A 64,312-nucleotide genomic window follows, 5' to 3' on the forward strand; every position below is an offset into this window, starting at 1 on the left:
TAGTCATATTTTCTAAAAATATTTCTTTGTGAAATTTTCTTATTACACAAGTGTTTCCTACACTTGTTTATCCACCAAAAATGTGATTAGTTTATGTAAGATCCAAGTTTTAACAAAACTCATACTTTTTCACTTGGTTCTTTCGAAAAACCACTCATGGATCTTTAGATCTACAAGATTATAACTCATTTTGATCTTTATTTTTCAAGAAAACACCCATTTATTCAAGTTCATAGTTTATGTGTGGATGATTCCATCTCCCACAACATTCTTACTTTTTCCATCTTGCTAGTTCATGTTTTTAAGCATGATCTAGCAAGTCCATATGATGATCCATATCATTTTTACTAACAAACAACATTCAACAAACATCATAACACAAGAATAACATGAATTCATCACCATTTTAACCATACTTCATCACTAGTTAGTTTATGTTCCAAGACTTGTTTATGTTTCTTTAGAGTTCTTATCTTTTCATCATTCTTTTAACTATTAACCATCAAAATCAAGAAGAGAATGAAGATCTAAGATACTTACCACTAGCACAAGGCTAGGGGAGTTCAAGAGTGTAAAAGTGGAGGATAAAAAAAGATGAAAGAGGTCCTTGAGCTTCCGAACACACCAAGCTTGCTTGTATGATCTCTAACACCTTTGGATGCCTTTAGATTGCTTGGAAGAGCTTGAATGATGGTGGTGGTGGGTGGTGTGGGGGTCGGCCGAGACCAAAGAGGGAGGAGGGAGAGAGTGAAGTTTGATGTTGTGCTTGGGAATGAGAGGTTATGATCTCTTATGCCATTTTATAACCCACTTTCACCTTTATCTATTGTGTATCATGTTCTATTGTCCACCAACAATATCAAATAAAATATTCAAGAAAATCAATGGGTGGGTCACCCATGTAACCGTCGCCAGGGGGGGGGTATAGGGTTGGGTTTCAATAGTATAGTTACTAATCTAGTTAGATTTCAAATGTTTAGTTAGTGTGTTATGATGTGTTATATAATATATAGTGTGTTAGGGTGTTCGGGGACCCTAACTAGCTTAGAAAAATAAAAACAATGTGTTTGACAATATTTTTGTGTTCCGGGTAATGTCCGGTTGTTCGGTTGGGTGTTGTCCGTTAAAGTGCTAAATTAATCCATAAGGTGTCCTTTATATTACTTTTAGTGACACATTTAATTCCCAACACTTTGGAAAGTATCTAGGACTATTTTGCCAAGTTTTTGCTCTTTACTAGCATAGTTAAATGCTGAATTTTGTTTATTAAGTGCAGAATTCTGCATTTAAAGTGTGTTTTAGGCACTTCCCGGCACTATAACTATCACCTAATGACGCAGTTTTATGGTCCTCACCTCCCTACACTCCCTACTAGTGTAGTATTCTATATCTGGCTCATACTGGCCTCAAAAACATTGTCTGTCTAGGTGCTGGCATTGTCAGCATGTTTTCTGGGTTATCCGTTCAGTGTACTAACTGTGCTTTGTGCATCAAGTTTGTCACTAATGTTTGTATGAAATAAATGAAGTGACAGTATGAAATGTGATGCATATGTATGTATGTAACAGAAAACAGAAAGCAGTTTAATCACAGTTGTAATCAAGCATAGTCATTAAGCACAAATTAAATATTAATTAATTGTACGGATACCTGTAAATGTGAGGGTTGTCACAAAGGAGGTGTGTCCCAGCTACTCCAGTGGTTCGATTCTATCGACGTTGCCCTTCGTCAGAGTGGGTGTCCTGATAGTTTTCGTACTACTTGTGCTACCGGAGTATTTCAATCACAAGCACTCGACTGGTGGACAGCCGAACGTAACAAACGTGGGATCTCCGCAGCTTACGCTCTCTCTTGGGATGAGCTGAAAGAGCTCATGAAGAAAGAGTACTGCCCTCCCCACGAAGTCCAGAAGCTAGAAGACGAATTTTGGAAAATCAAGCAAGTCGAAGGTGACAATACTGGCTACACCGCAAGGTTCAAACAGCTTAGCATAATTTGCCCAAGTCAAGTCAACACTTCATAGAAAGCCATCACGAAGTACATTCGTGGCTTGCCTGAGAGTGTGGGTGATTTTTTCGAAGCTGCAAGACCTGCTACCATCGAAGAAACCTGCCGTTTGGCCGCAGAGATCAACTACAAACGAGTCTTGGACGGATTCTTCTCCAAGAATCCTGTCAAACAAGCTCATCAAGCAATCGTCATCGACTCATCCGACGATTCTTCTGAAGATTCCTCCAACGATGTCTCCATCGAATCATCAGACGAATCCTCCAACGACACCTCATCTCAGGTTCGCAACGAGCTCAGCCACAAGCGAAAGGAACCAAGCGTGGACGAAATTCCAAACCCCACACCACTACGATTTGCTCCCGTTCTTGTGAAGCGCTTACACCGGAAGCCATCCCCTGTGTCTCATGTGTACGTATCATCACCCACCAGGAGCTAACTGTCGTTATTGCGACAATTGCAACTGGTATGGTCATTTTACCCAGAACTGCCGCACAGGACCGCAACCTTGAGGAGTTTCAGCAACAACCGCAGTCTCCACAGAAGTACTTCACAGGAACGTTAATTTTGCTTCTAATGATGTTGTAATAGTACGACTTATCGCCGTCAATTTCTTTTATGTGTGGAAACTTATTCTGTATCTCGACGCATATGGATTCTATTTCTCTCTTATACTCGCATACAATCTATATGCTAGCACTATGTAATATATAATGTATTTTACCCCTACTATGCGTTCTTGAGATAAGGTACGATAAACGTGCAAGAATCAGATTAATCACGGGTGCACACAGGATTATTTTGGTTAGTGCACGGAGATCGTAGTGAGTTTCAATGATGCCTTAACGTTCAGGGCATGGTTAAGCGTGGTGGATACGCCGCTGGTACTTCCTATATATAAGCGTCTTGACCATGTCTGACGAAGTGTGACATCTATTCACGGAACGAAGGTGTATGGTTGAAACATGACGGTGTTTCTCCATGCTAACCGAAGTTTTTTAAAGAAAGTGCCATGTGGAGTTGGAACGTAGACCTATTATACTATTGTGGTTATTTTCGACACACTACACTACATCGCAAGGCGTAACAATCTCAATCGCAACTCAAAGCGTGTAATCGCTAGACTTTTCGTAAGTCAACACACTCGCAGTCGCATTATTGCTGGAATCTACCTCGCAATCTCAATCGCTTATTATGTGTTCGCTCAATCGCTTATTATGTGCATCGCGCAATCGCTTATCGTGGGTAGCACTCTATCGCTTGTGTATCGCTCTATCGCCTGTGTATTGCTCTATCGCTTGTGTATTGCTCCATCGCTCGTCGTGAATCGCTTAACGTTTATCGCCATCGCTATCGCTTACCGTTATCTATGTTATCTGTGTTATGTTAGCACACATGACCTCGCTTCACGGGACGAAACTCATATGGTTAAAGCATGGTGGATACGCCGCTGGTACTTCCTATATATAAGTGCTTTAGTCATATCAGTAGACTTTTGTGGAAAAAGGCCATGTGGGGTCTAATGTTAGTTAAAATTTGTGGTGTTGTTTAATCTAATCAAATCAAATCGCATGTTTCCATCGCTTGCAACGCATCGACCGTCGCTTATCGCTCGACGGTTGTCGCTTATTGCTTTTCGCTTATCACTTTTCGTGTATTGCCGCCGTCTTCGCTTACTATGCTTGGTGTTTGGTGTTTGTGTTATCGATTATCGCGTACTGCTCGTCGCTTATCGCACCTGCTAGTGCCACTAAACTGAGTTCGAAAACGACTTCATCACCCAGTTCGCCTTTCAAGACTTGATCCAACCCTTTCTCGTTTGGACCGAGTCATCACAAATCTGGTTGTACTATGTCAACACGTATGACACTGCCTCACGAGACGGAAGCCATATGGCTAAAGCATGGTGGATACGCCGCTGGTACTTCCTATATATAAGTGTTTTAACCATATTGTCGAACTTTCGTGGAAAAGTGCCATGCGGGGCCGACCTTAAATTTAAATTTTTGGTATTATTAAAAGGCTTTGTTTACACAAATTTTAAACTAAGCTTTTCTTACAAAACTTTTCCTAAAAATTTGATCAAAACCTTTGTACAAAACGAGATCATCTTGTAACGATGGTGTGACAATCGACTCAAGTTACTTCCGCGTGACGAGAAAATTTCGTAAAGCCAGTTTTAATCACTTTAAAATCTTTTAGTAGCCTAACAAAACCCTTCTCATAGTGCTGGTGTGAACATCTACAGTTAACGCCACATCGTGAGAAGATTTTCATAAACAAGTTTTTCCTAATTAATCGACTCTTCGAAAATTTAAAACGCTTTGGAATCGCACTCTTGTATGTGTTATCGCCTTTGATCATACGAATCGCTTTAACTCGTCGCTCTCGCTTAGTCTTCGCAATGCTCTCGCGCGTTAATTCTCTATCAATCGCCCGCTATCTAGTCGCTTTTGTCGCTTACTCGTTCACATCAACTCTCGCGACCCTTCTTGTGGATTAATATCGGGACGAAATTTCCTAAAGTAGGGGAGACTCTAACAACCCGCACGTTCGTGCATTGTTACTACTCGTTATACTCGTTACGCCTAGCACCAGAGATTCGGATCATAATGTACCTATATCGCATACATCGCTATATCGCAGTATTTTTCACATAATTTCGTATACTTTATCGCTATCACATCACATTGCACTTGCTGACAACCACGGTGATGTCGAGTGAGGACCAATTCTACCCTCCTTGAGAGCCGTGATGTGTCGTAATGTTGCAAAATACTCAAAAACGTACTCGCAGGCACGCGTAACTCGATTATCGCAGGATTTCAAATATGGATATGTATATACGACCCAACGTGACTAATTATAATAAATATATGAAAATGTGGATGAAAATGTGTAACCAAACTATCGCAGCGCTTAACGATCGAAACGAAACCCCGAAATACAACTCGCCGGATGCCACCGATCGACTGACCGCTCGATCGGATGGCCACCCCATCGAGGTGCCACCCGATCGAGGTGCCACTCGATCGGACAGCCGTCCGATCCGATTCACTGCACCGCCCTTCTCCTCCTCCTTTCCTATAAATACCCCACTTGTCACATCAACAACCTGCTCTCACTCGACCAGACGCTTTCTCGCCATTTTCGCCCGATTTCTCGCAATTCTTGTAAGTTTCTACCTCAAATCTTGTACTTCTATGATCTACACGCACTCCTTCATCTTTTTCACCATCAAATCTCACTTTTCCACCGTTAAATCTTTGGATTTGAGTCGTTCTAAGGCGATGTCATCATGGAGTTCTTAGGAACAATGAAGTGTGACCTCATCTCATCAAGAATAGTCCATTTCTGATAGCTTCAACGGTGTATAAACACTAATCTCACCTAGATCTAAGCCGAATCTAAGTTTTTCAAGGTTTTCTTCAAACTTTCTTAACTTTTTACTCAAAAACCGATATAACCAGGGCTCACTCAGATCTTATACTCCTTCGCTAGTGATGTGTTGTAAGACCCTAATACGTATTTGACTAAAAGTCGCAGCGGAAGTTCAAGCCATAAACTTTCTTTCATTATAAACACCTTAACTTATTTAAAAATTAACTTTAACATAACTCTTTCACATAAATCCATCAATCGACTTATTTACTAAGTAAAAACATAGCTTATGTTTACTACATTATATACATCAACGTTCCCGTACAATCTCACTAATGACTCGATCCTCGATCTCTGTTCCTTGATGATCCTCATGACTCGTACTACCTGCGCTCACCACATTAAATTCATAACATTAGTACGCATTATAAACATACAAGATTTATTCACGTTTACTTTTTGTTCCGTTAACTCTTTACATCCCAGCTTTCCATCTGATCGTACATTCCGTGGTGAGACTTTCTCATTGTACCTGCGTTACACTTCGTTCACAAGGCACACTATTATTATCGCCAATACTCAATTTCATTGAATACATGCGTATATACTTTCATACATACTTACATATGTGCATCCGTTCACACATAACTACTTACAAACCTACGTACCTACATTCATACGTACGTTCCTACATACGTGCATACCTACATACATACATGCATACATGTCTACATACATACCTATTACATGCCTTCTCACAACCCTACATACGTGCACACACTTTCGTACATACTCACTTGGATATATATATACACATGCACATACTACCTACATACACACCTACATACATACATTCATTCATACATACCACTTATATTCACACATACATACATACATACCTTCATACGTATCTACTTAAGGAAATTCTTAACTTAGAATCCCACATTTAGGTACCATATTACTACATATTCTTTAGGATCCCACATTTAGGTACCATATTACTACATATTCTTTAGGATCCCACCTTTAGGTACCATATTACTACATATTCTTTAGGATCCCACATTTAGGTACCATATTACTACATATTCTTTAGGATCCCACATTTAGGTACCATATTACTACATATTCTTTAGGATCCCACATTTAGGTGCCATATTACATATTCTTTAGGATCCCACCTTTAGGTACCATATTACTACATATTCTTTAGGATCCCACATTTAGGTACCATATTACTACATATTCTTTAGGATCCCACATTTAGGTACCATATTACTACATATTCTTTAGGATCCCACATTTAGGTACCATATTACTACATATTCTTTAGGATCCCACATTTAGGTACCATATTACTACATATTCTTTAGGATCCCACATTTAGGCCCCCTACCCGTCGGCGACGCCCTCTAGTTTTTTTTTTGCAGTTTTCTGCAGGTTCGTTTCGTCGTCCGTACGCACTAAAACGCACGTAACTTTCGAACCGTTTACCCGTTTAACCTCCCGTTTCTTCCTACATGCTTGTAAATTCACATCCTATCAAATGAACTTAAAATCCCATAACCGCCTTAAGGAAAATCTTAACTTACACGCTATCGGCTTATTACCCTCTTACCCACAATTCGACCCGTTCATGCATTCATCAACGTAACTTGTTTGTTTTACCATAAACTCTTATAAACCTAATAATATCAGTGACATCTATCATAAAATAATAAGTTCTTAGACATTTTGCATCCTCTTAACACATTATCGTTCATATACTTAGTTTTGACCCGTTAAGGGTATTTGCGCGTTAAATGGTTTATGACATACCAAGACCATACTCTTCGCTTCCATACTTGTCCAAGACATTACACTAATCAATAACTTGCTTCTAAACTACTTATTAAGATCGTTTGCCCAAAATACCCATCAAGGGCATTTTGGTCAACTTTAATCCCATCATTTACGACGAAAGACTTTCCTACATATTTAACCTCAAACATCATGTTTAATTAATTTCAACACTTTATTACTTACTTGAACTAAGAAGTGATTACGGAAATCACTTACCTTGAGCGTCCAAGTTCAAGCATAGGTTCCATGCTTTCTTTTGACCCATTAGCCTCCGTGCTTGAGCCCGTAGACATGCTATCTATCCTTACATGACCATACATTGATACCCTTGTTAGTAAACAAGGCCACACAAAGCATCAATCACAATAAATCTATGCTCAACAATTGACTTTCATTAATGGATTTCTTGCAACTCATAGCATAGATTAACAATGAGATCCTTTCTACTCGCATAATATAAACACGCCATTACATATCTTGCTATAAATATTTCGTGCATCACTTTGACTTCCTAAACCGTACGTTTATGATAAGAGATCTACCTCACAACATTCCTACCATTGTTGACTTTCCAGAAAGTCAACTATCAAGCATTTCAACTTCCAACTTGGACACACATTCATTCACAAATTAACATGTTAGAATATAGTCATTATGCCATCTATGCTTCATACTCATTTTGTAGGACATATTTGGCCGCATAATCAAATAGTTACATATACACATATACATACGATTCCGTTCATATCAACATCTTTATAGTTAACGCCAATATCAATTAAGTTTACTCTTTTCTAGGATTCTCATTCGTTCCATAACCATTCTTAAGTTGAAACTAATACGATCAAACATTCCATATATATTCATCACATCATTCAAGCGTATGGTACGAATTTCACATATTATTGTCATTTAGGCATTTCATCAAACACCTTGTGTGCGTACTACCATCTAAGCTTAATGTACAACTAATTCATGCATATCCTTCTAACCTCATACATAATTCACCAAAATTCTTCCTTCTAATCATCATGAATCATTTCTACATAATCATTAAACATACTAGAATCACATTTCTTTCAATTCCTCTAACAAGAATCTACCATGCATGCCAAAATACATCAATATTAAGCAAGAATTGGACATGGGTGATCATTCAAGTTGTTATCATCACCATAACCAAATGGGTTTCACATATAAACATCAAATTAACCCAAACCATGCATAATCCATGTTCTACATGATGATTCTAACTCATAAACAAGTTCAATTTCATACTACTTCAAAGATTAATCAAAACCCTTATCATTAACTAGCATCAAATCACATAATTCGACTTACCCCATGATGGGAAACCCTTAGATGACTAAGGAATTGATCACATGCATTCGATTGACCTTCAATTTCCTTCTTAATTTGATGATTTGAGAGGTGTTAGGGTTTTGAGGGGAAGGTTTCCCCTGGTCTCTCCTCACGATCGCACACACACCCACTTCCATTCCCTGGGCATTTTTTGTTATGTGTTTTAATAACACATTTTTCATTTTCAACCCCTCATTTATTCATAACATGTCATCTTCCCCCATTTCTACATACTAATCTAGCAAACCTTCATGCATACCTAAGAATTTTAGATTTACTAAAATTTATAAGACTTTACTAATGGTAAAAATCTATGTTTACCATTTCTTTCCGTCAAATACTGCGATTAAAACATTATATTATGTCATACGAAATTTGGGGTGTTACAAGTCTACCCCCCTTAAAGAAGGTTTCGTCCCCGAAACCTTTCTCACTTTCCTCTTACACACACACATCTATGTTTGACTTAATAGTCTCATTATAATTATAAGTAATCGTTCTATCTCATTTCGTAATTATTCATACACTTGACTTCTTCTTAACAAGTCTATACTTTCCATGGCATACTTTCACATAACATTCTCATTTCCTCGACCCATTAGTAGCAGGTCAGTATACATATTCATTTAAACTTATAATAATGCTTACCTTCATACGATCTGTTTAAAATAGATTTAATACTTTTGCCTCATCCTTTAAGATTTCATTCCAAGCACACGTTGTATAACATTTAACTCTTGTTTTGTTATCACAACAAAACTACTACTTCATAGTTACACCTACATGCTTAACTCCATAGTTAGTGTCATTCTACGTTTTCTACAGTTACTTGTACCACGCGTACTTTTACATTACCTTTAAATCATCCCATTAATTTTACATTACTTTTTCTCTTATTTAATACATTATTTAGTTTACATAAGTATACGGGTCATACTAGTCAGACATCGCGTACCATACCATGCTTATCCTAACATTCATTTTACTAAGGAGTTACTCACCTATAACTCTTCTACCATTTCCTACGTACATGCTATAACATTTCACACATTCCAATTCTTACACGCATTTCTTTCATTTTATTAGTCATTTCGCCAACTTGCCACATTTTGACTTTTCACGGTCAAATTGCACTTCTTACTTATCGTAAATGTATTGAAGTACATGCCCTTACTTCTTTCCTTTCATGCTTACTTGCAAAGACTTTATTACATCGTTTCAGTATTTCTTACCAAACTTACCCTTCCCGTCAATACTTAAGTTATTGTCCGGGTCGTAGCCCTTCATCCATCCTGACTCCCAAGAGTCGATTTCTAACACATCTAACGCGTAACTCATACAAAACTTCTTTCATTACACTATCACCTTTTACTTTATACTAACTTACATGGCCCGTTCAACTCAATCATGGTCGAACCATCGGCATCTTCTTATATAGACTAATTTCATCCCTTTATATTTTAAATCCGTTTCACGAACTCAAACGTCACATTCATGCCTTTTATTGCTTTCATGTTTTGAATCCGTCTAGCGGTTCCAAACATACCATTCATACATTTTCTTCCTTTCGTGCTTTGAATCCTTTTCGCGGATTCAAACATTTCATTTACATCATCCATTCACATCTTTCATTCATTACATGTGCTGAATCCGTCTCACAGATTCAAACATATCGTTTTCTGCATTTCATTCCTTGAATCCGTCTTGCGGTTCCAAACATTCCATTCATGCCTTTCATTCCTTGATTCCTTCTTGCCGATTCAAACATTGCATTTACACCTTTCATTTTTTTTTTTGAATCCGTCTCGCGGATTTAAACATTTCATTTGTACCCTGTTGATCCGTACTTTCTTACGGATTCAACACTCTTCATTTTTATCACTCATACTTTTCATTCCTACATAGTACTCTTAATTTCCCGAGAGCCTTACTACCCACTTCACCCGCACGCCCACCTGCTACCCAATTCTAACGGACATACCTGCGATAATTACCACGGTCTCACGAACGTCATATGCTTCTTGCGTACTGGCCAGGTGCGCAATTCACATACTAATTCCGTGCCTTCAGGTAATCATCGCCTTATGTCCGCATTAGTGGGTCTCAGTTCGTGCTACATTTTTACAATTTTACCAAGACAATATCGTTGTCTTCCGTTTAGTACTTACCCTCCCAAGGAGACTTCTTCCTTTTTCTTTTAACAACGGTACCCATACATATCAACATTGTGTACCTGGGGTCCGTCTGTCCATTTGCATCCTTGACTGCCTTAGCATCCACCTTAGACTGCATTCACGGATCATCCTCTCCAAACTTTTAAGCTTACCTTGCACATAGCAAACCGTTAGCTTCTTCATATGAATACATACATATACGTTTTCATACCATTTCTACCCTTAGATCTTGATCGAGTCATGGATTGTACAGGTTCCTTATCACAAGAGCACATAGGTTTGAGTTCAAGTACCTACCTTCTCGTACTTGATTCCCTCAAACCAGGGCTCTGATACCAACTTGTAAGACCCTAATACGTATTTGACTAAAAGTCGCAGCGGAAGTTCAAGCCATAAACTTTCTTTCATTATAAACACCTTAACTTATTTAAAAATTAACTTTAACATAACTCTTTCACATAAATCCATCAATCGACTTATTTACTAAGTAAAAACATAGCTTATGTTTACTACATTATATACATCAACGTTCCCGTACAATCTCACTAATGACTCGATCCTCGATCTCTGTTCCTTGATGATCCTCATGACTCGTACTACCTGCGCTCACCACATTAAATTCATAACATTAGTACGCATTATAAACATACAAGATTTATTCACGTTTACTTTTTGTTTCGTTAACTCTTTACATCCCAGCTTTCCATCTGATCGTACATTCCGTGGTGAGACTTTCTCATTGTACCTGCGTTACACTTCGTTCACAAGGCACACTATTATTATCGTCAATACTCAATTTCATTGAATACATGCGTATATACTTTCATACATACTTACATATGTGCATCCGTTCACACATAACTACTTACAAACCTACGTACCTACATTCATACGTACGTTCCTACATACGTGCATACCTACATACATACATGCATACATGTCTACATACATACCTATTACATGCCTTCTCACAACCCTACATACGTGCACACACTTTCGTACATACTCACTTGGATATATATATACACATGCACATACTACCTACATACACACCTACATACATACATTCATTCATACATACCACTTATATTCACACATACATACATACATACCTTCATACGTATCTACTTAAGGAAATTCTTAACTTAGAATCCCACATTTAGGTACCATATTACTACATATTCTTTAGGATCCCACATTTAGGTACCATATTACTACATATTCTTTAGGATCCCACCTTTAGGTACCATATTACTACATATTCTTTAGGATCCCACATTTAGGTACCATATTACTACATATTCTTTAGGATCCCACATTTAGGTACCATATTACTACATATTCTTTAGGATCCCACATTTAGGTGCCATATTACTACATATTCTTTAGGATCCCACCTTTAGGTACCATATTACTACATATTCTTTAGGATCCCACATTTAGGTACCATATTACTACATATTCTTTAGGATCCCACATTTAGGTACCATATTACTACATATTCTTTAGGATCCCACATTTAGGTACCGTATTACTACATATTCTTTAGGATCCCACATTTAGGTACCATATTACTACATATTCTTTAGGATCCCACATTTAGGCCCCCTACCCGTCGGCGACGCCCTCTAGTTTTTTTTTGCAGTTTTCTGCAGGTTCGTTTCGTCGTCCGTACGCACTAAAACGCACGTAACTTTCGAACCGTTTACCCGTTTAACCTCCCGTTTCTTCCTACATGCTTGTAAATTCACATCCTATCAAATGAACTTAAAATCCCATAACCGCCTTAAGGAAAATCTTAACTTACACGCTATCGGCTTATTACCCTCTTACCCACAATTCGACCCGTTCATGCATTCATCAACGTAACTTGTTTGTTTTACCATAAACTCTTATAAACCTAATAATATCAGTGACATCTATCATAAAATAATAAGTTCTTAGACATTTTGCATCCTCTTAACACATTATCGTTCATATACTTAGTTTTGACCCGTTAAGGGTATTTGCGCGTTAAATGGTTTATGACATACCAAGACCATACTCTTCGCTTCCATACTTGTCCAAGACATTACACTAATCAATAACTTGCTTCTAAACTACTTATTAAGATCGTTTGCCCAAAATACCCATCAAGGGCATTTTGGTCAACTTTAATCCCATCATTTACGACGAAAGACTTTCCTACATATTTAACCTCAAACATCATGTTTAATTAATTTCAACACTTTATTACTTACTTGAACTAAGAAGTGATTACGGAAATCACTTACCTTGAGCGTCCAAGTTCAAGCATAGGTTCCATGCTTTCTTTTGACCCATTAGCCTCCGTGCTTGAGCCCGTAGACATGCTATCTATCCTTACATGACCATACATTGATACCCTTGTTAGTAAACAAGGCCACACAAAGCATCAATCACAATAAATCTATGCTCAACAATTGACTTTCATTAATGGATTTCTTGCAACTCATAGCATAGATTAACAATGAGATCCTTTCTACTCGCATAATATAAACACGCCATTACATATCTTGCTATAAATATTTCGTGCATCACTTTGACTTCCTAAACCGTACGTTTATGATAAGAGATCTACCTCACAACATTCCTACCATTGTTGACTTTCCAGAAAGTCAACTATCAAGCATTTCAACTTCCAACTTGGACACACATTCATTCACAAATTAACATGTTAGAATATAGTCATTATGCCATCTATGCTTCATACTCATCTTGTAGGACATATTTGGCCGCATAATCAAATAGTTACATATACACATATACATACGATTCCGTTCATATCAACATCTTTATAGTTAACGCCAATATCAATTAAGTTTACTCTTTTCTAGGATTCTCATTCGTTCCATAACCATTCTTAAGTTGAAACTAATACGATCAAACATTCCATATATATTCATCACATCATTCAAGCGTATGGTACGAATTTCACATATTATTGTCATTTAGGCATTTCATCAAACACCTTGTGTGCGTACTACCATCTAAGCTTAATGTACAACTAATTCATGCATATCCTTCTAACCTCATACATAATTCACCAAAATTCTTCCTTCTAATCATCATGAATCATTTCTACATAATCATTAAACATACTAGAATCACATTTCTTTCAATTCCTCTAACAAGAATCTACCATGCATGCCAAAATACATCAATATTAAGCAAGAATTGGACATGGGTGATCATTCAAGTTGTTATCATCACCATAACCAAATGGGTTTCACATATAAACATCAAATTAACCCAAACCATGCATAATCCATGTTCTACATGATGATTCTAACTCATAAACAAGTTCAATTTCATACTACTTCAAAGATTAATCAAAACCCTTATCATTAACTAGCATCAAATCACATAATTCGACTTACCCCATGATGGGAAACCCTTAGATGACTAAGGAATTGATCACATGCATTCGATTGACCTTCAATTTCCTTCTTAATTTGATGATTTGAGAGGTGTTAGGGTTTTGAGGGGAAGGTTTCCCCTGGTCTCTCCTCACGATCGCACACACACCCACTTCCATTCCCTGGGCATTTTTTGTTATGTGTTTTAATAACACATTTTTCATTTTCAACCCCTCATTTATTCATAACATGTCATCTTCCCCCATTTCTACATACTAATCTAGCAAACCTTCATGCATACCTAAGAATTTTAGATTTACTAAAATTTATAAGACTTTACTAATGGTAAAAATCTATGTTTACCATTTCTTTCCGTCAAATACTGCGATTAAAACATTATATTATGTCATACGAAATTTGGGGTGTTACATGTGTCGGTTTGAGAACTGATTTCTGTCAACGAGACGACCGGCTTAGCGAGATGAACACGAACGACCGTTAAGAATAGTTAACTGATCGGACAGGGTGATTCCCATCCAATCCGATGAATTGGGCTTAGTGGAGTTCCATTGATTAGCTCGTAGTCATACCGTCTCGATCAAATCGCAAAAACTTAACAAAATACTCGAGTTACAAGACGATCAGATTGCGGGACGGACTGCCGTCCGATCGGACTGCCACCCGATCGGACTGCCACCAGATCGACCTGCAATCCGATCGGGTTGCACTTGAGGCCCCACACTTAGTCATTTTTCAAACCCTCTAAAGATCTGGACGTCAAATGAAATGCCACCCGATCGAGTGACCAACCTATTGGATGACATCTGGATCTTCAATACTTAGCATTTCCAAGGCCTGCAGTTCCATCGGAGTGCCACCCGATCAGATTGACATCCGATTGAGTGACCACCCTGTTGGAAACTTGTTATCTTTGTGGAATGTCTCGCTGATCGAGTCACCGCCTGATCGAACAGCCGCCCGATTAGATTGCCACCCGATCGACCGGCCACCCGATTGGATTGCCATCCGATCGAAGTACTGTCCGATCCATTGACACTTTACACCGTTTAACGCACTATTCAACGCTTACGCTATCAGTCTGTATCCAGGCTAATCTCAGACGCGCTATCAGTTGTGTTTACTTGCTGAACACCGACGGTGAGTATACTCGAACCCCTTTTATCGCGTTTTTGGGCGTAACATACGTGTCTATCAAATCAAACTTATCAAACGAACTATTCAATCAAACTATTTATCACTTGCGAATAACTGTTATGCATATTTATACGTGATGCTAGTTACATATGCGATAGGACTTATACTCGCAAGGTCCCGCCTTAACTAGTATAGTACTATAGTACCCGACAGGGTCTAGTTAGGATGAATAGCAATCGCAATTGCAGCTCGAGTGACTTAGCTGGTAGTATCTGTCTTGTATGCATGTATGTTGAAGTATCTCGTTTATGTATTTGGTAATTCGCAACACTTTTTATTTATTTCTCGCTACTATCAAAACTTGTATACTCGCCAATACTTTTGTATTGACGTCGTTTTAACGTATGTTGCAGGTTTAGTCGCAGTCTATATCAAATCAAGCTAGGAAGTCTAGAAACTCACCTAAAATCTATGTTATCGGATTTGTATTGTTCGAGAGGACAAGAAATCTGTGATAACCTATGTGAATGTATTGTTTGTTAGTATGGGATAATGAACGCATTAAATACTGTCGCAATATAGTTGTTATGGATTCTCTTGAGCAATCTGATTCGCCTAGTGCCGCGCCCCGATGATTCCACCGTCGGTTGGGGTGTGACAGTTTGGCTTGGCCAAACGGTTGTTTTTTAAAATTTAAATCCTAGCCACCTATAGCCTAGCCAACCCAGCCAATGAGAGCCGGCCATGGAAGACCGCTAGGCCCGCCCAATGCCCAGGCTGATACCCCTGCCCAAGGGGCCACGCCAAAACCCAAGCCCACCCGGGGTGGTGACTTGGGCGTTTGTACCCAACCCCCGCCCCATACCCCATAGTCTTAGCCTAGGGTTTTACACACATCCCAAAACAAATCCTTGTGTCAAAGTACAACCAAAACATAAACACATACAACATGTAAAACCCTTAATACATAGCTTACAACAACCATACGCATAACAATGTTACAAATTGATAATATATAATAAGGTTCAGTTGGATAATGAACTTTAATAATGATCTGTTGTGCAATACTTGCAAACCACAGGAACAAAAACGTTGTAATGGATATCCAAATGGTCACTCGGGTTTGGAATGGATATTTAATTCATTGTGTTTATAGTTTATTGCGGGGGGCGAGAGAGTTCTAGCATCTAGTTTTGGATCCAACATACCTTGACCACGACGACATTAACAACGCTTTCTTAACCAATTTGACACCAACATACCTTGACCACGACGACAATAGCAATGCTTTGTTAACCAATATGACGCTAGATCGTAAAATAATTAATTTTTGTGACGACGTTATCTCCTTAAAAGACACAATAATTAGACATTGATTGTTGTTTAGCGGGTACATTGCTCTAGTTGACATCCGTATAAACCTTTATAGACTCGGTAGATGACTTCGTATAAGTCTCATCATCTGCATACACAAATCACTTCCATCAAAGCCCACACAATCATTCAACTCAATGAGAACTTAGGGGCAAAAACGACTTTTAACACATTTTTTAACAACTCTAATGAGAACTTGACGGGGGACGCAAAGTTGGCATCCATATAAACCTTTATAGACCCAGTAGATGACTTCGTATAAGTCTCATCATCTGCATACACAAATCACTTCCATCAAATCCCACACAATCATTCAACTCAATGACAACTTAGGGGCAAAAACGACTTTTAACACATTTATTAACAACTCTAATGAGAACTTGACGGGGGACGCAAAGTGTAGCGAAATGCAAACTACAAGGACTCAAGTGTTCATTATTTTGATTTTTTTAACGGCCAACAAAATACAATTTATTAGCTTTCTAGCCGTCGGCTAGCACAAGAAATATAGCCAACAAAATACAACCACTACAAATTTTCCCTTTTTATTAAATATAATTAAGAGTTAATTACAAATATTGTCTTTATGGTTTATTAGAAGTAACGTCTTTGAGTACTAACTTATTTTTTTAACAGGTTCAGGTTTTATGGTTTTGATTTTGCAACACCTTTGAGTATTAAGGCTAGCATCCGTTAGTTTTTCTGTTAAATCAACATAAAATGCCTAAAATACCGTTATATAACTTTTTGTTAGTACTCAAAAATGTTAGTTTCAATAAGCCATAAGGACTATCTGTGTAATTAACTCTAAAAAATATAAAAACTCATTATATTTGTAAAAAACATATTATAAAATATGCAACATAAAATATTTAATAATTGTATCCCTAAAATCAATTTATATATTACCAAATGTCTATTAGAATGACGTTAAAAAATACCCCTACTTCAAATATAATATAACTATATTTATGTTTAGATAAGTTATCGACCCGTGTCTTACACGAGCTTAATGACTATTCAACACAAATAAATAAGATTAGAATGAATGTTATTTTTTGTTGTGTTAATATTATATTATACTAGGTTATAGACTCGTGTATTAAACGAGTTTAATATTAATTTGACATAAATAAATAAGATCAGAAACAAAATTATTTTTTGTATTCCATTGATATTTTGGAAAAATAAATAAAAAATAATGAATAATTAATTGATATTAAAAAATATTAACGTTTTATTTTTTGATTAAACAGTTTGTGTAATATATGTTAAGTGTTATTGAATAGCCTTAATCACATATGCTTACTTTATATTTAATGTCAATTGTGTATAAACGTTTTTTTACATAAAAAGTTACAAATGAATAGTAACTAATATTTGAAAAACATTTACTTTTTATATAATAGTTAAATAAGTTTGTGTAACCTATGGTAGATGTATTCTTTTTACATAAAATGATTACAAAGTATATTTTATAAATAACATAAACCATACGCAACATTATAGGATAAATATAAATCTAAACATTTTATATTGAAAAATTTGCACTGAATAATTACAAAATTGAAAAAGTTTTTTATAAAGAAGTTACAAAAGTATGCATAACTTATCTAAAAATAAATACAATTAGATTATATTTGATATTTGAAATAAGGATCATTTTTTGATAACGTAATTTTAATAGACATTTGGTAATAATATAAATTTTTAGGTTGATTATTATTAAATATTTTTATGTAGCATGTTTTATAATATGTTATTTTTTACAAATATAATGAGTTTTTATATTTTTTAGAGTTAATTACACTGGTAGTCCTTATGGTTTATTGAAAGTAACATCTTTTAGTACTAACAGAAAGTTATATAAGGGTATTTTAGTCATTTTATACTTATTTAATAGAAAAACTAACGGAAGTTAGCCTTAATACTCAAAGGTGTTATAATATTAAAACCATAAAATCTGAACCTGTTAAAAAACAAGTTATTATTCAAAGGCGTTATTTTGAATAAACCACAAGGACTATCTATGTAATTAACTCTATAATAAGCAAGTAGAATAGAAAACTATAGAATTAATTGCCTGGATGGTCCCTGTGGTTTGCCATTTTTTCACTTTTAGTTCTCATCTTTTCAAAATAACATGTTTGCTCCTTGTAGTTTATTCACATGTTACTCAGATAGTCCCTAAAGTGGATGGGTGTTAAGTTATTCAGTTAAATGTGTGCAAAATTACAAAAATAACCTTGTATTTTATAAAATAAAAAAAATAAAAGATATATTTAATTGTAAAAAAATTGAGTGGCCCCACCGTTTTACTAAATTATAAACCTTGACCCTCTTTGTCTCTCTTCCTTCTTGTCAGACACCACCGTCACCATCCACCGCTAGAAAAACCACCACCTCTCGCCTTTCCCTCATATCTCTCCTCATCCTCTCCATTCCGCACCAGTAACAAATCACACCCATCATCCCTATTCCAGAACTAAACTACCTGGAACTTAGATCGACATCCCGAACTGATGCACCGTAACTCAGATCGACAAATAGTTCAATCACGAACAATAATTTCTAATTGGGCATTTCACATTTGTATAAAACAGATTCATTTCCATTCGCACCACCAATTAACTAGAACCTTGAAAATATCAAGCACATCAAACACAAAACTCACAAAATCAACATTAATTAATTAATCAATCTCAATCCATCAAATAAAAAAAATCAAATTTTAAGCATCAAACACACCTATTTATAAGCTAAAAGATGTTGATACAACCCTTGTTGATACAACCCTTGAACCACACCAGTTTGTTTTGCAAACCTTCGGCGGTGTTTTTGTAATGATAAACTCAAATCAAATTTGATTCAAGAAACAAGGGTTTAATGTGGGGATGAAGATATAATTGTGCCCTAATTTTCCAATAAACTTGGTGAAATCTATGTAGTGGGTGTGGAAGGGTTAGATGGGGTGGTCCTCGGTGGAGATAGGGTCGATGGTGGCGTGGAAGAGAGTGTGGACGAGGGTGGGACAGAAGAAGTGGGTGGTGGTAAAGTCGTCTTAGTTGATGGTGGGTGTTTGTGAATATATTTTTTAAAATGGTGGGGCCCACTCAACTTTTTACAATTAAATATATCTTTTATAACATACAAGGTTATTTTTGTAATTTTACACACACTTAAGTGAATAACTTAACGTTCATCCACTTTAGGGACTATACGAGTAACATGTGAACAAACCACAGGAAGCAAACATGCTATTTTGAAAAAACGGAGACTAAATGTAAAAAAATGACAAACCACATGGACCATCTCACAATTAACTCAAAACTATATAATGAGAAGATTTTTCCCACACTTCACAAACCCAATTTTTCCAACACTTTACAAACCCGAATACGAAGGACTGAAGGAGCCTCAATAACTTGCTCTTCAAGCCCCTTCCTTGTTCGATCTTCCATGGATGATACTTCAAGCTCTTCTTTCCCAGTTCGCCACAAGAAATTCTCTGTCAATATAAAAGTACTTTCATGATCTCATACAATTCTTTTTTCATTCTATTATAAATTATCTTCTTTTTTTCTTTTAGCTCAATTGACTGAATATATATATCTACTGAAGTTGATGAACCCACTTTCTACATAGAATCTTGAACAATTTGTTTTTTTTTTTCCAATTATCATCTCTTGTAAATAAAGGTACAATGTTTTATGATCATTTTCACTTATGCCCACCACCTGTTTGTTAAAATGCCTCTTCTGTTTTTGAAATCAGTGTTGCTTGTGCACAGTAACTTATTGTAAAGCTTACAATTTTCTTGTCAGGAAAGTAAGATTGATATAGTCATTTGTAGCTATGATGATCAATTCTTGGTGAGTTAATTGCTCTTTTTTCCCCTTTTCATTCCATTCAAAATCTGCTTGATGGATGCATTTGTAATGTTTTTATAACATTTCCAGGTTATTGCTACTCAAATCGGGACTATGGGAACCATAATGCATGCACGGTAATATAACGTCGGTTCTAGATCTGACTCTATCATTAGTTTCTTGTATGCTCTGGGTTTTAAAATGTGCGCCTGTGGCACCCCTAGGTGCGAGGCAAACTCAGGCGCTAGCGGGTTTGCTTTTGACTTTGCCAGGCGCATGTAAAATGGGTTTGAGGCGCGCCGTACGTGGGAAAGTTTTGTGCAGCAGGATGTATAGCTCTTTATCGCTAGGCGCTAGTCGGCTGGCGGGGTACCGACTAGCGATTAATTGGATTGGGATTTTAAACGTAATTTTCAGTTTTATATGTGTATACACACGTTTTTATAGGTATTTTTTTAAGTGGACATGTTTTAACACCTTCTTCGACCTATAATTTTCAAGTAGATAGGAATAGGATTAACTGCCGGAATTTACAGGTTTTGGTCAAGAATCTGGCCGGAATCGCTAGACTGCCACCGATTTTTGGCCAATTAGGACTGGATTTGACCAATGTTGACTGCCTACTGATTAATTGGCAACTAATCGGAGGCTAGTCGGGACTTTTACCACCATGGTTATACATATCGGTTATTTGCATATTAAACCATATTTAGTGGTTATTTATGTCAAAATTTTTAATTTTGGTAAGTGATGCTAAAAACCTATAATAAATTCATATAAATACCCTGCGCCCTGTGTACGAAAAGTGGTGCACTTTTTTGCTTTGCGTCTTGCGTTTTTTTTTTTTAAACCAAGTTTATGATTGTATATCTAGTTATTGATTCTCCAAGAATCAAGATTGTGGAATGCAATTTGGTATATATATATTTTTTTTCAAAATTTCTTTTTGTTTCAACAGGAAGGAAGAAGGGATGTTAAATAATCCTACTTTCAATGTATCTGTTATATTTGGTAAACGAGACGAGGTAATTAAGCCGCCTTATGAAGTGGATTGTACTGATGCTTTTTATTCTCATCGTATTTGTTTCATCACTGAAATGTTCTTATTTTGCAGCCAATGCTACTGGCATGCGCTCGCCAGCTTATCGAACATATAAGGTATGTTTCTATACATGTTTAAAAAAAATTAACCTATGTTGTATTTATGGTAATTATTAATTAACCCCTTCTGGTTTGTTTTCAGCAACTCCGGTTCTTCAAAACCGTTGACACTCTCACTTGGTCTCAAAGATCATTCCACGGTAGTTTTCCGATCCGGATTATAAACTAGATTGTTTTTAGCAGAGAATTTCAAGATTAGTAATTACAATCTGTTGATTGGTTCTTCAGGAGACGCTTAAAGGGATTGTTTCTGCTGTGATTGAGAACCGATTGTGGTAATGGTTACATGTTTGGTCTTTATCAACATGCAAAGATGGATGTTACACATAACTGTGTTTTCTTGATTCTATGAAAGTTGTTTCATGAATTGGCTTTTTTTTTTTTTTTTTTTTTTTTTTTTTTTTTTTTTTTGTAATTGGATATGAAGATGTTTGTATCAAATCTTTCGGATTCAGAAACTATTTTATTTTGGATTATCAAAGCATGTTTTCATTCTTGTATGAATACGTCAACAGCGGCTATAGTGTTCGCCATAGTGTCAATAGCGGCTATAGTGTTCGCTATAGCCCACTATGTAGCGTATAGGTCATAGTGTTCGCTAAACATGAAACAGCGGGCGCTATTTCGTCGCTATCGCTATGTGATATATAGGTAGCTTGTCGCTATTGACCACTGTTCGCTATTGACAACCATGTGTAGGGGACTCAACAATCATCTTTGTCTATAACTTAAGGGAAATTCATTTAACTAAGATGATGTATATTAGGATTTGCTACTCACAATTTCCTGTGTTCCTCATCATATTCACATAGATGAATATGTTGAATACTACTAGCATCGACATAGCCTCCATGATGTACGATATAAGTTCAATAATTTAAGAAAATAGAAAAAAAATCTATAAAAACACAGCAGGTTAAGATCGAATGTGTCGCCGAAATCTTGTCGTTCCCATCATCATGATCATTCTTTGATGCTATTCTTCTTCACCAAATCACTCAACTTCTTTTCCAACTACAATAACCATAGACGCGAAATTACAAATTTTGTCATGACTATTAACATTTTCGTTCTTATGATAGAAAGTCTCAAGTGGTAAAACCGTAAAACAAACCTCAACATTTATCATTTTCTGTAGTTGCAATTGCTCGACTAGACACCCCATGCTGCAGATTTTTAAGAATCAAAATGTACAAATACATTACGAACAATGTAACATGATCGAAACTCTCTCTGTGTGTTGTGGTGTGGGGGGGGGGGGGGGGTTCGTACCTTTGTTGTAGCTGGATCACTTGAGAATGCAGTTCTCTCTCCCTTGGAGTAGGAGCGATCTACATGTGATTAACACGTTATTAACAAAAAACCTTCAAGCTTCAAGGATTAACGCATGTAGCAAATAATTAATAGAAAACAGTCATGGATTACGCTCCATTACTTGCGAGAAATCGCTGTTTCCTGTCTCCACATGCTCCATTAATCGAAGTATTTCTTCCTGAAAAAAAAAACAAAAATAACAACTTATGAAGCAAATTTGTAGTGCGTTTCAGGCGGGATAATATATTAAGATCCTCATTTGCATACCCTTTGTGCTGTATTATGCTGCAAAATGCTTTGCAAAGGCGGAAGTAGTGATGCAGCTTGTACACTTGAAGTTGGACCAACAACCGGAACCTGCATAGAAAAAAAAAGGGAAATGAATACAAATTTCACATGCGTGTGCGTGCGTGCGCGCACATGCCAGTTGTTGTACCTTGGAGCTCAAATCTGCTTCGGTAACTTTAAAACGTCCCTTCTGCTGGACCACAGCTCCTGATACGTTTTCTACTGTACCACGCCACGAAACGTTAAAATAAATAAATAAATAATAAAATAAAAAGAGACATGTTTATATCACTCATCAACTTACATGTCAAGGATGTCTTACCAGATAAAGAAGTGTTCATATTATTTTTCTGAAGATATACCGGACCACTGTAACTACGGTCTATTCGGAACTTCGGTTGGTGATGATCCCTTCATATAATATTGACCATTAGTTAGTTATGAAATAAGTATATAACACTAACTAGATATTAAATATCGAAAATTACCTTTCGTCGTTGCTAACTAACTTCTTATGAGAAAGAACATTGTTTGATAGCACGGAACCACTAGCGTTATTATTCATTTTCTGTGAAGATTGCATTCGCCCAAGCGGCCTAATATCGTCTCTTTTAGTTTCTTGATCGCTAGCTTTTAGTGACGTATGTATACGTTGCTGTAGATTATCTACAGTTGCCACATCATCGTCACAGATATCAAAACATTCCCTGTATAACATATAGAGAACACAACTCGTTTCTTTTACAGCCGCGATCACAAATTACGAATCAACAAACTAAAGTTCCGATAAGTTTTAGCGAGTATAAAGAACATATAATCTTACTCGACAATTTCATCAGTTGTATCATGAGATCTAGCATTTGAGTGATTATCTGCATCCAAAATTTCATCGTTTTCGTCGATCTGCCATAAATGGATTACGTTAATAAGTAGACAGCCAAGTGTTTTATGATCAAATCTGATATGTTATATCTTTAAACGCATACAAGCGCAGCCTGATTCTTCAAGTCGTCCACGTTAAAATTCCAGTCACTAATTCCTCGTATGTATTCTCGCTGCGTATCGCAAATATGAAATACGATTAGATATCTGCAAAAGATTCCAAGTTAAGTGCATCGTTTATTCGTTTATTACCTGTGATAATTGTTCCTTATCTTCGTATAATTCTTTGTTTTCCACAAGAAGATCGGCTTCTTTGGCCTAAAACAATAAAAGATTAAATAAATTCATAGAAAAACAACTAAAAACTATAAAAAGCCAAAGATTGACTTAAGAATGTCACCTTTAACATCCTGTAACGATCACCTAACGGATAAAGACCATTGAGAATGGAACGTTGTAGAAAATCAGCGTTTTTTGCATGTTTAAAAAACGGGTGCTTCAAAAGCTTCTCTGACGATGGACGTTTCTTCGGGTCTTTCACTAAGCAAGTAGCAACCAAATCTCTAAAAGACTAAAAACACCCGAAAGTCAGCATAATATTCGGATGAATTTTTACTTTTTATTCCTTGTGACATGACACGAACCTTTGTAAACTTTTTGTCACGCTCATAGTCGAGACCTGGTGGTGCATTTTGCAGGGTCATAAGCAAAACCTATAGGGTCAGATAATGAGGTAAAAGTTATGTTAAAATATTATAATCGTTTTTATAACTCGCTACAATGGATGTTTTTTCGACGTTTAATTACTTTCATCGGTGGATGCTTTGAGAAAGGTGCATGGCCATGAGCTAGCTCGAGTGCTGTGATTCCAAACGACCAGATGTCGGCTCTGTGTCAACGCAATGTATAGTTATTTAGTTAATATATCTTCGCGTATAGTTAGAAAATAAACAAATGAACTATGACTTACTTGAAGTCATATCCATGCAATTGCTGCATAACTTCAGGTGCCATCCTATGATATAACATTCAAAGATGTAATAAAACTATACAATTATAAAATTCAAATAAAATACATGTTCATTATAGATATTTTCAAGTGTGAACACTAGTGTATCTTGCGAACTGAGTGAACTAATCCTGGCCATACACGTATGTAAATCAATGGCCAGGATTTGATGATGAAATACACTAGTGTATTTACGATTAGATGATGAAATCCTAGCCATACATGTGTGTAAATCAATGGTCAGGATTTGTTCACTCAGTTCGCAAATACATTGGTGTTCACTCTAGAACCCCACCCTAGTTGTATATAGTCCATGGGGCCGAGATAAGCTTATATGGAGTTTCTCATTTGTATATATTGGAGGTTCCGGCTTCATCGGTATACATGTTCATTTCTATTCATTTATGCTACAAAAAAAAGACTCTATACATAACAAGAAACATACCAACAAGGAGTTCCGACAAAGGTATTTCTAGAACGTTGTCGATCCCCTGAATCAAACATGCATGCGGATACTCCAAAGTCTGCTAACTTTATGGAACCGTTAAAATCAACTAAAATGTTTCCGGCCTGAATAAAACATCATTATTACTCGGGTTATGCTAAACCAAAACCGAAAGAGTGTACATACTTTTAATTGTTAAAAAAATATGAAACTAGACGATGAGAAATGAATACCTTCACATCTCTATGAATATGGCCATGAGCATGAAGATAAACTAACGCTTTAAGGACTTCACGCAGCATTGTAGCAATAACGCGCTCTTCAAAACCTTCTGGAAAGGATGATTTCATTATGTGAAGACATGATCCACCGGACATATATGGCATAACTACCCATAGATTGTGGCCCGTTGTGAAAGAACAATAAGCGCGCATTAGATTTGGATGATCTATCAAGCTCATGGTTTGTACTTCGCGACGAATGCCATCCTATTTATATTAAACATATTGTCAGTTACCCTAAACCTAAACTAGAAAACGATATGTATATATGGAACATGACTAAATAGCGAAACAAATCAAGAACGTGCGTACCAGATCATTGTTACATCTTTCCAAATCTAGAACCTTGATTGCAACTATCTCGTTTAATGGAATACAGAGTGCCCGATACACTGAGGCGCTTACTCCTTCACCAACTTCCTCATATAGCTTGTAATCCTTTGCATCAACCGGGAATTTCCTTTTTCTCGTTTCCATATTTCTTGTATAAATCGCTAATAAATTAAACTAACCCTAAGACGCGTAACACGCAGAAATGCACATTAAACTAATGTTAAACTCCTTCCAACATTGTAACATCTTTCTTCTATCATATACAATTTTAACACTCTATTGACTTTACCAGGACTGTTTTGAAAGTCTCGGCGAACAGAAGTTACACAACACTTTAAGAAGTCAACAAACCGAAATCTTTCAGGAATCTAAAGCTGATACCATAACCCTGCACCATCAAGAACCAAAGTTTGTCAAGAAACCGAATGCAAAACTAATTGTAACAGAATGGTGACATTATCATAAAGATCTATGAATCGCCATTCACCGATTGATGAAATGAAATAACTATTCTGCATACATACATCTCGAAACTAATGACGGGTAAATTAATGATCGGTTTATGAATAAACTTAAAGCTACATTACTTTTTCGATTGCTTGAAACATCTAGCAGATGTCAACACTCGCCATTAGAGGGGCGCAATTACCTGATTAACAACAACATCTACAACAACAATGAAAACAATAACAACAACAGAAAAATTGAAGTTCCATCAAAATAAAACGTCGACAAAATATAAATAAAATAAACCCTAAACGCTAAACCCTGAACAGATTATAACAGAATTGAATCACCATTCACCGATTAATAAAATGAAATAAGTATTCTATATACATACATCTCAAAACTAATGACGAGTAATTTAATGGTTGCTGACCATTTTTCTATCCATTTCCCCAATCATCAGCAACTTAATGAACAAACTTAAAACTACATTACTTTTGATTGACCGAAACATCTAGCAGGCGCGCAATTATCTGATTAACAACAACATCGACAACAACAACAACAACGAAAACACTAACAACAGCAAAATTGAAGTTCCATAAAAAATCCACAAAATATATATAACTAAATAAAAAACCTCTAAACGGTAAACAAATTATAACATAATTCACCAATAAAAAAAAAATAACCATTTTCTAAAACAAATGACCATTTCCCTAATCATCAGCACCTTTATGAACAAACTTAAAGCTACATTACTTTTTTATTTAACCGAAACATCTAAATGTCAACGCTCGTCGTTAAAGCGCGCAATTATCCGATCAAAAACAACAGCAGCAACAGCAAAACTGTGTGATTTAAATTTTAACATTTTTTTTTTGTTGCAGCAAAGTAAAATTTAAGTTAAAGAACATTAACATCGATCTGAATGAAACAAATCGGATGATTTAGATATGCGTTATGAGAATTGAAGAACATGAGGTGAGTGAAAGAACGTGTGAAGAAGCAGAAGTGTACTAACCTAGGGATTTGAAAACAGAGGTACGAGACAACTGAAGACGCACGTACTGAGTTTTGACTTGACAAGACTGAGAATAATAATAATATTAATAAATATAAAAATGGGGAATAAATTTGAAACTAAAACGATGTCGGATGCTTCGAATGCATGTGAAAAGGGTTTCTAAGATTCTAAATTAGGCTGCCTTAGATATTTTCTGGCTTCAGATATTTGTATTTACACACCCCACATGAATCATTTGACACTCTATAGAGTTAGGGAATTTCGAATTCTATACGGGCCGTATAGAATTTTCTTTTAAATTTAGTTAAATTTATGGGTTTAATATCTATGATACGAGTCGTATAGGAATAAACATATATGAGTAGCATGAGTGTACGACTCGTATAAATATTTTTTTATTTTTATTAAAATCATTTTTGTAACAGAAATATAATAATTTTATAGAAAACTTTTATAAATATATAACATTTGTTATTAGTATTTCTTAATAATTAATCGATTTTTATGAGTCTATAACTTCAAACATTAATATATAGATATTAAAGGGAAAGTTTATTTGAGAAGAAATTTAATGTGAGAATAAAAAGAAGAAAGTACATAATGGTAAAACATTAAATAGTTTATAACTCCCCAATTAATTATGTTATCTCTCATTAATAAAGGAAAAAACATTTTATTCCTACACATTTCAAAATTTATCCTACATATATTTTACACTTACCGAAATTTACCCTACGCATATATAAATTTATCATACACATTTAAGAATTTATCATATACATACTAAAATTTATCCTACACATGTCGAAAATTGTCCTTTATCCTAAATTATTTTATCTTGAAAGATTATATTTAAAAGTGAGTTACAATTTTTAATTAGTTAGCTAATTAATTACAATTAGAAATTTACCTATATGCCATTATTAATAACATTAAATACACATATTAAATAAAGTAAAATAGAGCATTTATATTGGTTTAAAACTTATTCTTTTTATTCTTATAAAATTTTTCTTTTTCATTTAAATCCACCACTAGATATTAATTAGTCGAACTTTATAACAGAAACTTTTATTAAATAAAAAAAAATATACATTTTACAATCATTTTTTCTTAGTAATTGATCATTGTTTTCCAATGTAACATGTGGATTTTAGATGAAAGGTAAAAAAGAGATTATCACCATTGTTTTTTTTTTTTTTTTTTTTTTTTTTTGGGTTGGGGGGGGGGGGGGGAGGGGGGAATCTAGTTTCACTAATTTTTTAATTGCAATAACTTTTTTATGTTTTATATATATTTTTAAAATACACCATAAAATCAAAAATTATTATCTTTAATTTGAGTGTGAGATTGCTACAGATATTTTTTTTTAAGTTGGTATGTAATCACATACTGGTTCACATAATTATAGATTATATGGTTTTTAATTACGTATCACGTGCCAAGATATAATAGGGTTACGCTATCACGTATCAGGTTATATAATCAAGTATAATAACATACAGGTTCACATAATTATAGATTATACGCTTTTAATTACGTATCACGTTCCAAGATATAATAAGGTTATGTTGTCACGTATCAGGTTAAAGTATAATAACATACCAGTTCATATAATTATGTCACATATGTTTTGTAATCATGTATCACATTCAAAATCATAGAATTAAGATTATATTATCACATACCAGATAATATATGTAATAACATAGCGGTAGTATGTTGTTCACGTGGTGTTAAGTAACGGCGTAGTGTTGCGTAATTACGTAATGGTACATACTCACGTAGTGTATACAAAATCACATAACGTAATAATTGTTCTGAAAAATAAGGCATACTACAAAATCACATAACATTATAGTTGTTATGAAATTAAGGCATACTATGTAAGGTAATGTTGTATAATCACATATTCACGTAGCATGTTAAGCTTTTTTTCTAAATTAAAAAAACTATAGCAATACCTTATTCAAATTAAAGAAAATAAAATTATCGTTTTTATGGTGTAACTTTAAAAGAAGTTAACATTTAAAAAAGTCATAACCGTTTAGAAATCTTGAGGGAACTAGTTTAAAATTCAACAAATGTGGTTATTCATTTTTGTCATTTCTAACCCTTTTAGCACCGCTTTTCCTATATAATTTTATGATTTTGGGAAAAAATTAATCTCAACCATTTGATTAAAAGATCAATGCTTCACAATCCTTCCTACCCTTTCACACTATTTTCCCATTTATATATGAGCCAACTCCTATATATAGTGTGTATATAATATTTTTAGTCGAATTTAATAAGATTCACGATAAATAATCAAGTAAACACTAAACATCGCAAAGGCGAATAAAAAGATAAATATATACGTTATTTACACATGTTTTACATGAAAATATAAAAAAAAAATACAGAATCGCCTGTAGTGGCGGGTCTTGCGGCTCCTGTGGTTGCGGTTCCTATACTTATCTAGCTAGTTATCGTATGGATAAGTAATAAATCCTGAAAAGAAAAAGATGAAAACAATTGCTAATCACAAGAAAAGATAAGTAACATGAGATAAAAACAATGAATACGGGGGTAGGAAAATAACATTCATGGTTGTTTATCAGTCTTTGATAGATACAGTCGATCGTATTGGTACTTGTAGGACTCTAGTGTGGGGGACTGAATCAGTACCAACCACATATATAATTAAACATTAATTGTATATTTTTACTTTTTATAATTCGGAACTAAATAATCAAAATATGCCTTTCAAAAAATGTGTGCAAAATATAGGGAAAAAAATTTGTTTAAAACATGTTATATAACACGTGTCGAATGTTCTACAATAACAATTATACCCAGTAAATCCCACAATAACAAAGTTATCGATATAAGATATGAGGAAGGTGGAATGTAGGCATTTTTTACCCCCCATCCCTAATGATAAAGAGACTCTCAACTCTAAAACAAACAACAATTAGAAAAACAAAACTAAAATATAGAAATAGAAAACTATAAATAACAAAACAAGTGGTGAGAAAGTAACACTAGTAAAAGTAGAAACATATGTACCATCATACAACATCATATAGGCATAAATAACAAAAGATAAACACCAACAAGTTCCCCTAAAGTATAATAAAATCCAAGCTCTTGAGACACAACCACTAGCAGTTTGTAACCATAATCCTACACCTACACCAACTCTTATCCTAAAACATATCCATAGAGAGATGCAACTATGGTAAATACTACCTAATTTGCTCATCCTATCATCCAAGTCAACTTTGGTCTACCTCTGCCCGCCATCCTCTCCACATTAAAGGTTTCCATTGCTCAAACTAACGATATCGTCTGCCTTCTCTTCACACGGCTAAATCATCTCGATATTTCATCCTTTATCTTATTTGATATACTAACTACTCTTAACCTTCAAATATGTCCTCAAAACATAAACAAAAACTCAAATCAAAATGCATTCAAATGAAATATATGACATGCCGATATGCATTTAGCTTTCAATACTCAAAATATACTTTTAAAATATAAGAATTATATGATCATAATTGTAAGGACCAGCAAAAATGTCCTAAAACATTCCGTAAGTGAAACCCGAACCCCTAAACCCCTATTTTTTTATGAAAAATTAAGAAAATCAAGTTTTTATGATCGCTCGCGGGCCACGAAAGACTTAAGGAGAGTCTTCGCGAGGCGCGACAGCCATGCAAATCTCTGGAGAACGATCAAGGCCACGTGTTGTACACGTGGCAGACCTACGGTGTGACATGGCAGCCCTAGCCGTAGCTAGGGTGGCCCTCGCGGGCCGCAAAGGTTGTCCCTTCAGGTCTACACGGGCCACGAGAGACCCAAATTTCAGCTATAATTGTACGTTGCATGGCCATTCTTCTGTGTTCAAAAAACTCTTTCAAAAACGTCAAATTTTGCTTAAAATCGTGTGTTTAAGTGTCGAGACGCTGCTACGATCACAGGGTAATAACTCGATCACTGCTACGATATAATGTCCGATCGATTGAAACCGATCCGATGGATGTTTAAGTGTTGCCTGAATTCGGGCTATACTTTGTCATTCGTCGTGAGGATTTTGATTTCGTGAAGTTATCGTAAATGTTGTATTAAGTTACTAACCTAGTTTCGTTTGCATTATTTAACTAGGTTACCAGGCTTAATCAGTAGGCATACTCTGTCCGTCTAAACTTGCAATGTGAGTCATTCTCTTTTTATCAAATCACTTTACAAAACCCTAAATCACACTTCCGCAAAAGTCAGGGTGTGACACTATGAGCTCGGAGAACGTTGCCGAATTACGCCGCTATGGCAAGGAACTGGTGGATGCGGGAAATCGGATTCGAGAAGTGGGGGAAAACATCACGTGGAAGTACGGCGAGAGGGAGCGTCGTTTTTGAAAAAAGCCAGTTAACTATGGTTGAATGTTTTGTATAATAATACTATGTGAAAATATATATAGAGTAAATTACAAGTTTTGTCCTTTAAGTTTGTCCCAAATTTCAGTCGATGTCCTTTACCTTTAAAATTGACGAGTTTTGTCCTTAACGTTTCAAAATCTTGCACGTTATGTCCTTTAGCCCTAACTCAGTTGGATTTTTCTGTTATGTCTGGTCATGTGACTTGCATGTGAGGGTATATTTGTCCTTTTACAATTGTAGGGACTATTGGGTAAATATTTAATATCTAAGTGTAAAATAATTAAAATATATATGAATAGAATAGATCTGTATACTCTCTCTAACCTAAACACTCTCTCTCTCTCCAACAAACCACCACCGCCACCTAGCATCATCTTCTGCCACCACCTCCAACCTAACCCACCCACCCATCTCTCTTTTAACTACACAACCCTATTTTTTTCACTCCAACAACAGCAACTAAAATAACTCAAAACCCATTTACACCAATAAAATTTCTTATTGCTCAGACTTTTTGTCTAAAATATTCTCTCAATAGCTCTGTCTAAATATTCAAAGAGATCCATCGGTGCAAGCGATGAGGAGGTTTGAAGCATAGGATTCGACGGTGTCGATCTTCGTACGACAACCGGCGAGGAGTTCGAGTGAGTTATATGCAGCGTGCACCATCTTTTCCGGTGGGTTTTCTTGAAGATCTGGATTCCGGTGAGGAATATTACGGTGATAGATTTATGAAGTCAAAACGACATCTGGTCGATTCATTTACTCTTTTGAAGCCGTGGAGGTTTATGGAAATTAAAAATGTTATATCCTAATTATATGTAACATTTTATATATGATTTGTAGAAATCTCCTCTGATCGCCTCCACTACAAATTGGAGATTTATTGATCTGAAAAAGTGGATGTGGAGTTGGTGGTAAAAAAGTGGGGGTGGTGCGGTGGTAGTTCTGGAATTTCAGATGAGAGAGAGAAGAGAGAGACGGGGGGGGGGGGGGGAATCTGATGAGAGTGAGAGAAAGAGATGATAAAGTTTATATAAAACCTTTTATTTTTTGAATTTGTACAAAGAGTCCCTCATTAAAAGTTGTTTACACAATACCCCCCTAAGAAGGTAAAAAGACTAAAATGCCCTTTTGCAATCTGATTTAACAAAAAAAAAATCTGACTAAGTTAGGGCTAAAGGACATAACGTACAAGATTTTGAAACGTTAAAGACAAAACTCATCAATTTTAAAGGTAAAGGACAGCGCCTGAAATTTGGGACAAACATAAAGGACAAAACTTGTAATTTACTCATATATATATATATATATATATATATATATATATATATATATATATATATATATATATATATATATATATATGAAAATAAGAGCTTCTGTTCGTAAAATTTGTGAAAAATGTCGACTAATCCGTCGTCGGGGACGAATTATAGTAATTTGTTCCAACCCAAGACATAAACAAAGACAAGGATAATAAGACTCGTTAAAGACCCAATATACAAATAAGAATATATATATATATATATATATATATATATATATATATATATATATATATATATATATATATATATATATATATATATATATATATATATATATATATATATATATATAAGGGAAGGCTAGACAGAAAACCCTTAAGTTTTTAGAAAACTCTAGAAACTCAAATCTCCCCCCATTTTTACCCAACCTCCCGACATTTTTTTTTAAAAAATAACACATGTAATACACATGTTTTAAAGTGTTTTGGGCCAAAAAAAACAAAAAAGCGCCGAAGGGATGTTTTTTAAAAAAATAAACAAATTTCAGCAATGTCCGGTTGCCTAACATGTGTTAGGCACAAAAGACAGAAACTTGCTGATTTTTTTTTTAAATCATTCCTTCGGCGCTTTTTTGATTTCTTTGGCCCAAAACTCTTAAAAACATGTATATTACATGTGTTATTTTTTTCAAAAAAAAATGTCGGGAGGTTGGGTTTTCTAGGGTTTTCTATATATATAGGGTTTTCTATATAGCCCTCCCCTATATATATATATATATATAGGGGAAGGATAAATCGAAAACCCACTTGAGTTGAGAAAACTCAGAAAACTTTTGTAAAAAAACCATGTAAACTCAAGATACATTTCTAAAAAAAATAGGAAATGTAATATACATATATTTGAACATTTTAAAAAAAGAAACACAAAAAAACACCAAGTAGTTTTTTTTTAAAAAAATGTTACAAAATTTCAGGTTACATAATATGTATGTCCAAAAAAAATGTAACATATAAATTTTCAACATTTTTTTAAAAAAAAAATAGTAAGCGTTTTTTTCATTTTTTTTCATAAATAGGTCCGTGTACATTTATATTACATTTCCTATTTTTTTTAGAAAAAAATAAAAATGTTACATAGGGTTTATTTGGGTTTTCTCAACTCACATGGGTTTTCGATTTATCTTTCCCCTATATATATATATATATATATATATATATATATATATATATATATAGGGCTTGGTTATATAGTAAACCCCTTCTTTTTGAGAAAACTATGGAAACCCTTTCTGAACCATTGATTAGCTTACATCTAAGTTGATCAAGGGCCATGATTATTTTGTGTTAATAAAAATAAAAAGAAATAGAAAACACTGCCAACTTGTACCATCGAAGGGCATTTTCGGTATCCAAAAGCATTGGGAAGACAGGAACGACTGCCATGCAGTAGCAGTCTAATCAAAGAGGTTTAACCAAATTCAAAAATCTCTCTTCTTTTCCATTTTACTCATTTCTCCATTCCTGTTCATATTTCTCTCTCGTCCTTAATCCTTTCTCAATTCAAAAGGTTTTCTTCTTTACAATTGATAAGAAGCATTGAAAAGCTACTACCCACAAACCCTAACATAGAAGCCGATGAGGAAGTCGTTCATAATATTGTCGTCGTCGTTGAAGCTGAAACGTTTACGGAAGATTCAGACTTCAAACAAAAGGTTAGTTTGTTGTTATCCGTCATGTCGAAGTAGGTTTTCTTCAACCGATTATTGGAAAAAGGCAACCTGAGTTTGTTTTATTTTTAAATATGTAGGACTTCGAAACACAATTTAGGGCAAAAAAGTTCTGGTAGCCCTAGCGTTGTGATTTTATCGGAGGAACCCAAGCCCGGTCCTTCCAAACAACGAGCTGACTTGGGTCCAACGCAACGGGAGCTAGGTTAGAATTTTTATGTTACTAAACACTTTACATAGTTCAAAGGTGATCTGTATGTTGATAGTGTGTTGGGTATGAAATTGGGCGTAACTAAATTGTGTCTGATGCCTTACAGTGTATGATGATGCCGATATTGTGTCAACAAGCCATGGGAAGAGACAGGAAAAAGGTAACGATTAAGTAGCAATATTTTTTATAATTTGTATAAAGTATTGTTGCAGATAATCGTCTAATTTATGATTTGTACACCTGACACCAGGGAGTTGCTGTTTAGAAGCCCTACCCATGTACAAGCGTCTCGGTCTATGTTCAAGAGTTTAAATGTTGGCAATGAGGTCTCGGATGGCATTATTGACTGTTGGGCGGAGGTGCTGAACTTCCAGGAGAAAAGAAAATCACGGGAGGCTTACAGTAGGCAATTCTTTGGGACTAAAGTTGTGGTAAGTGCCATGTATATATAAATTACAGTGTGTCCTATTATTGACCTTATTAATTTCTCTGTTATGCTTGAAGTTTCCATGGATGCTCACAACTGACGTAGGCGGGGTAGAGGCGCGGATGCACAAGTTTCGGCTTGGGATAAAGGGTGCGGTCAACAGAGTTGATTACGTTCCTGATTTCCGAAATCAAGACATTGTTTTCTTCCCTATATTGGAGCACAAACACTTTTACTTGCTAGTGTTTGAGTTACGCGACCCCGGGATTTATGTCATTGATAATGACAAAGCCCGTCAAGGTCAGTTGATAGAAGATAGTGTCTACTACCTACACAAGGACACAGCGTATAAGATCGTAAGTTACAAAACTGAAAATTGATTTAAAAATAAGTGTGATAACACTGGCAAGACTGTTTTTTTTTTATTTTTTTTAGAATTACTAACTATGTCTTGTGTATGCGTATGCAGAAAGATATGTTTGTGCAATATCTGCGGGAGGTTGGGAATCCACGAGCCGATGACATAGAGTACTGCAACATCCAGCGTATGCCGGTTCCTTGGGAGACAACCGCAAACACAACTGATTGTGGGGTCTTCTTGATGCGGCACATGGAGTGCTATATGGGGAAAAACCAAAGTTTTAACTGTGGGTTCAGCACGAGTGGGGCGAGGAAGATGGCGGAGGTGAGAAAGTTGAGAAAGAGGTATGCGGCGCACATATTATGTTCGGAGGTGAATGTGCTGCTGCCCAAAATCAAGGAAGATTGCCGAATAGAGTAACACGTGTTATGGTGGCTAACACATGTTACTGTAGAACAATTATGCCTTAATTTCGCCAGATATGTTTTTTGGAAACATGTAATGAACTTTGATGGATTTGGGGATTTTGCTTCCAACGTAATGCGGGGTAGGTGTTTTGTTGGGTATGGCATCGTCAGGATGTCTTTTTGGGGATAAACTTTATATATTGAATATGATGTTTAGTTAGTTGGTAATTCTAAACTCTGAAAAATATTGATGTGTTGTTAAGTGGCGTAGAATAGTATTAACCAAGTTTATTGACATAGTTTATAATGTTATATTAGAAATTGTTTTGTAACATTCAAGAAAAACAAAAAAACGCTCCTTCCAAGGGGAACAGGCTTTCTAAATAGGTAGTACAAATATGGGGAATTGGGGAAAGTTGTTGGCAGAATAGTACAAGCATGTGGGTTGGGGTCTATAAAAGCAACTTTATTGGGAAAAAGGAATATTTGCTTTTTTATCACCTTTTGGTCACATCAAAAAGGTCAAGTCACAAAGACTATATGAAATGTAGACAGGGAACTCCTCTATAAGTATTGGAGGGAAGAAGCAAATTAATATTCTGTAATACTTCACCATCCTACTTCACCAATTCAGTTAACCATAAGGTGTAAGATGTCCCAAAAGTCTTTTAATGAGATGGACCCGTGTGAAGGTAAGGATACGGCTAGCCAACCAAGCATGGAGAAGCTCAAACAAAAGGGGAAAGAAGCATGTGAGGGCCGGTGCAGGGAGGTTAACGAAAGAAAAGGGTCTCACCAAAATGGAGAGGACCGGAAAACTGGAGTAACTTCAAGTGAGGATGCTTCAGAAAGCGGAACCAAAAACGTCACTGATGTATCTGGTGTGTCGCGAGATCAACCAGGCCGAAGGCAGCACGTTGTTCCAGATGATGAAAAGTTGAAGGGGCTACCAGATGAGTTGGTTAGGTTGCTGACGGATCCAGACCATGAAATGTGTGGCTGCCCGTTGTGTCCATACTCACCGGAAACAATCCAGTCCTGGTGTTACCATGACCCATGGGAGGGTGAGCGCAGCCCGTCTCCAGTGTACTTTCATGATGAGGAATTCCCCACACCATGATTAAAAGCTTGTTACTAGTGGAGGATACCCATGGGTAGTTAGTATGGTGAAAGTGGTTGAAAATGTGTTAACCTGATGACCTTATGTTGAAACAAAACGACATACGAATGTCGTCTTGTTGGTGTTTTATTATGTTTTTTTTTTCTTTTTATGTAACCTATTAGTAGAATGTTTGTTTGAGTTGCTTGAAGTCTACTTCTATAACCTGACGTGGTTTAATATATATGTTGTTTGTTATGTGGTTAACACATAGTGTTTTGAAACTTTCCAGGTTAAATCCCCAAACCATTACGTAAACTAACATGTGTTAACCAAGTGTTTTTATATATGTTGTTTGTTATGTGGTTAACACATAGTGTTTTGAAACTTTCAAGATTAAAGACCCAAACCATTACGTAAACTAACATGTGTTAAGCAAGTGTTTTTGTTCCAGATTGAGTGGTTAGCAAAGATTGTTTTGATGCTTTGAAGTTCACAGACCCAAGCTGTTTTTTTTATTCCAGATGTGTGGTTAACAAAGATTGTTTTGATCCTTTGAAGTTAAAAAAGAGCAAATCATTATGGGGAAGTAACATGTGTTATGCATTTGTTTTATTTAATTTTTTTTTTATCCAAGCTCTTTTTTTTACTCCAGCTGTGTGGTTAACAAAAGATTGCTTTGATCCTTTGAAGTTAAAAAGAGCAAATCATTATGGGGAATTAACATGTGATATGCATGTTTTTTTTTTTTCGCCGTCGGTAAAAAAATAAAACACAGAAAAACAGATATCAAAATGCAGATAAAGTTAAGATAAACTGCTTCCGCTTAGTATACCACATCGGTCCACGAATGACCTTCGGGCCTAATATGACAAAAGTGGCCAAAGGCCATAGAGTTTCTTACAATCCTACTTATGATTATTGGGACGAAAATAGTTACACCTTCTTACACACGTAACAGAGAATAGCAGGATGATGACAAAAGACTGTTACATGTGCGTAAGAAGGCCAAAATGAAGAGTCTCCCATTACATAGTACTACATAAAAAGATTTTAATCAGATGATCAGTCGCCAGTGGCGGTCTGCCTTAGTTGTTCGGCAGCTGCCTTTGCTGCTTTCATTGCAGCCACCTTAAGGCAGTTGCGTGAGTCGTGGTCGTCGACATACAGACCACAACGCTTGCATAAGCGAAGCTGCTTTGGACGTTTTGGTGGTTTTGCTTTGGCCTTCTCACCGGGCCCAGAAATGCGAGTATGAGTACCACATCCTTTATTGCGTGCAACTTCTGGATTAGCAACTTCGACTGGAATGTTGATTGGCTGCCCAACTATTTCTTCCATTTGAGACTCATTTGATTCATTTTCAGTTGTTGACAACGGTTGCCTGGAAAGAATATTGATCTTGAAATCCCTGAGTTGGTCAACCAATTTTGCCAACGCATCCTCATCGGTTCTAGCAACATCTACGCATTCAGTAACGAGGTCGAGGATTTCATTCCGCATAATGGACGGTGCGTGTGGGTTGACTCCGTATCGACTGGAAATTGAAAAAACATGTTTGGGGAGGGCATCTCGGCGCCACCTGTCGTTTATGTATTGTGGTGGAATCCTTTCAAAATTTTTCAAGCGATAGACACAAAAGACATGGCGACACAGATACCCGATACGTGTGAAATTCCTGCATGAGCAATTGGCCGATTGATCGACATTGTTATACGTAACCTGATTTGAACATAGACAAAAAAAGGAAAAGCCCTTTAGATGCAAAATATGTTAGAGTATGTGGAATAATGTAAGTGCCTAACATGTGTTACCTGATAGACGTTTGTGATGTTGTTCCTTTTATCCAAATGAGTGACGTCTATCAGAAGACTGGAATCGCTCGTCTCGCTTTGGTTTGTGATGTAGCATAAAAACTTCCCTTTAATTATTTCTTTTTGAACTTGGGCGAAAACAGCGTTTGTGTAAATGGCGAACGCGTGTTGTTCTATCGCTAACTCAGTATTGCCCTTGAACATGGTAGAAGAGGTTTTGAACTCCGAAACACGTTGACGGTATCGTTGGCTGTCTACCCTATTTTCAAAGCACATCATAAATTGCACAAGGGTGTTTGCGCTTGTTGAGTTAACCTTGAAGGCAGCGTTAGAGCTTTCGCAGCGGGAGGTGGTCTTCATCAAGCAACACATGGGCAGTTCTCTAAAGTAGGCTGGAACCCAGAGATGTCTCATGTTGTACATGTCGTTCAACCAGCTGTGCTCTTGAAGCCCAAATGTTTGTAGGAGGTCATTCCAGCGGGACTCAAACGTTTCAGGTTTGATATAAACATTCCAAACCAACCGATGAATGCAGGACCGAAGATCAGTGTTATCGAGCACGTCGGCTGAGATCTGATAACTTTAATAGTTATAACACGAGTTAGATTAAAACAGTTTGAGAAGACATGTAAAAAAGTGTTATGTTGGATAACACATGTTAAAGGTTAACAAACTTATGTATACCTTGGAGGGTAGTTTTTTCATTATATGCCACATGCATAGACGGTGACGTGATTCTGTAAAGACCATAGGAACAGCTTGTAGCATGGATGGGTCTTGATCACTCAGCACGAGAGTTGGTTGAGTACCGTGTGCCTTCAAGAAAGCCTTAAGCAACCACACGTAAGATTCAATTGACTCGGTTGATATCAAACCAGCTCCAAATGTAACACATTGGAAATGATGATCCACACCCGTGAATGGCACAAAAACCATCTTGTACCTATGAACAAAAAAATTGATTTGATGTTAACAATATGAACAACTTTTTTGGGGTTAAAATTGGATACTTGGGGATCAGGCCTAACATATGTTAGAGGGGAGGGGGGCTAACCTGTTTGTGCTGTAAGTTGCATCAAACGCTAGGACATCGCCAAAAGCTTTGTAGTTAAGCTTTGAAATCTCATCAGCCCAGAATACAGAGGACAACTTTCCGTTTGATACGGTGTAATCAAAAAAGAAGTTGGGTAGGTTGTCATAACGCTCACGCAAGCGTTCAAGGAAAACTTGTGCGTCGCGTTCACCAATAAAAATTCGCAGCTAGTGGCTAAAGTTTTTAAAATCGACCGGTGTCCCATTGACATTGTGATGCCCTCCTTTTAAAGCTACAAGGCATCTATAAGACCTCATTGGTCCGATGCGGTTTAGACTCATGTTATGAATGAATTGTTTCGTGGAGAATGACAGTTTCCGTGATATCTTACTAAGATCACGGTTGTAACTCTCAACAAGTTCATGATTATGAATATCATTGAAAGTCAGGACTGTGTATGAATCGTTCGATATCGATACTAGTATGCTTGCCTTACAGTCACACCATGAGAAGGTGGTCCTCCGGTGCTTAACAGAAGATTCATCTAGGGTGTCAAAAGTCCGCTTTGGTTGGGGTTTTCCATATTTTGAGCATCGGAGATACTTGTGTGTGGGAATTCCATTCCAGACTTTAGTTTGACCTTTTTTAACAGAAAAACCTGCTTCGAGCGCATAAAGTTCATACATGGAAAGAACATCCTGAAAGGTTGGATAAGTTTTGCCACACACCGGTATGAAATTATCAGCAACATTAGGAATCCAGTAACGGGTTCCCTGAGGGGTATCAAAAACAAAGTATGGATTCGAAGGACCTGTACCATAAAACGGAAAAAGTTATGAATCTGCAATAAAATGGCATGACAATACAAGTTATAAAATGTGTGATATGAAAATAAAGTGGGATCCCATTGTCCATTGTACAACCGTCTAACTGGCCGCGTGGTGATTCAGCAAACATAGAAGGACCATGAGATGATCCAGAAACAGCAACAGTCATGGCTTCCATCTGGGAATCTTGGGATGCTACATGTGAACATTATAGAAAATGTTTGAAAGATGACATATCTAGTGAAGAAATAAAACAAGAAAAGTGTAAGAAAAAACAAACCTTCATCAATATCCATATCCTGGTCATCAATAACCGCGTTTTTCATGAAATTGTTGGATACCAAAACATCCGGGGATCTAACAGGGGCTTCAGATGACCGAGAACAATCAACATGCATATAAGTGTATGCAGATGCTTCGAATGCAACACGTGAACATGGACATGCATAATAGGTTGGATTATTAGATTAAAAAGTTGTAAAAGACAAAAAAGAAAAACAGATCTTCTAGAACAGTTAGTAAACTATATATGGACAAACCTGGAGCATTAAATTCTTCATCGTTTTGGAAGTCGCTGCAAAAGAACCGGTTTGGGAAACTACGGACCGGCGACATTAATTCAGAGGTTGGTGGATTTGTCTCCATTGATATTAATGGAGATGCTTGCTACTGTGGTGTAAATATGAAGATTGATGATTCTCTGATGAGAGATGTAGAAGAGATAAAAGGGAAATATGAAAAAGAAATATGGGGGATTGTGAATGTACGATCTGATGGGCAATTAATGAAGAGGTCATCTCATAATTCTTAGGGGTTAAAGAAAATTACTAATATAACCTTCATGTAAAAGTTAAACTCATGAGATCAGATCAACGTGGCAACATGCTAGCCACAAATATAGTTTGCTAAGTTTCTTAAAAAAATGGGGATTTTCACCAAGCTTTATCCTATATATATATATATATATATATATATATATATATATATATATATATAGGGGACCGCTAAAATGAAAACCACCTCCAGTTGTAAGAACCATGAGAACTTTTTGATCCGGGGCGAGTTGGACCAAATTTTTTTTTCATAAACGTATATGCGTGTATTATAAACACATTTGTAAAAAAAAATCAAAAAAAAATCAAAAAAAAAAAATGTCATGAGTGTAGTTTTGAGCACCACAAGTTTGTTTTTACGTGTACCGTAAATTTTATTTAAAATTTACGGTACCCGTAAGCACAAACTTGCGGTGCTCAAAACTACACACATGACATTTTTTTGTTTTTTGAATTTTTTTAACAAATGTGTTTATAATACACGCATTTACGTTTATGAAAAAAAATTTTGGTCCAACTCGCCTCGTACGGTGTAGTTCTCATGGTTCTTACAACCGGAGGTGGTTTTCATTTTAACGGTCCCCTATATATATAGTAAGGTTCATGCGAGAACCACCTTTATTGCGAGAACCGCGAGAACCAATGTGAACACAACCTAAAATAGCTAAAAAAACCTAAAAAAAACTAACCCCCCCCCCCCCAAAAAAAAAAAAAAAAAAAACCTAAACCCCCCACCCCAAGCTAAATGCTAAAAACTAAAACCCCCAAAAAACCTAAAAAAATCCTAAACCCCCCCCCCACCCCCCAAGCTAAAATGCTAAAAACTAAACCCCCAAAAAACCTAAAAAAATTAAAAAAATAAAAAAAATGTAATTTTTTTTAATATTTTTTATGTTAAAATCGCTACTTTTAGTAGCAATTTTTTTTTAAAAGAGTAAACTTCCATTTTGCTACCTGTGGTTTTATCACTTTAACGGTTTTGCCCCAAACCTTTAAAAATAGCCATTTTACTCCCTGATGTTTTGGTTTTGTTGCCAGTTTGATCCCTGCGGGGAGCAAAATGGAAAAACAAACAATTTAGATGGAATTAGAGACGGGGAGCAAACTAGCAAAAAACCGAAAAATCAGGGAGTAAAATGGCTATTTTTAAAGGTTTGGAGCAAAATCGTTAAAGTGACCAAACCATAGGGAGCAAAATGGAAGTTTACTAAAAAAGATTTAAAAAAAAATTATTTTGGCTACTAAAAGTAGCGATTTTTTATAAAAAATATTAAAAAAAAAATTGTGTGTTTTTAGCTATTTTTAGGCATTTTTGGTTGTGTTCACATTGATTCTCGCGGTTCTCGCAATTAAGGGTGGTTCCTAACGGATCTTTGTCCTATATATATATATATATATATATATATATATATATATATATATATATATATATATATATATAATATTGTATAATAATAGTAAAATAAAACATCTGTAAAATATTTGGCTTGTATGGACGCATAAAATTATATAAATATAAATGTCGCAAGATCGACAATTTTGGCTATATGTGTTGACTTAATTGTGTTTGTGATTGCCCTATTGTGTTTAGTTGTTATCCATTTTGTGACAAAAATTTATATATATTGTTAATTATTCAGATGGAAAACGCAGTAAACCAACCGGTAAATGAGGCTAACCAATCTGAACCGAATAACGAAGACCATTTTCTCAACAGACAAGACATAGAAAATATCGTTGCACATGGTATAGCCAATGCTATCCCGACAATTGTCGCTGCTGTTAAGAACCCTGTTGAACCTTCCCAAGCCAACCATAGCAAACGCACCCGCGACGATAATTTCAGTAACAGTGTGAATGGAGGTGGCGATGATAATAATAATAATGGGTTCAAGCCCCATTACTTAAGAAAATGAAAGTTGCAACACCTGGTTGCACTTACAAAGAATTTTTTGCCTGTAAGCCAGTTGAATTTGCAGGCAATGAAGGGGCAACTGCCGCACTACGTTGGTTGGAAAAGACCGAAGCGGTAATCAAAATAAGTAAGTGTGCGGAAGAAGACCGGGTGATGTATGCATCCCACCTTTTCAAGGAAAAGGTGTTAGAATGGTGGAACACGGTGCTGCAAGCTAAGGGAAGTGACACGGCTTATGCCATGAGTTGGGAGGAATTTAAGGAATTGGTGGAAAGAAAGTTTTGTCCCTCATACGAAAAGGAACAAATGACGAATAAGTTCCTGAACCACCGGATGGTGGACGTTGATTGTCGAGGGTATACTTCGAAATTCTTCGAGTATGCTAGAATTGTACCAACTCTGGCTTCGCCAGAACCGGTGCTTATTTCTCGCTACATTTGGGGGCTAATTAGCGAGATTCGTGATATACTTTTTCTTGAAATTATTACCCCCATGAAAACCTTGGGAAATCTTTTGGGCCAATTCCTTTTTACTGTTTTCTTCTCTTGTACGCACCAATCCGTCGGTCAAGGTGTTGGCCAATTAGCGAGATTCGTGATATAGTCAAAGCTGCGAGACCCCGAATAATTGACGATGCTGTCGAATTGGCCAACACCTTGACCGACGGATTGGTGCGTACAAGAGAAGAAAACAGTAAAAAGGAATTGGCCCAAAAGATTTCCCAAGGTTTTCGTGGGGGTAATAATTTCAAGAAAAAGGGGACCGGGCAGTCCTCCATACCGCCATTTTACGGAAATTGTAAAAAGAAACATTTTGGAAAATGTAAGGAAAGTTGCAATTTCTGCAAAAGACCAGGGCACCGAGAAGAGGAATGTAGGAAGAAATCCGTAATCTGCTACAACTGTGGCGAAACAGGACACTTCAAGCCCGATTGCCCAAAATTGGTTAAGCTAGTTGACAACAAGGCCAAACCTGCCGAAGGAACTAATAAGAAAAATGCAAGAGCCTTCCAGCTGACAAGGCAAGAAGCAAATATGATTCCCGATGTGATCGTTGGTACGTTTCTTGTACATGACGTTTAGGAAAAAGTATTATTTGACTCTGGTGCAAACCAAAGTTTCATAAATACTTCATTCTGTCAAGCTGTTAATCTACCTTTAACCAAACTTAGGCAGGTTTATACGGTAGAAACAGCAGAAGGAAATTCTGTTAATATAGATAAGGTCTCCAAGAAGGAAAGATAGAATTCTCAGGCCATAAATTTTCCGCAAACCTTCTACCTATGAATTTAGTTGGATTCGATGTCGTGTTAGGCATGGATTGGTTAGTAGCCAACCATGCTCGAATCCTCTGTGATCAAAATTCCATAGAAATACATACGCCGGCAGGAGAAGTAATTGTGGTTACAGGAGATAAACCACGTAAACCGATGAAATTCATTTCAGTAATGAAAGTTGCTAGTTATGAACGCAAACAAGGAATAGTGTATATGATCTCGGTAATCATTAACCCTAAAAGCAAGGAACTTAAGGAAATTCCAATAGTATCAGGATACCCTGATGTACTTCCAGAAGAGCTACCTGGATTACCACCCGATAGGGAAGTAGAGTTTAGAATTCATCTAATTCCTGGAACTGCACCAATAGCTAAGGCACCTTATCGATAGCACCCACCGAAATGTCAGAATTGAAAAAGCAGTTAGATGAATTGTTAAGTAAAGGATTCATACAACCTAGTTCATCCCCTTGGGGAACACCTGTGTTGTGTGTGAAAAAGAAAGATGGTTCGATGCGGATGTGTATCGATTATAGGGAATTAAATAAGGTTACAATTAAGAATCAATACCCGTTACCTAGGATTGATGATCTTTTTGATCAACTTCAGGGAGCTAAGCACTTCTCTAAGATCGATTTGCGCTCAGGATATCATCAGTTGAAGGTACAGGAAGAAGACATACCTAAAACTGCTTTCAGAACTAGGTATGGTCATTACGAGTTTACAGTCATGCCCTTTGGGTTAACAAATGCTCCTGCAGCATTCATGGACATGATGAATAGGATTTGTAAGCCGTATTTGGGTAAATATGTAATTTTCTTCATCGACAATATACTTATTTACTCCAAAAGCCAGGACGAACATTGTGAGTGTCACACCCCAACCGATGGCGGAATCATCGGGGCATGTCACTGAGCGAAACAGATTGTCCAGAAGTTTCCATAACAATTATCATCACTATTCAGTTTAAAATAACACGTCCCATACCGTATCCCAAATAACAAACAAATTATTACAGATAACAACTAGTCAAATATTCTGCTCCGACAACTCATATTTAAATAAGACAAATAAATATTGTTCAAATGCTCCTAAAGACCCAGCCTGACAAGATCTACAGACAACTATGCTCTAGTTGCTCTTTCCTGACAGACAACTATTTGTTGGGGGCCTCTAAAGCTTTATTCTAGCCTCGCTTTCCTAGCAAGCAAACATCTTAAACACCTGTCACATACGTTAAAATAAAGTCAATACATATAATGTAAAGGTGAGCATACAAGTTTGATAATAGCATATAGAGTTCGAATAGTTTACGCGTAACCAGCACGTACACAGAGGAAAACAAAGCATGTTAATTATCGACATGGACCTATCGATACCAATGACTGTGGGTTGACCGTCCGAGACGGTTCGCAATACATGATTACCACCATAATCCATGCAAGTAATTGTCCTTAACAACCCCCGTGTGAACGGGTGCTGAGTCCAAACTATAGTACTACGTCGTTAAGGCAGGTAGACAGCATTCCACGTGTAAACACAGTCAACAAGCATTCATTTAGTCACGTAATACATGCGAATCGGTTAGCGTTCAAATAATTGAGTAGTGTGTTCGATAGTGATTTTGATAAGTAACGTATGTAACACCCAAAAGTGCTAAAAGCAAAAAGGGATCGAGTATACTCACAGCGATTGATTGATGGATTGAAGGGAGCGCTTGAGAGTAGGGTTAGCTTGAACAGTTCGATAGCATAACGATGAATAACACGTAGAATGGAAAACAAGTGTAAGTGGGTCGAACAGTCTGGTCGATCGATCAGCAGGTTCGATCGGACGGGATGTTCGTTCGGTTAGACAATCCGTTTGGACAGTCTGTTCGATCGGCTGGACTGTTCGAGTGGATTGTTTCTTCCTTTGAGTAGGATGTGTTTGTGTATGATGGTTTGAACTTTTGAAGTTTTCGTTGTAGTATTTGAGAACACTGAAGCATTCTTACCTTTCAGGTCGATCGATCGTACGGTCTGTTCGATCGGCCGGCTTAACCGATCGGTTAGGAACTTCAGTAGTAGTCCTCAGCAGGATGTCACTTAATCGAACAGCATGCTCGATCGGGTGGCATTCCTATACGTCCAACGAATTTGAAAAATCGACTAAGTGCGGAAGCATAGTATCTCATGATCCGAGGAGTAATGTTGACAAACGGCTGTTCGATCGAACACCATCTTCGTTCAATACTACACTTCATGAAATTGTCAAAGTTGTAGGGCCATATGCCAGTCGGTCGGCTGGCCCGGTCGATCGGCTGGCATGTCCGATCGGTTGGGCTGTTCGTTTGAACAGCCTAACCGTTCGGCCAGCATCCTGACCTGGTCGGCCTGTCCGTCTAACACTTGACTGTTCTGATTATTTGACGTGATATTGAGGTAGTTTGACAATGAGCTTAACCAGGGAACCTTTGTTCTTACTTGTTTCTCCTGCTCGGACAGGAATCACCCAAATCCAGTCAGTGAACGGTTCGGAATGGCGGTTTGACGTTTAACCCGAAGTCGGTGAACCTCGTGGATAGAATCCGAATCTTGAACCGCACAACCATTAGAGTGTTTGGTGAGTTGGCTCAAGCTCCGTTTCTACCAGTTTGAAGGCATTGAGTGTAAAAGAGTTAAAAGAAAGTTGGAATTCCTTCTTTCAATCCTTCACAACATGTAAATGCTTAGATCTTTGGTAGATCTTAGCTTGTTTATGTGGAAATCGGTTAGATCCAAGCTATTCATGGTGGATTGAAGTCAAAACATGGTGTTCTTGAAGAACACCATGATGACATCAGCCAAGAATGCCTAGATCTTGGTGATTTCACGGTTAGAAATCAAAAATTGAAAGATAGAAAGGTGTAGGAGCATGTTTTGATCAAGAAAGTACAACATTTAGGATGAAAACTTACCGGAATCGGAAGAAATCTGAGAAAAGAAGGGGAGCACGAGCTGGTCGGTCAAAGCTTTCCAAAAGTGGTAAAGAATGACAATGACAGCCCTATTTATAGGCTCCAAAAGAGGAAATGGCTGGCCGATCGGCCAGGCATCCCGATCGGACAGCCTGCTCGATCGGACAGTCCGTCCGATCGGCTGGGCTGTTCGATCGACTGACAGCCTGATCGATGCACAGCCTGGTTCGAGTGTTCGGTGCGACGATTTTTGATATTTCGGTTTCGATTGAAGACACGAGTACGGTAGAGTTTCCTATCCAAATTACTTTCTGTCCCAACTACTATATCTAACATACAATCACCTATATTTCACCCAATCGTTACGTTACCATTCGTCGTAATTTGATTTCGATTGCATTCGAGTTTCGATTGGTTCGATTGGTCACCACACAAAACACGCACAGGTAACACATAAGGCACACACACACGTAAACAACAACCAAAGTTCGCGTAATTCGAGATTCGAGTTCGATGATGGTTAGATCGGTTTGATTACTGATTAGTTAACTTTATCGCATTGTTACTTCCTACTATTCACAGTCGTAAATCGGTTCGCGTTAAAACATTCGATTACTTCGATTCTTCCTTGATTACAACACTTACTCCACATAATACAATTAAAACATAAAATCGACTAATTACAGTCAAAGAAGCCAGAGTTGACTTGGACTTTGACTTTGACATTCGAAAACACGGGGTGTTATAGACTTACAGTGAGCACCTGCATGCACTCTTAACTTTGTTAAGAAAAGAAAAACTTTAGGCCAATTCTTAAAGTGTGAATTTTGGCTACAAGAAGTGCAATTTTTAGGACACATGGTGAATCACGAAGTCATTCACGTAGATCCTTCCAAGATAGAAGCAATCACCAACTGGAAGGTCCCGCAATCAGCTGCTGAGGTCAGAAGTTTTCTAGGATTAGCTGGCTACTATAGACGCTTCATCAAAGACTTTTCTAAGATAGCTGTTCCATTAACCAAGTTAACCTGTAAAACTATTAAGTTTGAATGGGGACCTAAGCAAGAAGAAGCCTTTAGAATTCTCAAACAAAGGTTAATAAATGCTCCAATTCTTGCCTTACCCAAAGGAACCAAAGATTTGAGGTCTATTGCGATGCTTCTAAGCTAGGATTAGGGTGTGTACTAATGCAACGCAAAAAGGTAATTGCATATGCATCCATACAATTGAAAAAGCACGAGGAGAATTATACGACTCATGACTTAGAATTAGGAGCAATAATTTTTGCCCTTAAAATTTAGAGACATTATCTGTACGGAAGTAAGTTTACAGTCTATACAGATCATAAGAGTTTAAGATACATATTTGGGCAAAAAGAATTGAACATGAGGCAAAGAAGATGGATGGAAATTCAAAGTGATTACGACTGTGATATTCTATATCACGAAGGAAAGGCAAATGTAGTAGCAGATGCCCTAAGTCGTAAATATCATGAGAAGCAAAGGCGAGTTCGTGCTCTTAGATTAAATCTACAGTTAGATTTAATAGAACAATTGAAAAAAATTCAAGAAACAGCAATCAAGGATGATGCTGAAGAAATGAAAGGACAAATAAAAGAATTACAGCAAGGGACTGATGGAATTTGGAGATTTCATAAGAAAAGAATTTGGGTGCCTAAGCGAGAAGATTTAAGAAATAAGATTTTAGAAGAAGCCCATAAATCTAGATATACGATGCATCCTGGTAATAATAAGATGTATCAAGATTTAAGGAATAACTTCTGGTGGATAGGAATGAAAAAGGATATCGCTAGATACGTTTCTAAGTGTCTAACTTGTTCACAAGTTAAGGCAGAACACCAGAAACCCTCAGGCTTACTTCAAAAGTTAGAAATGCCTGTATGGAAATGGGAATTAATAACAATGGATTTTGTTACTAAACTACCCAAAACAAGGAAAGGAAACAATGCAATCTGGGTGATTATAGATCGATTAACCAAATCAGCTCATTTCCTACCAATGAATGAAACCTTTAGCATGGAAAGATTAGCAAAGTTGTACGTAGATGAGGTAGTATCCTTACATGGAGTCCCACTCTCCATTGTGTCAGATAGGGATAGTCGTTTCACTTCGCATTTCTGGACAAGTTTCCAAGAAGCAATGGGGACACGATTAAATCTAAGTACTGCATACCATCCCCAAACCGATGGTCAAAGTGAAAGGACGATTCAAACCCTAGAAGACATGCTCAGAGCATGTGTATTAGATTTCGATGGAAACTGGGATGACCACTTACCACTAATAGAATTCTCCTATAACAATAGTTATCATACCAGCATCAATGCTGCCCCGTTCGAAGCACTGTATGGACGAAAGTGTCGAACTCCAGTATGCTGGGCAGAAATAGAAGAAAGTCAATTATCAGGTCCTGAGATTGTACAAGAAACCACCGACAAAATAACTCAAATCAAGGAAAGACTAAAAATGGCTCGAGATCGCCAGAAGAGTTACGCAGATAATCGACGTAAGCCGTTAGAATTCCAAGTTGGAGACAAGGTACTGTTGAAAGTTTCTCCTTGGAAAGGGGTGGTTTAATTCGGTAAGAAAGAAAGCTAAGTCCAAGGTATATAGGACCGTTCACAGTCACCCAACGAATAGGACCAGTTGCCTATCAATTACAACTACCAAAAGAGCTAGCACGGGTACATGATGTGTTTCATGTATCTAACCTTAAGAAATGTTTATCCGATGAATCCCTGGTAGTACCTCTTCAAGATATAGAGGTAAATGAAAAGTTGAAATTTGTTGAGAAACCGCTCCAAATAGAAGACAGAAAGGTCAAACACCTCAAACACAAGAGATTGGTACTGGTCAAAGTAAAATGGGATTCGAAAAGAAGACCTGAGTACACATGGGAACTGGAATCGGAAATGAAGCGAAAGTATCCTTAAGTATTTCAGTAAATCTCGAGGATGAGATTTTAAATAAGGTGGGGAGGATGTAAGGACCTGCAAAAATGTCCTAAAACATTCCGTAAGTGAAAACCCGAACCCCTAAAACCCTATTTTTTATGAAAAATCAAGTTTTTATGATCGTTCGTGGGCCGCGAAAGACTTAAGGAGAGTCTTCGCGGGGCGCAACAGCTATGCAAATCTCTGGATAACGATCAAGGCCATGTGTTGTACACGTGGTAGACCTACGGTGTGACACGGCAGCCCTAGCCGTAGCTAGGGTGGCCCTCGCGGGCCGCGAAGGATGTCCCTTCAGGTCTACGCGGGCCGCGAGAGACCCAAATTTCAGCTATAAATTATACGTTGCATGGCCATCTTCTGTGTTCGAAAAACTCTTTCAAAAACGTCAAATTTTGCTTAAAATCGTGTGTTTAAGTGTTGAGACGCTGCTACGATCCCAGGTTAATAACTCGATCACTGCTACGATATAATGTCCGATCGATTGAAACCGATCCGATGGATGTTTAAGTGATGCCTGAATTCGGGCTATACTTTGTCATTCGTCGTGAGGGTTTTGATTTCGTGAAGTTATCGTAAATTTTGTATTAAGTTACTAACCTAGTTTCGTTTGCATTATTTAACTAGGTTACCAGGCTTAATCAGTAGGCATACTCTGTCCATCTAAACTTGCAATGTGAGTCATTCTCTTTTTATCAAATCACTTTACAAAACCCTAAATGTTTTCCAGTTATAGTTTGCAGTGATTAAGTCTTTGCTACTCTTAAGTTACTGGCAGTAAGTGGGGTATTGTGCACATTAATGTTGTTTTATCACTTTAGGTGGGCGAGCCTAATTAGTGATATACGTCACTATTGGGTGACAGGACCCAATAGTGGTATGACCACAGTCATAGATCCGGTCGAGTGACAACTGAACCAGCTAAGATAGGGGCAAATGTGAAAACTCTTAATGCTGTAAATTATAACAATGTGTCATTTTGTGCAAATTGAATGTCTCGCCAGTATTTCCCCGCTGATAAAATCTTTTTAAACATGTTTCAGGTGATTTACTGTGAACAAGGAAGAGTGTCGTGTAGCACTCCAGCTTAAATGAAATGGCTCAGTAAATAAATAAACATGTTTTTGTAATCAAGGAATTTCCCAGTGAAATTCCTTTATTGTAAATTATGGGGAATATCTCACAGAATGGTAAGCAAGTTTTAAGAGTGTTCGAATTAGGTCACTCATAAAAAATTTTGTTCTATTTAAGTCATTGAAGTTTATTTTATGTGCTAATCCTATATATATGACCTGAATAGCAGGTAAATAATCATATATGGTAATTATTTAATTTTCATAAACATGCTAAAACAATTAATTAAAAAAAAGAGATCAAATAATCAAATCAAAACAACACCTACAATCGTGGATTGATGTTCCAAACTAAAAAAAAAAAAAAAAAACCCTACATCGTTAACCTACCATTCTTGGGCATTGATATTGATGGAGCAATTAGTCTGCAAGTTTTATGTGTTTTATGTGGATTACTAAACGGGTGAAAATGTCGGATATGTCGTGGGACTCTTGGGGTAGAATTGATTCATTAAAGATGGGATAGTGTTCGGGTTTTTTTTCGGATGTATGTTTGTTTTCTGTTTTTCGGATTGTATTTTTCGGACTGTTCCCCGGGTTGTTTGTGGCTAGTTACTTGCTAGCATATTTAATAAAAGTTTTGTTGGTGCATTACGTCTATTGACTTCGTCTTGTATCATGTTATAGGATAGGATAGATTAGAATTACCAGTGCACGAGGTTTGAGAAATGAGAAGTGGTTAAATAGCATGTTGGACCGCTTATATGGACATTTTCCATAAAAGCGATCCACACAACTTACCTGGACCGCTTTTGTGACATGTACGTATAAGTGGTTCCAGAATTCTATAAATAGGTGCATGGTTGATTCATTTGTAACGGCTCGGAATTTGTAACGAAGTGCTGCCGAATTGCTTCCAGGTTGTAAACATTATCAGAATCAATAAAGTGAAGCATTATATTTAGTTTGAGCATCTAGTTCACTGATTCCGCCTTTGAATTAGAGAAACGACTCTTCTGATCGACTCATTCAGGGTCAACGACGATCCAACAAGTTTGTTTTGCTGTTCAAAAAAAAAGTCTGCAAGTTTTAGAAATAAGGAAATGGATTCTCAAAAGTAGGTAGCCAAAGTACTCATAGTCATATATGGTTTGTTGTCATCAATTTGGAATTTTGGATGACGCAAAGTTGCAGGAATGATTAACAGGATGAGGGTTTTGATATGAGCATTTTGTTGTATTATTATTATTATTATTATTATTTAATTAATAAATAATTATTTTTTAACCATGTCAGCATATATTAATATTATTATTAATAAATAAAAAATAGTAATAATAGCTCAATAAATAAATATATATTTTTTGTAATTTTAAATTCTTTTTACAATTTTTTTTAAAATTATTTGGTAATTTTTTAATCCATGTAGGCCTTTATAAGTCATGTTAACATATTTATAAAAAAAAATAAAAAACTTAAATAAATGCCATATGGGATTTATAAAAAAAAGAAAAAACTTAAATAAATGTCATATAGGATGGATTACCTTCTATTTAAGTAAAACATCTAGGATTGAAACATCAAAATGAATTTTAGTGCCTTAATTGGAACAAAAAAACTTATGAGTGACTTAATTAGAACACTCATGAAACTTGGTTACTATTTAACAAAGTAACCCCTAAATTATGGGGTTTGTCCCAAACTTGAAATAAAATAATTGGATATTTTCAGTTTAGTTTAAACGATCCTGTAAAAATTTCCGCTGCCAACTTAAGCACCAATACCACGGGTTTCTGTCCCACGACTTCTGAACTGGATAAAACCCGGTCGGGGGCCGTGACAATAATCATCTTTAAAAAAAAAATACACACAAAGAAGATGCATTTAGGAAAAAAAAATGTGACATGCAAAGTGGGAGGGGAAGTCCCACTCAACATCAGACGAACACTCTCCAACATTTTAAAAAATAGGCCAAGAAAAGATACTGCCATTAATCTATTTTTTTAAATTCCCTGCAAAGCCAATCCAATCTATCTACATCTTCACTAATCCGGCTAATCCATGATCCATCCAAGTTCAATACCGTGTTGCGGCGAGGCTGTTATCAAACACATTAATTTGTTGACACATTAAGCATACTTTAGTCGGATACAACATACAATATAACATTGATTGTTAGTTAAATATTACAAAAATTACAACCAATGCTAAAACTATTAAAAAAACCTAAACATATAAATTTTATTAACATTTTTAGGCTCAACGTGACGTGCATAAAGCGCATCAACGGAAACTTAAAGCTCAACCTATTTTTCTCGTATCTTCCTACCACACTTGGGTCAATTCACTTGATTTCTCGGTAATCCGACAGTCGAACTCAATCACATCTTCAACTAGACGTGTAAGTCGCTCTAGAACATCTATCTCCTCATTGGAGTTCGACATTATAAACCTATCTATGTACAAACAAATTAGCCTATAAATTAAAATATATATTAAATAAAAAACAACGTGATTATTTTTTTTGAACTTTAAAGGCTCGTGTAAATCATTATAGTGTAACACCTTTTTGTGTTAATATGTAATTCGCCATCGCCAACATTTCGGTGAACCTCGTTGTACCCAATAAACAAAAGCGATAAAACATATTTAAAAAGGGGTTAAACTACTTACGATAATAAAAACGCACATTATGTGTTAAAAAAACTTTCTTTAATAGGCTCAGAAGTTTGATCTTAACCGGTTGCCTTTATCAAGTTGTCTCAGTTTTATAAAACCAAACTTTTAACATCACAGCCAGTCAACACATTACGCAATAATCGCCAAACTTTGGTCGATTGGTCATTAAATATACGTATACACACACACACACACACTATCAATTAGCATATTCAGTGCTCGGTAACAAAACACGACTGCAATAAATATTGGCCCACCAAATGTCTAGTACCATCATAGCTACTATAGCAATAAATTGTACGGAATCTCCTATGACGATAAAGCCACATTCATCAATTATCAAATCGACAATTATAAGACTTCAAAATGAAGCCAACAACCAACAAAGCACACCCTTAAATACCCAAGCACAAAACAAATAGCAAAGCGCAAGGTACAAACACGGTATGCATAAGAAACCAATAAAACATAAGGTACAAGCAAACATAGCTTAGTTATGTTGTAAATTGATAATATATAAATATAGAAACATACAACTGTTCCCAACAACAAAACTGTTCAGAAACGAGGTGGCCAACAAACATGCAAAACACTTAAAGGCAAAACCATTTCTGCCAAGTCATAATATGTAAATGATGTTGCATGCGCAAACAACCATAACAATAAGGGTGTGCCTATTGGCACACCAAACCCTAGCAAAATTAGGGTTTATCTACGCAGCGTATTGGTCAATATGCAGCGTATAGGGTTAACCCTCTACGCTGCGTATTGACCAATACGCTGCGTAGATAAACCATGGATCTCAGTGCCTGATAACCAATCATTGCACAGAAAATAAGGGTCATATACACTGCGTATAGGTCTATACGCAGCGTATATAAACCATTATATTTTTTTGGGTCATTTTGGTAGGTTTGAGGGATCATTTTTTCTAATGGTTTATATACGCTGCGTATTGACCTCTAAGCAGCGTATATAAAGGTCTGAAAATGTCTTTTATACCCTTGTGTTGAGGCTATACGAAGCCAAATACAAGGGTAGTTGTGTCATTTTTGTCTCATACGCTGCGTAGGGATCTATACGCAGCGTATATAAAGCTTCATTTTTGTATTTTTTTTTGTGTATTCCTTTGTTTATTTATAAAAAAAGAAAATTATTTATAAAAAAACAATATTATTGAAAAATAATACAAATATAAATTATAAAAAATAAAAATAATACAAATATTATGAATTATAAAACTTAAAAAAGAAAATTATTTATAAAAAAACAATATTATTGGTAAATAATACAAATATAAATTATAAAAATTAAAAATAATACAAATATTATGAATTATAAAAATTAAAAAAGAAAATTATTTATAAAAAAATATTATTGGTAAATAATACAAATATATTGTTTTGTTATCGTTTAAATTAAATTATCGTATTCCTTTTTTTATTTATAAAAAAAGAAAATTATTTATAAAAAAAACAATATTATTGGTAAATAATACAAATATATTATATTGTTATCGTTTAAATTAAATTAACGTATTGCACCGTATCGTATCGTATTGCATCGTATCGTATCGTATAGTGTATAATATAAGTTTCGTATAGAGGCCTCTAAGGGTGTTATTGTATAGTATAGTATTGTATTGTATTGTATCGTATAGTGTAATATAAGTCTCGTATAGGTTTCCTATAGGTCTTGTATATGCATATAGGATTATACGGGACCTAAACCACACCTATACGATACAATATTACACTTATAGGCTTATACGAGGTTAATACGTGACCTAAACCACACCTATACGATACGATACGATATCACACTTATAGGCTTATACGAGGTCAATACGTGACCTAAACCACACTTATACGATACGATATCACACTTATAGCTTATACGAGGTCAATACGTGACCTATACGACGCTGTACGATACGATATCACACTTATAGGCTTATACGAAGTCAATACGTGACCTATACTACGTTATACGATACGATATCACACTTATAGGCTTATACGACGTCAATACGTGACCTATACTACACCTATACGACACGATATCTCACTTATAGGCTTATACGAGGTCAATATGGGACCTAAATCTGATCGAATGGGGGTGATTCCCATCCGATTGAATGAGCTGTGTCACACCCCGACCACGTAGAACATACAAAACGTGGCGGAAACGTCGGGGAGTGTTGTAACAGAATCAATTGTTTCAAATCCACGGCAATTGAAGTTTCGTTTTATTAATCAAACATGAAAGTTTACAATGTTTTAAACAAGAACCAAAGAGTACATAACATAATTTAACTAGTTCTTATCTTGTTTTAAGTCACTAAGGCACATGTCCGCCTAAGTATGTCTTGATAAGTCCTATGCATCATCTCCTGAAAACACATGTGAAAATAGGTACGCCAGCATAAAAATGCCTGTGAGATACATTGGTTTTGTGAAAACGGAATTCATGACTTATGTTTGAGAAAATGTTTAGTCATGAACCTTGTAATTTGCTTTGTCTTGTAAATCATCTGAAAAACGATAAGATCAGATGATATGTATAAATAAGAGAACACTGTATGGTTAAACGGATAACCATGTAAAATGTGTTTGTATAAGATAAGTCGTTTGTAAAACAATGTCTCGTGAAAAGTGTCTTATTTGTATAAAATGTCATATGTCTCAAATTGAAATGATTCAAATAACGCTACGATATGTAATACCGTATAAACACTTATATATAGGAAGTACCAGCGGCGTATCCACCATGCTTGTATGATATTACACACGCCTCGTTACTTAATCACTTACTCAAACCAAACCATCGGGATGAAGTGTTTAACAATTGTAGAAATGTTCGTGTATAGTCAAATGTCTATTGTCAAATGTAAATCATGTCAACAGATACAACTGGTTCACACGGTTCAACGGTTACAGACGGTTCATGTAATCAAAGGGGTAAGACGGTTCACATAGTCAAATGGTTACAAGGGTTCAAAATGTAGCATAATGTGTTCATATGCTGGATGAGCATATGCAACAAAAATGCAATGTAAAACCATGTACTAAGTATGCACACAATGGGCATATATAGCATGAAATGTAATGTATAACAATGTACTAAGTACGCACACAATGGGCATACATAGCATGTAATGTAAAGCAATGTACTAAGTACGCACACAATGGGCATACATAGCATGTAATGTAAAGCAAGGTACTAAGTACGCACACAATGGGCATACATAGCATGAAATGTATTGGAAAGTGATGTGCTAAGTATGCACACAATGGACATACATAGCATAAAGACAATGAAATCATGTACTATATATGTACTATCGAACATAGCAAGTATATGATGTGAAAACCGGAAAGCATGAAAGTAACAAGTAGGCACATGCGTTTCACCCCAAAACAGTTTGGAAAACAGTAAAAGAGGGGTTCAATGTACTCACCTGAGATTGCTTCGGAGTTCTTGTATAATAACCAGATAATGCTAGAGATTACGGAATATCAAACGGCACCTAATAGGTAGCTACATTAATATACCGGACCAAAATCGGAAGGATCGGATAGTATGCGGGTTTGTAAACCAAACGAGTATGGAGACTCGTGTAATATGGTTTAACAAAGCCTACATACTAAAATGAAACCTAACCTAAGTGCTTGCGACCCGTTACGACCCGTTTAGGTAGCTTATGCTACCTTAACGCGTCGTTCGCGTAGAACGCGTTTGGAACGCCTAACATCGTGACCACAAGGTATAACCTCGGAAGGTTACAGCTATGGTCACCTAATGTGTTTGGTCGGATCCTAATGATCGACCAAATGGGTCGGGTTCGAAAGTATAAGCGATGGTTTAGATCGCTTACCTTACGACCCTATATATGCACTAAACTAAAAGTGACGAGCTAAGCATGTTAGAACATGCTTAACTAAGTTTAGAAAACAGGTTTGGCATCAAAACAAACGGCTTTGATGCTCACGAGTAGTTTGGTTACAAAATATGCAAGAATGCACATTTTGGCCGAAACTACGACTCGTCACTGAGCCTAGATAACGTGGTGATCAGTAGGTATAGTCGCCATGGACTATAACCATCGTGATCACGCTCACGTCATGAAGTTCCAAGAACTTCGTGTTGACCATAGGCTGGTCAATGCAGAAAGTCAACAAAACGTTGACTTTCGGACTCGAAAAGCGAATAAAAGAACGAAAGAAGACTTACGGAGGGTCCCCGAATGCTAATCTAGATCAAAGAGCTCAGGTATGAAGCAATGGCATCAACTTAGAGCATTTTGATCAGATTTGTGTGGGTTTTACATCAAGGGGGGGGGTATTTATAGGAAAGGTAGAGCCGTTAGGATCGTTTCTTGAATATCGTGCCACGATCCAAGCCGTACACTTGTCACAAAGTTGTGGTGGCTTAATATGACCCTTGGCTCCTGATTTGGTGAAAGGGCATTGCCCTTTGGGTTGTTTGAAAGGCCAAGTTGTGCAAGAAAGACAAAATTCTGTTACTGAAGGGGCCATGCGGCCCGCATCAGGATCTGCCAAAACTCAGGCGGGCCGCCTGGGCCTGTCTGATCTGCACATACTTTCAAAAATGGCAGTTTTGGTCCCTGTTGCGTATTTAAGCCATTTCCGACACTTCTAAGGCCTGTAAAGCCAACTTTAAGGCCCTAAAATGACGCCTAAACATTGTGGACATGAAACATGCTCAGAAATATGTCAGATGTTGGCTCGTTTGGCCGTACGATCGCGATGTTCGGTTAATTACGACGGAATGCGCATAAGCGCGAAAAATGATCCGAATGACGCGACGAATGGATTTTTCTCATGTCAAACACTAAGGCATAATATTAGGATGCTTATATAAAGTTTTGGATGTTCGGATGTATTCAGAACGTAAGTTATGCGCGAAAGTGCAAACTTGTGCACTTTTTGACACTTTTAGTCCCTGAATGATCCAAAAGTTTGTTTTAGCATACCAAACCCCTCAAAGCCTATTTCTAAGCTATGTAAAGGATATTTATGATATGTTTAACTTATGGACATGTCCCGGAATGTTCGTTACAGTTCAAATTGGCATACTTTCACAGTTTGTCAAGTTTAGTCCCTATAAGCGAATTAACTTGTTTTTGCCATACCAAAGCCTTCAAAACTTATTTTTAAGTCATGTAAAGGTTATTTAAGGTATGTTGAGTATATGTTGATGTTCCGGAATATTTGTCGCATTAAACTGAGTACGTTTATGCACCAGTTTGCGTATAATTCTCCAGAAAGCGTTGTAGAGTTTGAAATTGAACAAGAATTGATATGTGCAAAAGATACACATATTTATACAGAATCCCAAGTATGAAATACAATATTTCATCGGCTTGGTATTTGTTTGATGGTCGCGGTGACACAGGTGTCACAGTCTCCCCTACTTTAGGAAATTTCGTCCCGAAATTTATTCGTAGGAGTCTATTATTTTTTAAGTCATGTAAAGGTTATTTAAGGTATGTTGAGTATATGTTGATGTTCCGGAATATTTGTCGCATTAAACTGAGTACGTTTATGCACCAGTTTGCGTATAATTCTCCAGAAAGCGTTGTAGAGTTTGAAATTGAACAAGAATTGATATGTGCAAAAGATACACATATTTATACAGGATCCCAAGTATGAAATACAATATTTCATCGGCTTGGTATTTGTTTGATGGTCGCGGTGACACAGGTGTCACAGTCTCCCCTACTTTAGGAAATTTCGTCCTGAAATTTATTCGTAGGAGTCTATTTGTGACTCTGCCAAATAACCATCAGCGATATGCAAGGCAATATCCTGTCATTTCCTTAACGGTCATTCCTCAGAAACGAATATGAACAGACGGAGTCATTTTCCTCAACGAGTATTCTTCAGAAATGGAAATGACGGAATAAGCAAACGGATGTTCATTTCCTCAACGGACAAATCTTCAGAAACTAAAAATGAACAGACGGAGTCATTTTCAATGGTTGCTTCATCAGAAATGGAAATGAAGGATTACACAACGGATATTCATTTCCCCAACGGATAAATCGTCAGAAACGAAAATGAACTAACGGAGTCATTTTCCTCAACGAGTATTCTTCAGAAATGGAAATGACGGAATAAGCAAACGGATGTTCATTTCCTCCACGGACAAATCTTCAGAAACTAAAAATGAACAGACGGAGTCATTTTCAATGGTTGCTTCATCAGAAATGGAAATGAAGGATTACACAACGGATATTCATTTCACCAACGGATAAATCGTCAGAAACGAAAATGAACTAACGGAGTCATTTTCAACGGTTGCTTCATCAGAGTTGGAAATGAAGGATTACACAACGGATATTCATTTCCCCAACGGATAAATCGTCAGAAACGAAAATGAACTAACGGAGTCATTTTCAACGGTTGCTTCATCAGAATTGGAAATGAAGGATTACACAACGGATATTCATTTCCTCAACGGATAAATCGTTAGAAACGAAAATGAACTAACGGAGTCATTTTCAACGGTTGCTTCATCAGAGTTGGAAATGAAGGATTACACAACGGATATTCATTTCCCCAACGGATAAATCGTCAGAAACGAAAATGAACTAACGGAGTCATTTTCAACGGTTGCTTCATCAGAGTTGGAAAATGAACAGGGTTATCTCTAGACACATGACAGAACTTGCTGTGATTTCTGTGCACTAGATTCCATAATTATGTATGCATCCATAATTACGTAATCCCTTGCACAGTCCGCACAGTTTGTTTTGAAATGTTTTGGGGAAGGATATCAAACTTGTGATGAGGGTGACTAGACTTCCATCGGTTCCTTTTAATTAGATCGACAGGGGATCTTCTTAGTTAGGCCACCAAAGAGTCCTTACAGCTATATCATCACGTGATATCCCTAGCCAGATTTTTGGATCAAACTGTTTATCTAGACCACTCAAGGGGTCTAATTATGAAGTAGTACTTTATAATCCAAGGGACTTAACTATAACATAGAAGTCCATTGAGGATTTTAAGTAATACCTTTGGGTATCCTACAATGATTCTCTTGTACAAGGATATGTAAGATTCTACGAAGATTTGGGTAACATAATTTGGATCACACAACAACACATAAGGGAACACATAAGCACAAGGTCACATAATTGTTTAACTTGATTATAATTTGTTATTAACTTGTTATTGATTGAATACGGATATGGAAACCAATCGACGGGTCTCAATGTTCACTGGAATCTATCTGAGAAGATAGAAAGATCTCCCAAAATTCAATTTTTTTGATTATAAGGAATCACCACATTCGAATTAAGGTATACAACAATTAAAGACTTACGGGAAATCCTTAGGTACCCTATTAAGGATTTATAGTGGTACTTTGGGTATTCGTCATGTGTTGTAACTTGCGCCTTGTACTTCGTTTCCTTTGAATAAACGGGTACTTAGGAATTACATGGAAGACGCAAGAGATCATAGAATGGGAGAATTTTGGGGGTAGTTTGTTCTTCAAGGAATACGGTTTCTTGATTGACGGTATTGTAAGGGATATGTCGTTTATACATGCAACCACAGAAATACATTGCAATGTAAATAAAAATTTATTTATAAACAACGATAACAACGGTTTCTTGGACCTTGACAACAAAAGAAAATAATACATAAGACGTGATTATTTCTAAACGATGTTGTCTTCTAGTCAGTCAGATGCTCATCCCTGAGCTGGATTTACATTAGCAAGCTTTGGGCAATTTCTTCGGAAATGACCCATCTCGCCACAGTTGAAACAAGAGCCTGGTAGAAAACGACCTTGAGCAGGATTGTTGCCAGCTTGGTTTGGCGCAGCTGCAGCTGGGCAGACTCTTGCTGTGTGGCCTATAAGCCCACAAGTTTGGCATTTGCGGCACTGTACATTGGCGTGATGATGGAGGCTACATTGGTTGCACAAGGGTGCAGTTCCATTGTATGGTTTTCTAGCAGGGGGTTGAGCTGGTTGGTTGGGGACGGCTTGACCATTGTGAGCGACCACGGCGAAGTTCTGAGAAGCCTTTCGCTTCTTTGACTTCTTAGGAGATTCAGTCTGTTCATCCATGGTCTTTGATTCCTAGATTGGGTTCGATTCCCCGACCGGTTTCTTGTCACCTTTTCGGAAAAGTTTAGCTTTCCTGATCTTTGATTCAGTCAAGGTTGCAGATAGCCCAATGGCCTGTCTAACTGTAGTAGGGTTGCTACCAGTCACAATGTCTTGTATTGAGTCAGGGAGGCCATCAATGTACTTTTCGATTGCCTTATCCAAAGGTGTAACCATATCCGGGCATAACAAACTTAACTCCTCATAACGGTCCGTGTAGGCTCGATGCTCACCGCTAAATTGCTTAAGATCGTCGAACTCCGTTTCCAAGGCCCTGATCTCGTGACGAGGACATAATTCCTTCATCATCAGAGCTCGAAGCTCTTGCCATGTTTGAGCTAGTGCCACATCGGCACCCCTATCTCTCATCACACCATTCCACCATGTCAAAGCTCGTTTCTCAAGGACGCTAGATGCGAATTCTACCTTTCGCTCGCTTGGACATTGAACATGTCTGAAGGTGTTCTCTAAACTCTCGAACCATTGCAGAAGTGCAGTCGCTCCTTGAGACCCAGAAAACTTTGATGGCTTAGCTGAGTTGAACGTCTTGAAGTTGCAGGGGACATTATGGTTGTTGTTGGCTTGGTTCCATTGAGCAAAGAGGTTTGGGAATTGAGCAGCCATTTGCTGCGCAATGATCTCTGCCAGTTCTGCAGTCGCTATCTGGCTTTCGCGTCGAGGAGGCATTCTAAATGAGAGACAAGAAAGAAAACAAATGAAATGGCATTGGGTAAGAATAGGATGTTACAATTACCGGCCATAATCATGGTTGAGGGTCATTTGTTTGAATCCACGAAGCAAACAAACAACACCAAGGTGAATCAAAGCAAAATAGATCCTCATAGTGTATCGCGAAGACATGCTTGCCTATAAGTGGATACTCACCCCAAGAGTTCCCAGGTAAGAGTGACTGGTCCGATTATGTGGATTTGTACGAACACTCTAGCCTTAGACAGAAAACCCGGGGTACAGGCATTCACTCTTCCAGTTTGCACGTGTTCACACTATTTAGGACCCAAAACTTTGACGAGTTTTGAAAACTCAAAGGGGTTCAAAACCTTATAACAGAGGGTTCAAAAACCTTACAATAGAGGGTTCAAAACCTAGTAATCAATCATCCTGGAACAGATGATTAGTTTTCAAGCGGTTTTGAAATTT

The 64,312-nt window shown here is 36.6% G+C and overlaps 4 protein-coding genes and 2 long non-coding RNA genes across 8 annotated transcripts; 1 reads left to right on the top strand and 5 right to left on the bottom strand.

Annotated features, from left to right (window-relative positions):
* Positions 1-5,886: 5,886 nt before the first annotated feature.
* LOC110867337 lies at positions 5,887-8,730 on the bottom strand. Its single transcript, XR_002551531.2, has 3 exons — positions 8,572-8,730; positions 7,447-7,533; positions 5,887-5,930 (listed from the first exon to the last, which is right to left on the bottom strand). It is a non-coding gene; the product is annotated as an uncharacterized LOC110867337 (long non-coding RNA).
* A 2,747-nt stretch (positions 8,731-11,477) lies between these two features.
* On the bottom strand, positions 11,478-14,323 carry LOC110867336. Its single transcript, XR_002551530.2, has 3 exons — positions 14,165-14,323; positions 13,040-13,126; positions 11,478-11,521 (listed from the first exon to the last, which is right to left on the bottom strand). It is a non-coding gene; the product is annotated as an uncharacterized LOC110867336 (long non-coding RNA).
* Positions 14,324-20,024: 5,701 nt separating this feature from the next.
* On the top strand, positions 20,025-22,166 carry LOC110868643. The gene is made up of 7 exons (XM_022117871.2): positions 20,025-20,194; positions 20,497-20,544; positions 20,632-20,678; positions 21,500-21,566; positions 21,656-21,699; positions 21,785-21,842; positions 21,931-22,166. The coding sequence occupies exons 1-7, from the start codon at positions 20,132-20,134 to the stop codon at positions 21,979-21,981; spliced, it is 378 nt and encodes a 125-aa protein (XP_021973563.1). The 5' UTR covers positions 20,025-20,131; the 3' UTR covers positions 21,982-22,166.
* Positions 22,167-22,424: 258 nt separating this feature from the next.
* LOC110868641 (serine/threonine-protein kinase BLUS1) lies at positions 22,425-26,628 on the bottom strand. Of its 3 annotated transcripts, none has more exons than XM_035975299.1 (18): positions 26,234-26,628; positions 25,874-26,128; positions 25,641-25,765; positions 25,157-25,201; positions 24,994-25,075; positions 24,831-24,899; positions 24,587-24,757; positions 24,439-24,504; positions 24,291-24,359; positions 24,128-24,207; positions 23,793-24,011; positions 23,609-23,715; positions 23,453-23,526; positions 23,284-23,373; positions 23,138-23,194; positions 22,975-23,033; positions 22,817-22,868; positions 22,425-22,716 (listed from the first exon to the last, which is right to left on the bottom strand). In XM_035975299.1, the coding sequence occupies exons 1-18, from the start codon at positions 26,396-26,398 to the stop codon at positions 22,666-22,668; spliced, it is 1,836 nt and encodes a 611-aa protein (XP_035831192.1). In that variant the 5' UTR covers positions 26,399-26,628; the 3' UTR covers positions 22,425-22,665. The 3 variants fall into 3 exon arrangements, with proteins under 3 accessions (XP_035831192.1, XP_021973562.1, XP_021973561.1); XM_022117870.2 differs by having other exon boundaries at positions 22,426-22,716; positions 23,453-23,523; positions 23,627-23,715; XM_022117869.2 differs by having other exon boundaries at positions 22,428-22,716; positions 23,627-23,715.
* A 12,091-nt stretch (positions 26,629-38,719) lies between these two features.
* Positions 38,720-41,187, bottom strand: LOC110866962 (protein FAR1-RELATED SEQUENCE 5-like). The gene is made up of 5 exons (XM_022116104.2): positions 40,771-41,187; positions 40,523-40,728; positions 40,153-40,411; positions 39,469-40,041; positions 38,720-39,376 (listed from the first exon to the last, which is right to left on the bottom strand). Exons 1-5 carry the CDS (start codon positions 41,185-41,187, stop codon positions 38,720-38,722), a joined length of 2,112 nt encoding a protein of 703 aa, XP_021971796.2.
* A 97-nt stretch (positions 41,188-41,284) lies between these two features.
* Positions 41,285-42,138, bottom strand: LOC110867335. Its single transcript, XM_022116414.2, has 3 exons — positions 41,868-42,138; positions 41,609-41,743; positions 41,285-41,523 (listed from the first exon to the last, which is right to left on the bottom strand). The coding sequence occupies exons 1-3, from the start codon at positions 41,971-41,973 to the stop codon at positions 41,285-41,287; spliced, it is 480 nt and encodes a 159-aa protein (XP_021972106.1). The 5' UTR covers positions 41,974-42,138.
* Between the last annotated feature and the right edge of the window lie 22,174 nt (positions 42,139-64,312).

This window comes from Helianthus annuus, chromosome 7 (genome assembly GCF_002127325.2).
Source record: "Helianthus annuus cultivar XRQ/B chromosome 7, HanXRQr2.0-SUNRISE, whole genome shotgun sequence".
Lineage (NCBI taxonomy): Eukaryota > Viridiplantae > Streptophyta > Magnoliopsida > Asterales > Asteraceae > Helianthus > Helianthus annuus.

Coding starts and splice junctions, on each gene's coding strand:
- LOC110868643 (XM_022117871.2), top strand. CDS start 20,132: ATGGATGATACTTCAAGCTCTTCTTTCCCAGTTCGCCACAAGAAATTC. Junction 20,679..21,499: donor GGAACCATAATGCATGCACG/GTAATATAACGT, acceptor TTGTTTCAACAG/GAAGGAAGAAGGGATGTTAA. Junction 21,700..21,784: donor CAGCTTATCGAACATATAAG/GTATGTTTCTAT, acceptor GTTTGTTTTCAG/CAACTCCGGTTCTTCAAAAC.
- LOC110868641 (XM_035975299.1), bottom strand. CDS start 26,398: ATGGAAACGAGAAAAAGGAAATTCCCGGTTGATGCAAAGGATTACAAG. Junction 25,766..25,873: donor ATATTCATAGAGATGTGAAG/GTATTCATTTCT, acceptor TGTTTTATTCAG/GCCGGAAACATTTTAGTTGA. Junction 22,869..22,974: donor GTGATCCAGCTACAACAAAG/GTACGAACCCCC, acceptor AAAAATCTGCAG/CATGGGGTGTCTAGTCGAGC.
- LOC110866962 (XM_022116104.2), bottom strand. CDS start 41,187: ATGTATGAACTTTATGCGCTCGAAGCAGGTTTTTCTGTTAAAAAAGGT. Junction 40,412..40,522: donor GCAACTTACAGCACAAACAG/GTTAGCCCCCCT, acceptor TTTTGTTCATAG/GTACAAGATGGTTTTTGTGC. Junction 40,042..40,152: donor TGAAAAAACTACCCTCCAAG/GTATACATAAGT, acceptor TAAAGTTATCAG/ATCTCAGCCGACGTGCTCGA.
- LOC110867335 (XM_022116414.2), bottom strand. CDS start 41,973: ATGGAGACAAATCCACCAACCTCTGAATTAATGTCGCCGGTCCGTAGT. Junction 41,744..41,867: donor TGAAGAATTTAATGCTCCAG/GTTTGTCCATAT, acceptor TTGCATTCGAAG/CATCTGCATACACTTATATG. Junction 41,524..41,608: donor GGATATGGATATTGATGAAG/GTTTGTTTTTTC, acceptor GTTCACATGTAG/CATCCCAAGATTCCCAGATG.